General features: G+C 30.4%; 10 protein-coding genes across 10 annotated transcripts; 6 read left to right on the forward strand and 4 right to left on the reverse strand.

Annotated features, from left to right (window-relative positions):
• Positions 1-2,048: 2,048 nt before the first annotated feature.
• Positions 2,049-2,552, forward strand: OCT59_027642 (uncharacterized protein; the record flags this gene model as incomplete). The annotated part of the gene is made up of 1 exon (XM_066137131.1): positions 2,049-2,552. The coding sequence occupies one exon, from the start codon at positions 2,049-2,051 to the stop codon at positions 2,550-2,552; it is 504 nt and encodes a 167-aa protein (XP_065993549.1).
• A 1,955-nt stretch (positions 2,553-4,507) lies between these two features.
• On the reverse strand, positions 4,508-5,796 carry OCT59_027643 (uncharacterized protein; the record flags this gene model as incomplete). Its single annotated transcript, XM_066137133.1, has 5 exons — positions 4,508-4,783; positions 4,846-5,217; positions 5,285-5,458; positions 5,548-5,631; positions 5,794-5,796. The coding sequence occupies 5 exons, from the start codon at positions 5,794-5,796 to the stop codon at positions 4,508-4,510; spliced, it is 909 nt and encodes a 302-aa protein (XP_065993550.1).
• A 6,210-nt stretch (positions 5,797-12,006) lies between these two features.
• On the forward strand, positions 12,007-13,570 carry OCT59_027644 (uncharacterized protein; the record flags this gene model as incomplete). The annotated part of the gene is made up of 5 exons (XM_066137134.1): positions 12,007-12,170; positions 12,373-12,505; positions 12,587-12,703; positions 13,023-13,385; positions 13,460-13,570. 5 exons carry the CDS (start codon positions 12,007-12,009, stop codon positions 13,568-13,570), a joined length of 888 nt encoding a protein of 295 aa, XP_065993551.1.
• A 1,567-nt stretch (positions 13,571-15,137) lies between these two features.
• Positions 15,138-16,015, forward strand: OCT59_027645 (uncharacterized protein; the record flags this gene model as incomplete). The annotated part of the gene is made up of 3 exons (XM_066137135.1): positions 15,138-15,345; positions 15,413-15,696; positions 15,770-16,015. The coding sequence occupies 3 exons, from the start codon at positions 15,138-15,140 to the stop codon at positions 16,013-16,015; spliced, it is 738 nt and encodes a 245-aa protein (XP_065993552.1).
• A 6,296-nt stretch (positions 16,016-22,311) lies between these two features.
• OCT59_027646 (uncharacterized protein) lies at positions 22,312-22,737 on the reverse strand (the record flags this gene model as incomplete). Its single annotated transcript, XM_025310466.2, has 1 exon — positions 22,312-22,737. One exon carries the CDS (start codon positions 22,735-22,737, stop codon positions 22,312-22,314), a length of 426 nt encoding a protein of 141 aa, XP_025182291.2.
• A 6,243-nt stretch (positions 22,738-28,980) lies between these two features.
• Positions 28,981-30,807, forward strand: OCT59_027647 (uncharacterized protein; the record flags this gene model as incomplete). The annotated part of the gene is made up of 11 exons (XM_066137136.1): positions 28,981-29,020; positions 29,092-29,122; positions 29,201-29,239; positions 29,333-29,363; positions 29,454-29,486; positions 29,568-29,597; positions 29,673-29,703; positions 29,783-29,800; positions 29,976-30,006; positions 30,097-30,126; positions 30,771-30,807. The coding sequence occupies 11 exons, from the start codon at positions 28,981-28,983 to the stop codon at positions 30,805-30,807; spliced, it is 351 nt and encodes a 116-aa protein (XP_065993553.1).
• Positions 30,808-30,894: 87 nt separating this feature from the next.
• On the reverse strand, positions 30,895-33,221 carry OCT59_027648 (uncharacterized protein; the record flags this gene model as incomplete). Its single annotated transcript, XM_066137137.1, has 5 exons — positions 30,895-31,623; positions 31,704-31,775; positions 31,848-31,998; positions 32,068-32,380; positions 32,456-33,221. 5 exons carry the CDS (start codon positions 33,219-33,221, stop codon positions 30,895-30,897), a joined length of 2,031 nt encoding a protein of 676 aa, XP_065993554.1.
• Positions 33,222-41,031: 7,810 nt separating this feature from the next.
• Positions 41,032-41,715, reverse strand: OCT59_027649 (uncharacterized protein; the record flags this gene model as incomplete). Its single annotated transcript, XM_066137138.1, has 1 exon — positions 41,032-41,715. One exon carries the CDS (start codon positions 41,713-41,715, stop codon positions 41,032-41,034), a length of 684 nt encoding a protein of 227 aa, XP_065993555.1.
• A 7,008-nt stretch (positions 41,716-48,723) lies between these two features.
• Positions 48,724-49,489, forward strand: OCT59_027650 (uncharacterized protein). Its single transcript, XM_025319609.2, has one exon. It carries the CDS (start codon positions 49,084-49,086, stop codon positions 49,351-49,353), a length of 270 nt encoding a protein of 89 aa, XP_025173420.1. The 5' UTR covers positions 48,724-49,083; the 3' UTR covers positions 49,354-49,489.
• A 2,187-nt stretch (positions 49,490-51,676) lies between these two features.
• Positions 51,677-52,436, forward strand: OCT59_027651 (uncharacterized protein; the record flags this gene model as incomplete). The annotated part of the gene is made up of 3 exons (XM_025330568.2): positions 51,677-52,003; positions 52,078-52,142; positions 52,220-52,436. The coding sequence occupies 3 exons, from the start codon at positions 51,677-51,679 to the stop codon at positions 52,434-52,436; spliced, it is 609 nt and encodes a 202-aa protein (XP_025173419.1).
• Between the last annotated feature and the right edge of the window lie 536 nt (positions 52,437-52,972).

Consider the following 52,972-nt stretch of genomic DNA (forward strand, 5'->3'; position numbering starts at 1 on the left):
ATAGGGGTTCAGAGTTTAAAGGTGAGTGTGAAAAGCTGATGACTTCCCATGGTGTAAAGATTCAGAAGGCCAAGTCTAAGCGTAAGTAGTATGAAAACCCCAATTCTGGCTCACCTACTTATCTCATAATCTAAACCGTTTATTAATATTTTCACCTACTTATATACTACATATTTTATAACCTAAATCACCTTTTTTATATTTTTACCTACTTATATCCTACTTATTTCATAATCTAAATCATATGTGCCGATTTTTGGAATTAGTCTAAATTAAGATTTTTATAAAAATTTAATATTTTAGTAAGATTAACATTACACAAATCTAAATTAAATATGTGTTACATATTTACGTAACTCAGATTTAATAAAAAATAAAAAAATTTTTTTAATCAATATTCAAAAATAACGGTAATAACCACTTCTTTTTCCCCATCACTCCCATCACTTTTCCATCATTTTTCTATTCACTTTTATTAAATATGACAAAAAAGTTTATAAGCAAATATAGCAGTTATTTTTAAGTGGTAAGTAAAAGAAAAAACTTAATATTTTATATACATAGATAAGACATATTTTTTCATAATTTTTAGCTTTAATTTATTGTTTTTTCTTTGTAAAAAATACATGCAAATAAAAAATAATTATGATGTAAAATAGTTGTAAAATGAATAATAAGATATTCTTTTTTTTAAAATAACTAATTATATATTTGTTTTTTATCTTTTAAAATTATTTCATTAGATTTATTCTACTAAAATCCTTAAATGGCAAATAAAATCTTTTAAATAAAGTAAAAGAATTTGGGATTCTTTTATGAAAGCATTTTTTGGTAAGAAATAAAATTTTCAGATCGGACTTTATGCAGGTGACAAAATCGTGCATTATTATTCCTGGAGATATGCTAACGTCATCATTTTACATTCATTTGAAAGCTGAGAATTTGCTCTATCGTAAGAATCAAAGATCAGGAAAATTGGATCACTGGATGAGGCGTAATTAACGATCAAAGTCAAATCAAATTTAAAAATTAAAAATAAATATATTAGACGTAATTATTCACAATCCAGTGATTCAATTCATTCGATTTTAGGCTTATTAGATAGACCTCAATTTTCTCTTTCAAATGAATATAATTTCATTCGTGTAGCTTGCATCTACAGGTATTTAATAAATTTTTTTATATCAGATTTTATCAAATTTATAAAATTTTATATTAATAATATAATTGATGATTCCTAAACATCTACATATATTAAACGAATTATTTTAAATTTATTTTAAAGATAAAAGTTGGCATCACCTTAGGGAGCAAAGATCATTCAAATTGAATCACTATATGTGAAGTAATTAATGATCAAATTTAGATAAAATTCAATAATATACTGAACGTGATTACTGAACAACTAGTGATTCAATTCACTTGATTTTAGATTCATTAGATAGATCTCGATTTTCTCTTTCAAATGAATGTAAATTTATTTGTATAGCTTATTTCTACGAAGAATTATCAATGATTTTGTCATGAGAGTTATATTTGATCTTTTAAATTTTAATGATATCTTATATTAAAAAAAAATTAAAAATTATATAATTAATTAGTTTTTTTTGCATTATCTGGTATAAATTTATTATTCTTATATAAATGATAATTTATATTTGCTTTAATAAAATTATTTTTGTGTAAAAAAATTAGATTCCAAGGATCGGCCCATATGTCATTTATTAATATTTTCACCTACTTATATCCTACTTATTTCATAATCTAAATCATTTATTAATATTTTCACCTACTTACCCCAACCGAACAAGAAATAGGATTTCAAAGCCAACGGAGCTAAAAAAGGTAAAGAAATATTAACCCATCCAGGAAACCAGCCATGGAATCAATAGAGCGGAATAGCAAGGCAAGCAATTTCCCTTATACCGAGAAAAAATGTAATTGAATAAAAGGTAGGTACCAAGTAACTATACAGATAAATAGTACATAACATGGTATATACCGCAGAAAAGTTAGCAACAATCTTTGGCTGCACAGTCTCTGATCTTATGGCTATCAATAGGGAGATTCTAAAAAGCCACCAAACCCCGTACGCAGTATCAGTAATCCCCGAACTTGTGGGCCATATCCTGGAATACATTCCAAGTAGAAATTTCGGGACACATCTTCTAGAAGTCAGCCCAATCTGGAGAGCCGAAGCTGAACGAGTACTCTGGAAGCGGTGCATGCAAGCTGAGGAGGCATACGAACAGGTGGCAAATATATGTAAGAAAGCTGAAAGGGCTTTCTGGCGAGATTGTGCAGATGGTGGTATAAATTTTGATAAACTTGACGATGAATCAACTAAAATTAGTCAAGAAAAGTATACCAGATTCGAAGAAATGGTAGTCATAGAACAAGCTATTCTCCATTGTAGTTTTATATCGAAAGAAACTAATAAGGGAGAATACATCCGAATGATGTGCAATTTTGAGTTATTTAAGGATGGGGATACTCCTGATGAGGATGCGTTCGGTAACTCGGATGATGATGACTCAGATGACGAGGAATAGATTATATCCAGATAAATTTTAGAAGGTGATATTAACCCGCCTTCATCTTTTTTTTATCCTTCATCAGGAATTTAAACACGGCATAATGTTCCGTAAGTTTACAGATTTTTGTAAAATTACGTACATTTACGGCATAATGTTTCGTAGATTTACGGATTTCCGTAAATCTACGTAATTTTATGATCGAAATATTCTGAAATAATACGTGATCGTAAATGTTCCGAAGCATTACGGTCAAAATATTCCGTAATAATACGTGATCGTAAATGTTTCGAAACATTACGATCGAAATATTCCGTAATAATACGTGATCGTAAATGTTCCAAAGCATTACGATCGAAATATTCCGTAATAATATGATATCGCAATTGTTCCGAAGCATTACGATCGAAATATTCCGTAATAATACGTGATCAAAAATGTTCGAAGCATTACGATCGAAATATTCTGTAATAATACGTGATCGCAATTGTTCCGAAGCATTACGATCGAAATATTCCGTAATAATACGTGATCGAAAATGTTCCGAAGCATTACGATCGAAATATTCCGTAATAATATGATATCGCAATTGTTGAAGCATTACGATCGAAATATTCCGTAATAATACATGATCGTAAATGTTTCGAAACATTACGATCGAAATATTCCGTAATAATACGATATCGTAAATGTTTCGAAGCATTACGATCGAAATATTCCGTAATAATACGTGATCGTAAATGTTTTGAAACATTACGATCGAAATATTCCGTAATAATACGTGATCATAAATGTTTCAAAACATTACGGTCAAAATATTCCGTAGAATTACGATATCGTAAATGTTCCGAAGCATTACGATCGAAATATTCCGTAATAATATGTGATCGTAAATGTTTCGAAGCATTACGATCAAAATATTCCGTAATAATACGTGATCGTAAATGTTTCGAAACATTACGTCGAAATATTCCGTAATAATACGTGATCGTAAATGTTTCGAAACATTACGGTCAAAATATTCCATAGAATTACGATATCGTAAATGTTCCAAAGTATTACGATCGAAATATTCCGTAATAATACGTGATCGTAAATATTTCGAAACATTACGATCGAAATATTCCGTAATAATATGATATCGCAATTGTTCCGAAGCATTACGATCGAAATATTCTGTAATAATACGATATCGTAAATGTTCCGAAGCATTACGATCGAAATATTCTGTAGAATTATGATATCGCAATTGTTCCGAAGCATTACGATCGAAATATTCCGTAATAATACGTGATCGTAAATGTTTCAAGCATTACGGTCAAAATATTCCGTAATAATACGTGATCGTAAATATTAGCCCTGTTCATTTCTGGTCGGGTACATTTTTCGGTCGGATTTTGTTGTACAAAAATTATCCAATAAAATTTTTTTATTTTCAATCGCAAATTGAACTGCTTTAGATTGAAATTTAGTTCAAACTCCTTGTATTTCCTGTAACTGATTTTGTTAGGATTAAAAAGGAAATTATAACTTATGTCTTTTTCTTAAATATCACGTAAACAGAAATTATCTAATTTTGGTTGGTTGTTTTTGGTATTCAAAACGGGCTAAAAGTTCAGAAAATGGTTGCGTTGTACACCGAAAAATGCGATCGACCGGAAATGAACAGGGCTATTTTGAAGCGTTACGGTCAAAATATTCTGTAATAAATTCAATAACTTATATTACGCTACGTAACTTATCTCATCTGGTAATTCAAGTTTCTAAAATAATCATTCTTATTTATTACAATCGTAATATTTCACATTTACACAAAATAAAGTGGCCAACTACATAATGATCAAATATATTTTACCCGAACATGTATTTATTTATTGACTTGAAAATTATCTCCTTTATTAAAATAAATGGGATATTAAAATATATGGGGGGATATTAAAATATAAAAAATATATGCGTAGTCAATTATTATTTTATTTTTTATATTGTTTTTTTAATCGCCTCATTCTTTTTTTTGTCTCTTCATCCGTACTACTTATATAAATTCTTCCGCCTTCCTCCTCGTCTTCTTCTCTTATCTCGTTTTCTTCCTCTTCTTGTAATACTTCTTCTGCTTCGTCCTCTACTTCTTCTGCTTCATCAACTTCTGCTGCTTCATCAACTCCTTTGTTTGTCTCTTCAGCTTCTTGGGAAGCTTCTATTTCGTCATTATCGGAATATGAATAATTATCCTTACTTGTAATTTTTTTCTAAGAAGTAAAACAAAATTAGTTTTTAAATATTACTATTTATTCAAATTTCTAATGCTTACCAAATTCTTCGTTAAAACGGGTTTTATGACAGATTCTGTAACCTGAATATGTAAATTTTTCGGATTTAAAATAATTTCACAAATACTTATTGCATATGCAATTTGCATATTAGATAATTGATTTTTGCCTTTAAGTATTTGGAGGATTCTCGACATATATGTTTCTGGATCCGGATTCTTGATTTTTTTGAATAAATTACCGTAACAATTTTTCACGGCTGGGCTCCCTTTCCATTTTCTTATTTCGCTTTCCTTTAATGCCGTGTTTACGGCAGGGATTGTGGGAAGGTTAAATTCTTTAAAAACGACATACATTATGTCTTTCACTTTAGAAGCTAAAGAACCCCGGGCACTACGATGTTTAGCTAGAAGCTAAAGAAAAGATTTTAAATTTAAATTTTAATAAATTAATGTAAAATCGTAATTTCTCAAAACTTACGGGAGAAGCAATGTTTTTTTCATAAAATATAATCCATTTATCATATCTTTTAAACCGTTTAATAAAATCATCGTAGTTTTCATTCATATAATTATTAGTGAACTCTCGAAGTTCATCGGGGGTAGGATATATTGAAGCTTCAAGTAACTTTTTAGCAACTTCTTTGATTATTTTCTATAATCAAGAATATAATGATTTAATGAGGAATTACTACTAAATGTTCAACCATGATTTATGTAAATATTTGTATTTTTGGGTCTTACCTTTATATATTCTTTATCCCCTTGATTACTATCATTATTTTTATCGACCGATTCTTCTACTTTCGATACTCTGTTTTCTAAAGCCTTTTGGTTGGAAATAATTATATCCAGTTTGGATAAAATTTTTGTATTCTGGCGCAATATTTTCGTTAAAGCTTCTTTATAACAGTAGAATATAAATAATATAAATAATAATATATTAGTAATAATTATTTTTATTTTTCAAAAATATATAATTTAACCAACCATTAATTAATTCATCGGAAGATTCGTCGGTTTTTCTCCGTTTGTCTACATGCTCGACTGTTTCAGTGTTTTTTTTTTTTTTTATTATTATTTTTGTCCATGATTGAAAAAATGAAAAAAAAAGAGAAATTTAACAGATAGAAGAGAAGAAAGGAGTTTAACGGATGAATTGAGAGAGAAAAGAAAGGGGTTGGTTAATGGATAAAGGAGAGTTTGAAGGATGCCTGTGAAACAATAGCATGAGTTTTTTTTCTGTTAGTGGACTTGCATTGCGTTGCAAAATTTTTTTTTTTTTTTTTGAAAGGATTTGTTAAGGGGTGTGAAAAAGAAATAGAAAAGACATGAACTTGCATATATTTCTAAAAAAAAAAAAAATCTGGGAACATTTGCAAATCCAGTAGAAGAAAAAAGGTATAAAAAAAAAAAATCTGGGAACATTTGCAAATCCAGTAGAAGAAAAAAGGCATGAAATGAAAAATGAGCAAAACGCTCGAGAGACTAAATCTGCAGACAAAAAAGATGAGGACCAAGCCTAAACGGATAGATTGAAAGGGGTTGGTTAATGGATAAAGGAGAGTTTGAAGGATGCTTGTGAAACAATAGCATGAGTTTTTTTCTGTTAGTGGACTCGCATTGCGTTGCAAATTTTTTTTTTGAAAAGGATTTTGTTAAGGGGTGTGAAAAAGAAAATAGAAAAGACATGAACTTGCATATATTTCTAAAAAAAAAAAAAAAAAAAATCTGGGAACATTTGCAAATCCAGTAGAAGAAAAAAGGCATGAAATGAAAAATGAGCAAGACGCTCGAGAGACTAAATCTGCAGACAAAAAAGATGAGGACCAAGCCTACAGAAGATGAACAGAAACAATGCATATTTATATATTTTATTGTTTGTAAATCTTTCTATATACTGTTGTTTGTTAAAAAAAATTATTTGATCATTATGCGTAATGATCGACTACACAACAAGTTTAATTTCATGCAAAGCCTATATATTTCTAGATCGCAATAAATATAAGGTTTTCATTACATTTACAACAAAGTTAATAGATAAATGACAATCTTTCATGCAAAGCCCTACAATATTTCTAGATCCGAATAAACATTCAAATTTTATAAGGTTTTCGTTTACATTAAAGTTAATAGATAAATGACAATCTTTCATGCAAAGCCCTACAATATTTCTAGATCCGAAATATTTCGCAATAAATATTCAAATTTTATAAGGTTTTCGTTTACATTAAAGTTAATAGATAAATGACAATCTTTCATGCAAAGCCTACAATATTTCTAGATCCGAAATATTTCGCAATAAATATTCAAATTTTATAAGGTTTTTGTTTACATTTACAACAAAGTAATAGATAAATGATAATCTTTCATGCAAAGCCCTACTATATTTCTAGATCCGAAATATCTCGCAATAAATATTCAGATTTTATAAAATAATAAGCTGTGCATGATTATAACGAAATTTTTCTAAGCTTATTAATTGATAAATATATAGAAAAATGCTTGTGGTCTTTTGATGCACAACTATTGACCGAAAAAATGTATAACCAACCAGATCACAGTTACAATTGAGCACAATTTTTGATTGATCGGGTTGGTTATATATCCATAATAGCTTATGTTTATTATAAAATTAAAATCGATCAGGGGAAAACCAATTTTTGTAGATCTGATTAACCAGCTTATGTTTCCATTAACATGATCTGATCTATAGAGTTTCAAAAATAGGATTTTAGAGATTTTGGCTTATATTAGGCGAGGCTTATTTCAAATTTGAAATATAGCTTCGCCCGAAACTCACTTTATGATTATCGAAATACGCCACTTTTCGTAGAAAAATTTAAAAAGAAATAAACTTTTCACAATGATCTACACCTGAGCCGGATCATGTTGTGGCTAATTATTTTTCGGCTAACTACACCATTATGCAAACGTTTATAAATTGACATAAATGAGCAAATAATTTTTTAATTAATTTGTAAAGTTTAAATTCAAGTAAATAAAATACTCTTAAAAATGTTATATAAATGCCCTTTTTGTCCAAGGTACTTCAGCACAAGGTCTGCATACACTCAACATAAGAATTTTTGTACTCCGCCTAATAACGATAGTAGCGATAGTGAAGAATTAGAAGAATTTGAACATAAAACTAATAATTATGATATCGAGGTAAAGAAAATAGGAAATTATAAAATTTTTTGAATTTCTTTTTTAACATAATTAATTTTATAGATGGTCCGTGAAGATTCATGCGAAGATCTTTCTGATAATAAAAGTACAGACTCGGAAATAAATAATCAGAGTTTTCAAAGTATGATGTCAATTTCAGAGGTTGGTGAAATTGATCAAAATATAGAAGAAATAGACCACGATGAAAATGAAAATGTCTTTGAAAATATCTTGGAAGATTCTGATTCAGAATTGAATGAAGAAGAATCCAAACCAGAAATTAATGTTAATTACCCAAGTGAAGCATATGGTGATTTAATGGCATTAGTTACGAAACATAAACTTAACAATGCGACAGGAAATGCTATAATTAAATTCTTTAATAAACATGCAAATTTAGATAAATCACCTCTTCCAAGATCTATCGAACAAGGCCGCAAATATATGGATAATATGAAACTACCAAATTTAAATTATACTAAAACTAGTATAATGAATTATAATAATAATGAGTATTTTCTTTATCATCAGTCTTTAATAAACTGTATAAAAAATATTTTGTCAATTTCGGACATATCACAAAATTTTGCGTTAACTTTTGAGAAAGTTGAGGTAATTATTTTATACTTTTGTATGAAATATACAACTTAATATTATAGGATATTTACTAATCTTCATATAAACTTAAAGCATAACGGTGAAAGGGAGTTTAGCGAACAAAATACTGGGATATGGTGGGAAAATGCGGAAAAATCCCTGCCACCTGGTGCCAGGCTTTTATCTTTAATATTATATTCTGACGCTACAAATGTTGACACACTAGGAAAAAGTCAACTCCATTCCATTTACTTGTCTATTGGTAATATTAAAAATTGGAGGCGTAATAAGAAAGATGCAAAGCAATTATTAGCGTATCTGCCGATCTTAAAATCTAATAATATTACTGAAAGGAAGTCTGAAACATTTAAGATTGCTATTCGCGAATGCTTCCATAAATCTTTGGAATTGTTACTAGACCCTTTATTAAAATTAAATAAAAATGGCATTGATCTATTTTTAAATAACGAAATGATTTGGTTTTATCCTAGAGTTTCAGCTATAATATCTGACTGGCCAGAAGCTGCAACGTACTGTCTTACATACAAATCACCAATGTCGAAACATCCTTGTCATTTTTGTTTAGTCACAAGAGACAATCTTGCTGATCTTAATTTACAAATTGATGATATAACACCACGAACTCATGTTAATATGCAGCAGTATTTTAATCAAAACTCGGGAAATTCCGTTTGCATTGAAAATATATCTAATTTTTTTTGGAATCTGCCGTAAGTTTACATAATATTTGTTAGGCATCCAGCCATTTCGCCAAATCACGTAAGCATTACAAGCATTACACTAACATGAGTTTATTTTTATTAATTTATATTAAGTAATATAAATATCTATCAAGCCATAGTGCCTGATAGAATGCATCATCTCGATTTAGGCCTCTTTCATTATCAAATCGATTATACGAAAAAACTTTTAGGGGCGCAATGTGGCAAAACTTTAGTTGATGAAGTAGATCATCGATTAGCCACAATACCAAGATTTCCCGATTTGAAGATCTTTACAAATGGCATACAATCAATAGCCAGATTAACAGCTAATGAGTATCGCAATCTGATGAAAGTAATGGTTTTTGTAGTGGACAATTTGTTTGTAAATAATGAGGATGATGAAAATTTTGTAAAGAATGAAGATCTGGCAAAACTTTACGAAGCTTGGAATGAAATGTATGCAATTAGTCGATATGAAAATTTCAAAGAAAGTGATTTGGCCAAATTTAGGGTATGTACTACATAATTATTATAAAACAACGCTGTCCACTAATACTTAAAATTATAATTTCAGGAATCTATAAACAATTGGTCTCAAATGTTCATAAAAATTCTCCAATGTATGTCCCCTCGGAGTTAAAATTACCAAAACTGCATTCGTGGGCATATCATATAATTGATTCGATTCGATCATTTGGTGCAGTTAATGGATACACTACGGAGACTTACGAAAGCCTTCACAAAGAATACGTTAAGAATCCCTACCGATTAAGTAATAAAAAAAATATTGAAGTTCAAATAATGAAAATAGCAAGTATTATTTATATAAAATACACAATACTATGTTAAATTTCTAAAAAAAATTAATTTTTATAGATTCGGCGACAATCAATAACAAATATAACCCATCGATTACCAAATTCAGCTACTATCCCTCGTATATTTAAATTTACAGCAATACTTTTCGAATTTCTATTAAAAGATGCCCATGATTTTTTTGTAGAACAGGCTAATATAGACCACAAAATGAGATTTGGATTTGACAATTTTTTGGAATGTTTAAATCTGTATATGGATCACAAAAGTATTGCAAATGAAAGCCAAGTGACAATATACAGATCAGTTATAATAGAAAATGGTGCAATAATGCGTGCTACTAACAGTTATTATGGCAGACCTTGGTATAGTAATGTGTCTGTTCGTATGAATTCTGATGAATTATTTGATTACGCTTCTGATCAAGGCATTTGTTACGGGCAGGTAATTTTTTAATTGATTTGATACTACATATTTATATAATATTGCTAATTTAAAAATGATTTTTTAAATTAAGGTTTTATTAATAGCGAAAATAGAACTTAAGAATCAAAATATTCCATTAAATCTCGCATTAATTCAGTGGTATGACTTCAAATTTCAAAATCAACCACATCTTTATGGGTGTCCCTTACTAGAAATTACGGAAATCTATAACTTTATTGATATAGAAGCAATACAAGATATCGTACATATAGTACCCCGGTTTAATAAAACAAATGAATATTTTGTAAATAAATACATATTTTAATAAAGTTTATTATACTTAACGACAGCGATACTAATATCTTGTATAACGTTACTGATCTAAAATATGACTATTACTTTTCCTTTTTGATAAGGTAAGTTTTATGGATTTCCGTAAAGTTACGGTTGAATGCGTAAATTGTTCCATTTTTATTGGTTAGACTGTTCATGTCTGATCGGTTACACCAACTAATAAATTCGTGATCAAAAAATGCTGATCAAACAACCCTGACTAATATATAATGAGTTGGAATTTTATTTCACTCAGGAGTGGTATCATTAGATTTTTTATAATGTGTATGCATGCTTATGTTTTCGAAATTATATAAATTTTTTATCGTACAAAGAAAAACTTTAATGTTTATTGTTTCCATGTAAGATACGACTGACATAATTATTACTACTAAGTATGCGAAGGTTTCTGCAGTTTCTGCGAATTCTACTTTAATGACTTGTACGAAAAATTGCTTGGTTTAGTATAATGAGTAAGTATCGAAATCATGCGAATTTCTATCCATAATAATAAAACTCATGTTCACGTGTTTATGTTTTATTTCCATATATGATATAACAATGATATAATTATTAAATATTCAAAGGTTCAAGGTTCCTGCGGATTCTACTTTAATGACTTGTCGAAAAATTGCTTGGTTTAGTATAATGAGTAAGTATCGAAATCATGCGGTTCTATCCATAATAATAACAAGGAAAAAACTCATGTTCCATATAAAGTGATATAATTATCGAATATTCGAAGGTTTCTGCGGTTACTGCTTTAATGACTGGTACGCCTGGTTTTAGAATAATGAGTAAGTAATCGAAATTATCCTTATGTTCACGTGCGTGTTTTTATTTCCTCAACTGACATAATTATTACTAAGAAAGTTTCTGCGGTTCTACTTTAATGACTGGTACGAAAAAATTACCTGGTTTAGAATAATGAGTAAGTAATCGAAATTATGTGAATTTATCCTTATGTTCACGTGCATTTGGTTTTATTTCCTCAACTGACATAATTATTACTAAGAAAGTTTCTTTGCCTGGTTTAGAATAATGAGTAATTATGCCTATGTTCACGTGCATGTGTTTTTATTTCCTCGACTGACATAATTATTACTAAGAAAGTTTCTTTTCCTGGTTTAGAATAATGAGTAATTATGCGAATTTATCCTTATGTTCATGTGTATATGCTTTTATTTCCTCAACTGACATAATTATTACTAAGAGAGTTTCTGCGGTTCTGCTTAATGACTGGTACGAAAATTTGCATGATGTAATTATTGAATATTCGAAAGTTTCTGTTAATGACTGGTACGAAAAATTGCTTGATTTGGGTTTAAAGAGTTTTTTTTTTCATAAATAATGGTCAATTTTTTTCCTTCAGAAATATTTTTTTTTCTTAAATTGTAAGAAATCCCACTTTTTCAAAAGTATCATTATGGAATCAGGAAATAAATTGAGAGAGTCCTCTCGTAAGAAAATTGAGGAATTGCTAATCGAAGGGAATCATAAGCGCAGTGATAGAAGCCAAAGCTGAAGCAGAAACAACAGCAGTAAAACCAACATCAACACCAACGAAACCATTAATGACGAAGTTAGCGTTCTTCAAACTAAGAGATGGCTTCCTGCAAATTCAAAAATTGAAGGTATTCGCAAATATTTAAGAAATTAATAAAATTATCTTGTAATTAATATTTATTGTAATTATGGTAGATCGATTAACAAAGATTGAAAATAAAATCGATACTTTAAGTAAAGAAATACACAAGTTTAAATCCGAGTTAAAAACTTTACTTTCTGATAAAATAAATTTGTCATCAAGCGTTAAAGAATCATTCATAGCGGTAGGAATATCTTTGAAATATTTAGTTTTATTATTTATTTACATTCTAATTATTTTGAATTTCGACTAATTTTAGGATGTTGTGAAAAATGTTTCGAAATTATTAATATAAGTATCAATTTACCCAACAAAAGATGAATGTTATGGAGTGGTTGAAGGATATTTAATACTGAACCATGCGAGTTTTTTCTCTAATTTTACTGAAGACGATTGGATCGCGTATTATAACGAGAATATACATAAACAAGTAAGTCCTTATTCGATAACAAAATGTTTAATAAAATAAAATAAAATATTAAGTATTAACTTTCTTCGTAAAGTTAACAAAACAAGTACGGTCCATAAGAAGAACATTGTCCTCGAAATCAATGGAGGCTATTTTTTCTATATTCGGATCCCGTTTACCACCTATAAACACAAATGCCGAGCCGTCTGAAGTAGCAAAATGGAAGAGAAAATCCGAAGTTAAAGATTGTTTTGAAGGCCTGTTCAAAAAAATGAATCCCAAAGACAAAAATTCTTCGATTGTTTTAGCAAGCGTTATTGACAGAGTCCTCCAAGGTGGCAATTCTAATGCAGAACTTGCATATGTTCTTGCGACCTGCTCAACAATTTTGAACCCACATCATGACGAAATAATGTTGAAAAAGAATATCATGAAACAAAAAGTTAAAAAATTTTTAGTAAGTTTGTAATTTTGTAGTAGTATTTAATAAAATATCATTTCATGGCTAATCAATCATATTATTCTTTAAAGGAAAAAATCAATAATCAAACGGCCATAAAATATTCCGATTTTGAAGATAATAACTATGAGGAAGAAGAAGGTGGAAATGAAACTGAAGATGATGAAGAAGATGATGTATAATAAGGTGAATTTTATATGCATAAGATAATTATATATATGTTTATTTGTTTTAATAAATTTATTATTTTTTTTTATTGGTTTGGTAGGACTGGTGAATATATTAATAATATAACAAATATTACGAATTAGTAATTGATATGTACAATTTCAAAAAAAAAAATGCCCCCACTCTTCTAAATTTTATAAATTACATTTATTTGATAATCATTTAAAAGAGCATCTCCTTCAAAAAACAAATCAATAAATTTTACGTTTTTGCGATTAATTTGTATATAAAATTTTATTAATTTGAGTTTTCTCATTTGGCTGATAACTGTTAAACAAATAAAAGAATTTTTATACATGAAACACAAAAAATTATTTTGAATTTGATCGTAATTTTGTTAAAATTCATAGTTACAATTGATTCGTAAATTGTTCTATTTTTTATTGGTTAGACTGAAGTTCATTGTCTGATCGGTCACACCAACTAATATCAAAAATGCTGATCAAACAACCCTGACTAATATATAATGAGTTTGAATTTTATTTCACTCAGGAGTGGTATCATTAGATTTTTTATTCTGTGTATGCATGCTTATGTTCGAAATTATACAAATTTTTTATCGTGCAAAGAAAAACTTTAATGTTTATTTGTTTCCATGTAAGATACGACTGACATAATTATTACTACTAAGTATGCGAAGGTTTCTGCAGTTCCTGCGAATTCTACTTTAATGACTTGTACGAAAAATTGCTTGGTTTAGTATAATGAGTAAGTATCGAAATCATGCGAATTTCTATCCATAATAATAAAACTCATGTTCACGTGTTTATGTTTTATTTCCATATATGATATAACAATGATATAATTATTAAATATTCGAAGGTTCAAGGTTCCTGCGGATTCTACTTTAATGACTTGTACGAAAAATTGCTTGGTTTAGTATAATGAGTAAGTATCGAAATCATGCGGTTCTATCCATAATAATAACAAGGAAAAAACTCATGTTCACGCGTAATTATTTATTTTTATATAAAGTGATATAATTATTGAATATTCGAAGGTTTCTGCGGTTACTGCTTTAATGACTGGTACGCCTGGTTTAGAATAATGAGTAAGTAATCGGAATTATCCTTATGTTCACGTGCGTGTTTTTATTTCCTCAACTGACATAATTATTACTAAGAAAGTTTTTTTGCTTGGTTTAGAATAATGAGTAATTATGCGAATTGTACGAAAAAATTTCCTGGTTTAGAATAATGAGTAATTATGCGAATTGTACGAAAAAATTTCCTGGTTTAGAATAATGAGTAATTATGCGATTTATCCTTATGTTCACGCGCATTTGTTTTTATTTCCTCGACTGACATAATTATTACTAAGAAAGTTTCTGCGGTTCTGCTTAATGACTGGTACGAAAATTTGCATGATGTAATTATTGAGTATTCGAAAGTTTCTGTTAATGACTAGTACGAAAAATTGTTAAAGAGTTTTTTTTTTTCATAAATAATGGTCAATTTTTTTTCTTCAGAAATATTTTTTTTTCTTAAATTGTAAGAAATCCCATTTTTCAAAAGTATCATTATGGAATCAGGAAATAAATTGAGAGAATCCTCTCATAAGAAAATTGAGGAATTGCTAATCGAAGGGAATCACAAGCGCAGTGATAGAAGCCGAAGCCGAAGCAGAAACAACAACAGTAAAACCAACATCAACACCAGCAAAACCATCAATGATGAAGTTAACGTTCTTCAGACTAAGAGATGGCTTCCTGTAAATTCAAAAATTGAAGGTATTCGCAAATATTTAAGAAATTAATAAAATTATCTTGTAATTAATATTTATTGTAATTATGGTAGATCGATTAACAAAGATTGAAAATAAAATCGATACTTTAAGTAAAGAAATACACGAGTTTAAATCCGAATTAAAAAATTTACTTTCTGATAAAATAAATTTGTCATCAAGCGTTAAAGAATCATTCATAGTGGTAGGAATATCTTTGAAATATTTAATTTTATTATTTATTTACGTTCTAATTATTTTGATTGAAGGATATTTAGTACTGAACCATGCGAGTTTTTTCTCTAATTTTACTGAAGATGATTGGATCACGTATTACAACGAGAATATACATAAACAAGTAAGTCCTTATTCGATAACAAAATGTTTAATAAAATAAAATAAAATATTAAGTATTAACTTTCTTTGTAAAGTTAACAAAACAAGTACGGTCTGTAAGAGGAACATTGTCCTCGAAATCAAGGGAGGCTATTTTTTCTATATTCGGATCCTGTTTACCACCTATAAACACAAATGCCGGGCCGTCTGAAGTAGCAAAGTGGGAGAGAAAACCCGAAGTTAAAGATTGTTTTGAAGGCCTGTTCAAAAAAATGAATCCCAAGGACAAAAATTCTTCGATTGTTTTAGCAAGCGTTATTGACAGAGCCCTCCCAAAATGACCATTCTAATGCAGAACTTGCATATGTTCTTGCGACCTGCTCAACAATTTTAAACCCAAATCATGACGAAATAAGGTGTAAAAAGAATATCATGAAACAAAAAGTTAAAAAATTTTTAGTAAGTTTGTAATTTTGTAGTAGCATTTAATAAAATATCATTTCATGGCTAATCATATTATTCTTTAAAGAAAAAAATTAACAGTCAAACGGGCATAAGATATTCCGATTTTGAAGATAATAGCTATGAGGAAGAAGAAAGCGGAAATGAAACTGAAGATGAAGATGATGATGTATAATAAGGTGAATTTTATTGTATGCATAAGATATTTTTTTTTTATTGGTGTGGCAGGACTGGTGAATTTTATGTTTTTGCGATTAATTTGTATATAAAATTTATTAATTTGAGTTTTTCTCATTTGGCTGATAACTGTTAAACAAATAAAAGAATTTTTATCCATGAAACACAAAATTATTTTGAATTTGATCGCACAAAATTTATCAATTTTGTTAAAATTCATTTTTTTGTTCCTCTTTCGCAATATTTGGAAAGTTAAATTTATTTCTATCAAGTCTGATGCCGAGTGCCAACCATAAGAAATTATAAATTTGTGAAAAGTGTTACAAATTAACCTCTAGTTATTTGTTATATTATTTATATAGTATATATTATCAACACGTCATGCATATTTCTCTTAATTTTATATTTATCATGCAAGAATTTTTTTTTAATAGTCGAGGTCAGAATTCTTTAGGACTCTACCAAAATCATATAATTTGACTCACAGATTACGAATTAATTTTATAAATCTAGTAAATTTGATAAATTAACCTATTATGGCATATACATGGTTCATGCGATCATCTAAAAATAGCTAAACACGAATTAAATAAACAAACTTAATATTCTCTATACGCTCTATTTTGCAAGGACCGCTCATTGTACATTTGCGTAGCAGAAGACTAGCAGAAGTATCATGGAAAGTATTTATATATATTCATAGGCTTTATGAATATTTATAATATTAATAAATTATACATGAAAAAGCTTTGCAACAGCTGCTGGAAAAATGAACGCGTACTTTCAATATAGTAGAAGTATGGAAGTTATTTATATTTCATAATTTCATTAATATTCGTAGGTTTACGACTATTTCATAATATTAATAATTGTTCATGGAAAGTTTTGCGTACAATATAATGGTAAAGGTATGGAAAGTATTTATACTCCATAATTTAACTATTTTATACAATATTAATAATTATAACTGTTGGTCTAACTTTTGAACTTATAAAGTAAAAATAAAATTAACGCGTGCTCTCAATGTAGTAGTGTAGAAGGAATGGAAGGTATTTGTACTTTGTAATTTCGTTAATGTGTTTACGTCTTTTTTATAAAAAATATTAATAATCACGCATAATGAACTGTTGGTTTAACTTTTTGAACTTGTAGAAATAAAGTTAACGCGTGCTTTCAATGTAGTAGTGTAGAAGGAATGGAAGGTATTTGTACTTTATAATTTCGTTAATGTTCGTATATTTACGTCTTTTTTATAAAATATTAATAATCACATAAAATGACAACTGTTGGCCCAATTATTGAACTTGAATATTCGTTGATGCAGAAATGAATTTAACGCTCTCAACGTAGTAGTGTAGAAGGAATGGAAGGTATGTACTTCACGATTTCGTTAATGTTCGTATGTTTACGTCTTTTTTTATAAAAAATATTAATAATCACGCATATTGAAACTGTTGGTTTAACTTTTTGAACTTGTAGAAATAAAGTTAACGCGTGCTCTCAACGTAATAGTGTAGAAGAGATGGAAGGTATGATCACAACTGTTGGTCCAACTTTTTGAACTTGTAATTGTTTGTTTGACGTAGTAGTGTAGAAGGAATGGAAGGTATGTACTTCACGATTTCGTTAATGTTCGTATGTTTACGTCTTTTTTATAAAAAATATTAATAATCACGCATATTGAAACTGTTAGTTTAACTTTTTGAACTTATAGAAATAAAGTTAACGCGTGCTCTTAACGTAATAGTGTAGAAGGGATAGAAGGTATGTATTCCTTAATTTCGTTAATGTTCGTATGTTTACGACTTTTTAATAATAATCACAACTGTTTGGTCCAACTTTTTGAACTTGCAATGTTTGTTTGATGTAGAGATGAATTTAACGCTCTCAACGTAGTAGTGTAGAAGGAATGGAAGGTATGTACTTCACGATTTCGTTAATGTTCGTATGTTTACGTCTTTTTTATAAAAAATATTAATAATTACGCATATTGAAACTGTTGGTTTAACCTTTTGAACTTGTAGAAATAAAGTTAACGCGTGCTCCCAACGTAATAGTGTAGAAGGGATGGAAGGTATGTATTCCTTAATTTCGTTAATGTTCGTATGTTTACAACTTTTTAATAATAATCACAACTGTTTGGTCTAACTTTTTGAACTTGTAATGTTTGTTTGATGTAGAGATGAATTTAACGCATGTTCTCAACGTAATAGTGTAGAAGGAGTGGAAGGTATGTACCTCACAATTTCGTTAATGTTCGTAAGTTTACTTTTTTTTTTATAAAAAATATTAATAATCACGCATAATGATAACTGTTGGTCTAACTTTTGATCTTGTAATATTCGTTGATGCAGAAATGAATTTAACGCATGCTATCAACATAGCAGTGTAAAAGGACTGAAGGTATGTACTTCATAATTTCGTTAATGTTCGTACGACTTTATTACAATTATGTTTATAGGTTAAGTTTTAATAACAATTTGTCTTTACAACACATCCTTTTGATATTAACAAATAATGTTATCCAAATGACTTTTATTTTATAATATCAGATATAGCAAAATATTAATCACAGATGAAATAGAAGTGAAGTTGAAAAATAAAAAGTCAAAGAACGAAAGTCAAATAAATGAAGATGAGCGACAAATAAGATTAAAAAAAATTCTATTGACGAGATTGAACGCAATATTATGATAGTTTTAAATACAAATTATTTATTGTAGCTATATTTCGAATAAAAATACAAAAATTACATAAATTTATAAAATATTACGTGTAAGTTACAGTGAAAAATGTTATTTTGTAATTACATATATTAATCACTTGAATTTGTGAAAAAAGTTCGCGAAATAATAATATTTTGGAAAAGTTTCGAAATATTGTACCGTAAACCTACGAAATTCTGCGATGTAAAATTACGAAATGTTATACTTTCGGAAAAGTTTCGAAATATTATACCGTAAACCTACGAAATTCTGCGATGTAAAATTACGAAATATTATACCTTCAGAAAAGTTTCGAAATATTATACCGTAAACCTACGAAATCCTACGACGTAAAATTATGAAATATTACATTTTCGAAAAGTTTCGAAATATTGCACCCGTAAACCTACGAAAATCCTACGACGTAAAATTACGAAATATTACACTTTCGAAAAGTTTCGAAATATTGCACCCGTAAACCTACGAAAATCCCACGACGTAAAATTACGAAATATTACACTTTCGAAAAGTTTCGAAATATTGCACCGTAAATCTAAGAAATTCTACGATGTAAAATTTACATACATGGCAATATTACACTGTAATTCTACGAAATATTACGCGTAAACTTACGAAATATTGCGTTGAAATTACGAAATATTACTGTTGCGTAATTTTTCGAAGGTCATGTAAATTTACGGAGTATTTCGCAGGCGTAAATTTTCGTAATATTACGCCGTATTCAATTTGCAGATGTTATAGGGTAGGCGAACAATTAATTTTATTTTCAGAAAAAATGTAATTGAATAAAAGAGGGATCTAAAAAGTATACAAGATGTCAACACATCAAGCAAGAAGTGCCCAACACAGACAAGTCATCCGATCAGTTTTAGCTGAACTCAAGCAGGTACCTGTCAAATCCATCCTATATCCCCGCTCAAATGCAAAATTGCAGGAATATGAGGATGAGATCCGCCAAATCCGTGAAGCACAAGCGGCGGTAACCAATGAAGAGATAACCCGCATGATGCAAATTGACCCAGACCCACATTATGAGGTAGTCTTTGAACGTCGTGATCAGGTACGTATAGGAAAAGAGTTAACAGACTCAAACTTTACGGCTGATATTGCTATAGGAACACCTGGAGAGCATGACTATGCTTCATTTCTTACAGCACACAGTCAAACAATCCAGAATATTCTTCGGGATGAAAGAAATCGATTGGGATCAATAAAAGTAAGAATTGGAATATTTGCCACAATAAGACGTTTAGATTCTTACCTTGAGACATTATTTGGATATGGTAACTTTAGTGAAGATGATGGAGTAGAGTATATCTACAGATATAACATACCATTTAAAACTCGCAATATGCCAATCCTACCATCAACAGATATTAATGGTACATTTAACTTTGCATTAGCAAGAATCATGCAGAAAGTAGAAGACTATGTAAATTACGGATCAGGTTGGGAATTCTATCGTGTAGAAAAAATATTTATAGAAATCTCGCAATTCCAACCACCCACAGGAGCAGGACATATACCACTCCCAAAAGATCTTGCCACGAAAAAGGGAGTAGTAAATCCAGCTAATGATGATGACAAATGCTTCCAGTGGGCAATCCTAGCAGCATTACATCCAGTAGAAAAGAACGCAGAAAGAATTTCCAAGTATAAGGAGTATGTAAATGAGTTAAACTTTAAAGGTATCAAATTTCCAGTACAAGCTGATGAGGTAATTCTAAGAAGATTTGAGCGACAGAACCCAACTATTGCCCTCTGCATCTGTGAATGGCGTGACCACCGCCTATGCCCAATATATGTTACCGATAGGGATGATGCAGAGGGCCGTAAAATAATAGATTTAGTACTTATCAGTAACGGGGAAAAGCAGCACTATTGCTGGATTAAGAATATGAGCCGTTTAGTAAATAAACGTACAAAAGATGGACATGCAACATTTGTCTGCCGATGGTGTATCTCCCACTTCACACATCAACAAGAAATCCATGACAAACATGTAGCAATATGTCGAGGATTAAAGAAAACCCCACAAGCAGACCGAATGCCATCAGTAAAGAAAGGAAATGATATATATGAATTCAAGAACTGGAAACGCCGCATGCAAGTAGGACCCCGAATAATACTAATATAACTCACAAATGATCGGCATGCGTTTACTATTAACTTTACGCAACTTTTTTTTCATAGTAACGCTACGCAAACTTAAATCTTAGTTAAAAAATTGCTTAAAATACGCAAATTTAAAATGTGAGTTATAAGGACAATAAACCATTTAAATTTTATTATATTTAATTTATCACCAATTTAAATCATATTACATATAAATTTCAATGATATTTTTTCTACCCTTTAACTATTGCCTCCTTTATATCATCGCGATTAAAGTAATTATATATAATCTTTCCAAAGCCTTTCAAACTTAAAGAACTTTCGGTCACAATAACATCTATATTTGCTAAATGATATACTATATTATCAGGCTGATGGTGCGTAAAAATCTTTGATTTTTCATTAGTTAGACCGGAAAAAATGTTATAATGAATTGGTAAAAATACATGAAGTGTAATATACGATAAACTATCAAGATCCGTTACCTCTCCTACATGATAAGAATGATAATTATATACCTCATAATACATTGCTATGACGCGTGCAATACAAAGTATTAAACCGAAAATTGCAATAACAAATTGATTATTTGATAAGGGATTATCAGTATTAACATTGGCACAGTCAATATTCGGAACTGTGAAAATTAAATAAAGTTTAAATTAAAAAATATATATTTTAAAAAATAATATAGATTTTAAATTATTTATTATATAAAACTTACTTTCACAAATAACTGAATTAACGTTTCGTTTTTTCTTATTTTTATTTTTTGCCAAGTCTTCTCTATGTTGTTGAACAAGCTTTGTTGCCATGGTTTTTCTATTTATCATCCAACGTTTTTCACGCTGTGTAACAAATCGTGTTTCTGGATTTTCATTATTAATAAGATGTGCAACCATATGACTTGCTTTATTCGGATTTATTATTCCTGGATCGCTATTATTTGCAATTTGTTCACCACGATATTTACGTTCCAACTTTTTTGAAGAGTAAGCTTCATGTTTAACACGAATTTCTATCATTTCAACCAAATTTAATTGGCCATCTGTTAAAGTATACTGAATACTTAAATTAACATCATCTGAATAAATAGAATTTATAATTCCCTATTTAATAAATAAACAAATATAATTTATACACAAGTTTTTTGACAGTTACGTACCATTATTTACTGGAGTTAAATTAGAACGAGTATTTTGTACTATCACATCCACTTGTTTAGCAAGATCTCCCACATCTAATTTAACTATATCATCATCTGATAAAGAAAGAAACCCGGTCTGTTTTAAAGCTATCTCAATAGCTGTAGAAATATCATTTTCTTTTAAAAGTGGATCTTCATCTACCGGTAATTCATTAATAATTTCATTATCCATTGAAATATCATTATCAACCTGATTTTGAATTAAAATTATCGGTTCCACATAGGTTAAGTTTAAATTATTCTCTGATGGAACATCTATACCTAACGCCTCACATAATTCCATCGCAACACTAAAAGAATCTTTGAAATAGTCACGTATGGTAGAGTCCGTTGGCCAATCACGCAAAATATTGAGTTGTTCAATATTTAGATCCATATTATTATAATCGTAATGGTATCCTAAATATTATGAAAATTTTACATTAGTCATTGAATTTTAAGTAAAGGTAAAATTAAATTACACTATGTCTTGTAGATTTATTATACCTTCACGTACTGATTTTTCTTTTTCGTATATAAGATTATTATTTCTTAGTGCCTTAGAACATTGAGCAATTTTTGGAATCAGATGAATCAGTTCAGCGTAAGTAAAGTCTGAATTTATTTGACGAGCAATACCAAAAAAATGCTCAACAGCTTCAGATCCATGCATCCATGGAAGTAAAGGAACTGATGAATAATATTCACAGTGAGCTTTTATCAAAAGAATCATTGATTCTGCTAGTGATGTAAGAATAGAATAGCTTTGATCAGCTAAAAAATTCTTTTTTAAACTAATGAAATCAGGATAATTTTCTGATAAATTCAATATATGTTGGCACCAAAAACGAAGAAAAAAAAATGTCATAGCCATTTTAATACGTTCTAATGGACTGATTTGTCGATTAAGATAGCAATCAATTAATTCACCTTAATAATAATGAATTTTTAATTAGTATATATTTCTGACTAAAATAATAACAATAGAATAAAATTTACCGAAAATAAACAATAAAACAAAAAATCTACACATCTCCTCATCTTCGGGATTTTCCAAATGTTGCAAATACACATTTCTTAAATTTGAAGAGCAGAAAGCTCTATACGCAGCACCATCATCCTGACGATCAAGTTTCACAACATCTTGTTTGTACATTATGGAATCCGGACGTTGAGAAATATGTAAAAAATGGTCAAACCGTGCAGTTGATCTTCCAAGTGATAAAACTCTTGCACCAGACATAATTATATTTCGGCAAGTTTTTTTAGCATGTTTCGGATCCTGTACTCTTACAACAGGTCCGATTGATGGTAAAATTGGACAACTAAAAGTTACCTCAAACCTTGTATCAATCATTTGTAATCTTTCGTTTGTTGCCATACTTTGAATAATTGTTTGGGCTTGAAATTCAACTAGCGCACCATCAGACCCAATACTTAAAATGTGCAAATTTAATTGAGGTGCGATATTAATTAAAAGTTCCCGGTGAAAATCAGCAATTGTAGATGTTTTATCTGAACCATTATTTGGAATTAATGCAATTACCACCGGAGGAAATTTAGGCAGTGGAATCTAAATATTTAAATAAAATATATAATTAATAAATTAATAAATAATATAAATAATTAATGCTAATATATAATTTAACTCACTTGTAAAATATATGTTCGAACACTACTTGCGAATGCTTTTTCACTTTTGATTTTATTAATTACTTGAGGAATTTGATCATAATTAGTGATTTTTGTTTCATTATAATTTAATGTTGATCCAATAATGCAGCCGAATTGTGATGAATAATAAAGACCAGATTTTAATTTCGTATTATCAGTCATTGCAGTGATAGGACCATCGTAACGCAAAGTATCTATTAATCGTTTAAATCTTGCAACATTCTCATAACAAAGCTCTGGGTCAGTAAGACAATCAATTTCATTCTTTCTTAATCGTCTTATTAAAATAAAATTTATTATTAATATAAATTAAAGTATAAGCTTATTAATTAAATGTATAAAATACCTTATATTTTGAATACTTCTTCCTTCCAAATTTTGCCGAAAAAGATCCAAAGCTCGATTACTAAAACTAGCTAAAATTACAAGAAAATTAGTGAATTCCTCTGAATATTTAGAATTTTGTTTTCCCATGTCTTTTTCTTTTCGTAAATATGCTTGGACCATTATGTGACATAGTCCAGTAAATACAGGTTTATCGTTAAAAGCACCTTTCATTGCTTTATCAGCTAAAGTAAGCCATACAGTTGAATTAGTATGAGATAACTCGTCTCCTTTGATAATATTCCAAATCTGAAGTAAATCAACATTTTGTAAATATTTTTTCATAGGATCATTTTCAAACCAAAATAAAGGAGTATGTTTTATATTTTGAGATTTTGGTGTTGGTATAGCAATTCGATTTGCCAATAAAGTATTTGAACGCAATGATAAACATGCTGTACAACAGATTTTATTATGACAATTTTCATTAACATATCCGTTACATTCTTTAGCACGTACAGAATCACCTAAAATATGCAAGTTTTAATATAACAAAATAAATAAACTAGCAAATAATATAAAAATATAAAAATAATATAATTACTTTGACGGTCAATAAACCATTGACTTTCAGCATAAATTTGATGATTGAGAATTCTTTTTTCTTTTAAATTAAGTTTCTTTCTAGAAAATCCCTTTTTAAATCTATTCCTCCATATTTCTTTTGCAATTATTTCTACACGACGAGAACCACCAAAATTTGCAGGAGTACGATTAATATATTCTGAAATTTTAGCAGAACGAAGCCCACTACAAATTCTTCTTTTATTTGAAGTTAAATCAATGTTTTCATTAAAATCAAGATCAATAGAATTGTTATCTTCGTCATGCTCATCATCACGCTCGTCAACACCAATAATATCATCATCATCCATTGCGTCCTCAACTTCACTACTCCAATCTTCTCATTCTTCATCGGAATCATTAGAATTATCATATTTTTTATTAATATCAAAATAATTATATAATGTTTTTTGACCTTCAACTCGTGTACATCCTTTACTTCTAGCATGACGGTTAATATAATCTTCATCCCATTTTCTTGAAAGTTTAATCACTGCTCCACATATACAAATAACTTTTTTTGCACGTAATACTTTGGCAACATATGGATGCTTTTTTAAACGCTCTTTTGAATATTTCCAACCTGTCATAATTCAGTATTATAAAATATAAATTTTAGTATTTTAGATAAAAAAAAATGTGTATCAAAAATACAAGTGATGTAAGATGGAAACTTACGGGAATTAAAATTGAATTACTAAGTAATTGATATAAATTCTTTCTATATAATATGAAAATTTACCTTTATTGTAATAATACAAGTAATTCATTATCTTTTATAAGAACAACCCGCAATGTATTGACGTATTAAAAGCTAGGGGGTGGGAAACAACAATTATTACGATATAATTTTAACATAATTAGAATAAATACGATATAAATTTATTGAATTTAATTTAATACGTATTGTTTAACATAATTAAAATAACCCAGAAATAATTAAAAAAATTTTGGATAAATAATTTAAACAAACGGAATATAAAATATAAAATGTAAACATTTTTTACATAACGAGTTGACGATATTTATTTACAGTTAAAAAATGATCAACACTACGCATCTCTAAACTCTTAGTTCCTATTTTAGTTAATTCTACGCAAACATAATTTGTGAGTTATCTAAAATTAGGCTGATCTATGCAAATTCAATTTATTAGTTTAAAAAATAATTTCATATAAACTCTACGCAAACCCAAATGTGAGTTATATCAGTATTATTCGGGGTCCTGGCTGAAGCAATTCGCAATGAATTCAGAAACCCAATGGAAATGATGCCATTAACAACCCAAGAGTAAGTAAGTTATGATAATGCAATAAACTGCTGGATATGTCGCAACCCCTTAGATGGAAATAAAGTAAGAGACCACTGCCATATTACAGGAAGGTATCGAGGTGCAGCACATAGAGGATGTAATCTTGACTTATCCATAAAACCTCGTGAAATGCATATCCCAGTAATCTTTCACAATTTATCAGGATATGATGGACACATAATTATGCAAGGAATTGGTGCAATGGAATGTGAGGATGATATTGATCCTATCCCTTATAACATGGAAAAGTATATGGCATTCAAGTTAGGTTCCCTCCGATTTATAGACAGCCTACAATTCATGAAATCAAGTCTCGACAAATTAGCATCCAACCTAGGTGCAGAAAAATGTAGAGCACAAGAATGTAGTAATCCACAACACTTATGGCGAATTGATGCAGGTAGATGCTTTACACATCCCGAAAACTTTAAGATAACACGAAGTCAAATACCACCTGAATTACTCGAGATTTATCTTAAGAAAGGTGTCTACCCGTATGAATATATGGATGACTGGAAAAAGTTCGAGAAAACTAGTTTACCACCTAAAGGAGCATTCTATAGCAAACTTAATGAAACCCACATTAGTGATAAAGAATATGAATATGCACAGTATGTATGGGAAAAAGCAGGATGTAAAACAATGCAAGATTATCATGACATTTATCTCAAAACTGACGTCCTTCTACTAGCCGATATATTTCAGAATTTCCGAGAAATGGCTTTGAAAAAATATGGGTTAGATCCTCTCTGGTACTATTCAACACCAGGCTTCGCATGGGATGCACTATTCTTCATGACAGGGCAAAGATTGGATCTTATAACTGACCAGGATATGTATATGATGGTAGAACAAGGATTACGTGGTGGAATCTCTATGGTAAGTAAACGATATGCTCGTGCAAATAATCCAGGTATGGGAGAAGGTAAATGGACCGCAGATAAGCCCAAGTCATCTATTCTATACTTAGACGCAAATAACCTATATGGATGGGCCATGTTGCAATACTTACCTACAGGTAACTTCCACTGGATAAAGGAGGAAAACGAGTTATCTAACATTCAAAGGCAAATAGAAAGTAATGAAATACCAGATGATTCTTCTGAGGGATATATCCTTAAAGTCAAACTGGAGTACCCTCAAGCCCTCCATTCACAACACACAGATTACCCCCTTGCACCAGAACGAATGAAGGTTAAGAAGGAATGGCTTAGTAAAAAGCAGCAGGAAATAATAGCACGTTCAGGACAACGATATACACCCACAGATAAGCTCATCCCTAACCTATTTGATAAGGATGAATATGTAGTTCATTATAGAAATCTCCAGTATTATGTTAGCCAGGGCTTAGTAATCAAGAAGGTCTATGAAGCTATAAAATTCGAGCAGGCTCCATAGATGAAACCATATATAGAATTTAACACCGCCGAACGTGCTAAGGCTAAGAATGATTTTGAGAAGGACTTCTATAAACTCATGAATAATAGTGTATTTGGTAAAACTATGGAAAATCTCAGAAAACGTGTACGTGTCTCAGTAGTACAACCCCAAACCCATCCCAAGAAATATAAAAAGCTTACCTCAGATCCTGCATTCAAGGGTCGTAAAATATTCTCAGAAAATCTTGTTGCAATCCACTGACGAAAAGTGGAGGTAATGCTTAACCGTCCAACATATGTGGGTATGAGTGTGCTTGACCTCTCGAAGTTCTGTATGTATCAATTCTACTATGATACTCTTAAAGTACGATATGGTGAAAAAATCCAGTTATGTTATACAGACACAGACTCACTTCTTGTACAAATCCAAACTGAGGATATCAATGCAGACCTCATAGATATGGCAGACCAATTTGACTTCAGTGATTATCCTAAAGATCATCCCTGTACGAAAAGCATTAGGTGATAAGACTGACATAAATATGAAAATCCCAGGGAAATTTAAGGATGAATGTAATGGAGCAGTTATAGCAGAATTTATTGGCCTCCGTCCCAAAATGTACTCCATTCTCAAGGTAGGGGATGAGAGCTAATCCAAATCCAAAACATGGTATCCGTAAGGCTAAAGGTGTCCCCTCAAAGGTAGTTAAAAAAGAGTTCCACCATGAGCGGTATAATAAGGCACTCTTTGATCCTAAACATAATGATACAGTCACCTTTAGAGCAATCCGATCTGATAGACATGCCATAAATGTTATAGAAATGTCGAAGGTGGGATTATCCCCTATGGATGATAAAAAATGGATTGCACAAGATAATATCACAATGTATGCACATGGAGATTATAGGATACCACAACTTGAAAATTAATATAATATATGAGTAGGAGGCAGCATAGTATCAGATGGCACAACTAATAATTCTTCTCGAGTAAATATTTTTTTAGGTCCATCAGATAACCTATATATAACCAGCTGCCCATCAACAACTGTGGAAGATTCAATTGTATAAACTTTAGTAGACCATATTGGATCAGTTGCACGTCTCCTACCTTGGTAATCTGAGTTATCAAGTAAGTATCTCACAAGAGAACCAGCTGGTAAACGTATTTGGGGTGAGTGCTGGGAAAAGGGACCAAATCGACATTTTATACATTTTGAGATAAATGCGATTTTGTGATTTCTGACGTAAATTCCAAATATTCGGATCACAAGACAAAAACCAGTTTATTACAAGACGAAATCCAGTTTTTATATCTGATCATTTGATGAGTTATTTATTTATACACAGTTTTAGAATAAATACTGGTAACCGCATCTTTATTTTAAAATCTGAATAAAAAAAATATATTCTAATGCTTTCTTTTCTTTCTTTTTAGGTTCTTCGGCTTTCTTGGTTCTGCGGTCAAGGTATTTTCATTATTTTTCGTTTATTTGTTTCTTTGTTGCTCCATTTCGTTTCTAATGCTTTCTTTTTTTTCTTTTCAGGTTCTCCGGCTCTTTTCGGTTCTGTGGTCATTGGTCAAGGTATTTTCATTTTTTTTCGGTTGTTTTATTTCTTCGTTTCTCCCTTTCGTTTTAATTTTGTTTCTAATAATGCTTTCTTTTCTTTCTTTTTAGGTTCTTCGGCTCTCTCGGGTTTGCGATCAAAGTATTTTCTTTTTTTTATTTGTTTGTTTCTTTGTTGCTCTATTTGTTTACTTTTGTTCCTAAACTAATGCTTTCTTTTTTTTCGTTTTAGGGTTCTTCGGCTCTTTTCGGTTCTGCAGTTAAGGTATTTTCATTTTTTTTCATTCTTCATTTCTCTATTTCGTTTTAATTTTATTTCTAATGCTTTCTTTTTTTTTCTTTTAAGGTTCTTCGACTCTTTTTTGGTTCAGTCAAGGTATTTTCATTTTTTCGTTTGTTTCTCTATTTCATTTTAATTATGTCTCTAATGCTTTCTTTTCTTTCTTTTTAGGTTCTTCGGCTCTCTCAGTTCTGCGGTCAAGGTATTTTTATTATTTTTCATTTGTTTGTTTCTTCGTTGCTCCATTTTGTTTCTAATGCTTTCTTTTTTTTTCTTTTTAGGTTCTTCGGCTCTGATGGGTATTATCAAGTACACACGATGGTTGCAATGAGATATTAATCAAAAATCGATTATATGTTGTTTCCCTACTAATATAATCTCATTTCGACTTTCGGCCACAAAATTTATCGTATGTCTTTTTTTCATTTTGCTTCTTGCATTTTGTTTCCTACTAACTTTATTTCGTTTTTTTAGGTCCTTTGGCTCTTTCGGTTTTGCAATTAAGGTATGTCCAGCACTACATGGCCGTTTCTTCTTATTTTTTTATTTCATTCTTATATTTCGTTTCTTACATTTTGTATTTCGTTCTTTTTAGGTCTTTCGGTTCTTCTCTGCAACTACTAAGGTATGTTTTTTATTTTTTTTTGTTTTTGTTTATTTATTACATGTAATTTCCGTTCCCTACTAACTTTATTTCTTCTTTTATTTTATGGGTTTGGTTTTCACTTGGTCACCTGTTACTTTCGTATTTTTTTTGTTTCCACTTTGTTTTTTCCGTTCCTTTCTTTTTTTTCGTTCCCATTTCGTCTTTTTCCGTTCCCATTTCGTCTTTTTCATTCCTTTACACTACTCTTCGTTCCTTCCATTTTTATTCCATTCCCACTTCATCTTTTTCATTCCTTTACACTACCTTTCGTTATTTTCATTTTTTTTTTCCATTCCCACTTCATCTTTTTCATTTCTTTACACTACCCTTTGTTCCTTTCATTTTTTTATTCCCCTTTACTACATTTCGTCCCCCTTCATTCTTTTCATTTTTTTTTTCATTCCCACTTGTTCTTTTTCGTTCCTTTCGTTTCTTTCACTCCCCCTTTGCTCCATTTCGTTCCTCCTTCGCTCCCCCTTCGTTTCTTTCATTCCCTTTCACTCTCCCTATTTTTTTCATTCACCCTCATTCTTTTTTCCTTTTTCATTCACTTATTCTCTTTTATTTATCGTTGCGACTCATTTTTTTTATAATTCCTATCAAAAAATTTAAAAAATTTACAGGGGATTTATATGCAAATTACGAAGTGAGAAATATTGAATTTTATTTAATAAATTAATCATGAGTGAAATCACCCTTAGGTGATTTCACCCTGAATGCAAATTAGCAACAGTCTTAAATATCTATCTAATTTTCAGATTTGTCTTTACTAGGTTTTGGTATAAGTGGTTTTGAACAATATTGATCTTTTTTATCTGGATGAGTAACATGTTCACGGATTTGCTCATATAAGTACCATTGTCGTTCTGCAGATAATTTCTTTGGTAACAATATATTTGGAAAACTAATTAAAGGAGTTATATTTTTTTTAAGAATTGAAATTTCTATTTTTTCTCCATCAACTTTTGTTTGAACATTTACTATTCCATTTTTTTCATTTGAAATTTCAAAATGATGCTGCTGAAGGATTTGTGGTATTTTAGTAAATTCTTTATTTAAAAATTCAGTCCATTTATAAAAAAGAACTTTTTGATTTCCACCTAAACCATAAATTGTTTGTGCTGTATTAAATCCTCCAGTAGTAGAATTATGAACTACTTCTACCATATCAGAAAGATCTTGAACTTCTGAAACTCGCATTTTTAATTTAATTAATCCAAAAAATCCATCTGGAGAAAACTTTGTATGACCAGCTACCATAAAGCAGTATTTAATCCGATCATGTAAACCATTCATTACTCTCCATGTTAAATATTGAATCATGGCATTATTTTTGTTTTGACCTGAACAATTATCAGCATGAACGATTAGGTATTTTTCTCCAAGACCATGGGTTTTAAAATAATGATGGACCAAAGAAATTACAGCATCTGCACCTTTTCCCACATTTTCATTTTCTTGTATTAAATAATTTTTCTATAAAATATATTATTAATTTTATTATTAATTAATTTAATTTTATATATTTTTTTTTAGTTTATATAATTAAACTATACCTGTTGGGGAAAGGCTTCTTCACAAATTCCAAAAATAGAAACTTTCCATGGTGATTTAAAGTAAATTGATCCCTAAAAATATTAATAATATTAATATATAATAAAAATGCTAAGTTTTTAATTATTTAATATTTAAACTTTTACCTCTTGTTGTGAGGAGTAGGGAAGGTGAACACCTTCAGCAAAATCCCATGAAATATGATTTTCAAATTCTAAAGAATTTGAAACTCCAGGACGTATTATTAATTCTTTATCAATTTTTGTTAATTGATCTTTAGAATTTTTTATACAGTTTCTTAAATAAATATAAAATATAAATTAATATACAAAATTGTAAAGAATTTATTATTAATAAGTTACTAACCTATAATAATCTCTTTCTTGATTAGCCCATGTAATATGTTCATGCCATTCTTTTACTTTATCATCCTTTTCATCTTGATTCCAAAATTGTGTATTGAACCTCATATTTTTACAATGAAAACACAAATCACTTCTAGGAGATAAAAATTTAATTTCTGGAATATATTTTTTCCAAACTCTTAAAAAGGTCCAACAACTTATATAATGTTCAGAATCAATTTCTAAACTTGATTCATACAGTCGATATAATCCTATATAACTATCACTAACTGGAAGAAAAATTATAGCCATTGTATCATCACGAAAACTACGTCCTATAAAATTAAATAACTTATTAATATATTTATTAAGTAAAATAAGTTATTTGATTAAAAATCAATAAATTATACCTGGAGAAGGTAATCCATGAATATTGGCATAATTAATAATAAAAGTAAGTATATGTAAAATTGTTTCAAATGTTAAAGCATGACTACTTTTTCTTCTTTTATTTCCATGTAATATAGGTTTAAACCCATTTATTTGATAATGACTTCGAATCATCTTCCATTTTTTTATACTTAGTGAATAAATATGAAGAAAAGCTGTTTCACAAATTTCAATTTCATCAAAGATATATTTAATAGTTAAATATTTTTTTTCAGTTTTACTATGATGGGTTTGATCTGAACATTTCATAGCGTGGAGTAATCCTAATAAAAACATATTTAACTCAGATTTTGGAAGTGATTTTATTGTTTGAAAAGAAAGAAGAGCATTATCATGATTGATTTTGGTTGTATAACATTTTTTATTACAACAGTCAGAATGAAGAATAAGCTTAAATGCCTTTTCATCCTGTTCATTTAAAAGCTTTTCCATTTTACTTTGCTCTTTTTGTTCATCATCATCATCAACATCCATTATATCATATAATTTTTGAAATTTTTCTTTTTGAGCTGAAGTTAAAATTTCATTTCCTTCATCTTCTGATAATTCATCTACGGAATATGCATCACTTTCATCAGGAATTGGAGTGGATTCCGGTTTGTCATTAATTTCTAATTCACCATCATTTTGATATAATGCTTTAAGTTGTTCAAATTCTTTAGATAATGAATTTATTGAATGGGCTTCTATAATTGTAGGATAAAATATTTCGTGAGTGGACTCCATTAGTAAGAAGGATAAGAAGAATGAAAAAAAAAATTAATGCAAATTCTATTTATTTAAATAAAATACCTCCAAAAAAAAAGATTTATTGTATAAAAACATTAAATATACAGGATTGGTAACATAATACAACACTTAAATTGATGAGATGTCAACGCCATTAGCCATATATAGTCTTATGAAAATGATAAGATAACGATGATAACGATAGATAACGATATATAACAAATAAATTTCCCAAAATTTGCAACATAATACCAAAAAAAGATTTTAGACTAATACAGAAATTTCATTATTTTCGTTGAAAATTCACATTACAAATTTCCCGTAGTGCAAAATACCAAAAAAATTATCATTTTTGTTAAAATAATACACTACACTGATGATAATAAGGCTAATAATGATAATAAACCGAATTATGAATAATAATAACAAAAACCAATGTTGGCAAAATAAAACGAACTGTAAATGAAATGAAATGAAAAATAATTAGATATGAAGAACCTAAAATATAAAGCAAAGACAAAATAAATAAAATGGAACAAATAAACGAAAAAAAAATGAAAATACCTTGACTGCAGAATCAAAAGAGCCGAAGAACCTAAAAAGAAAGAAAAGAAAGCATTAGAAACAAAATTAAACCGAAATGGAGGAACGAAGAAACAAAAAAATGAAATAAATACTTTGACTGCAGAATCGAAAAGAGCCGAAGAACCTAAAAAGAAAAAAAAAGAAAGCATTAGTTTAGGAACAAAAGTAAACAAAATAGAGCAACGAAGAAACAAACAAATAAAAAAAAAGAAAATACTTTGATCGCAAACCCGAGAGAGCCGAAGAACCTAAAAAGAAAAGAAAGCATTAGAAACAAAATTAAAATGAAATGGAGAAACGAAGAAACAAACAAACGAAAAAAATGAAAATACCTTGACTGCAGAACCGAAAAGAGCCGAAGAACCTAAAAAGAAAAAAAAGAAAGCATTAGTTTAGGAACAAAGTAAAACAAAATAGAGCAACGAAGAAACAAACAAATGAAAAAAAAGAAAATACTTTGATCACAAATCCGAGAGAGCCGAAGAACCTAAAAAGAAAGAAAAGAAAGCATTATTAAAACGAAATGGAGCAACGAAGAAACAAACAAATGAAAAAAAAAGGAAAATACCTTGATCACAAACTCGAGAGAGCCGAAGAACCTAAAAAAAAAGAAAAAGAAAGCATTATTAAAACGAAATTGAACAACAAAGAAATAAACAAATGAAAAAAAAGGAAAATACCTTGATCGCAAATCCGGGAGAGCCGAAGAACCTAAAATAAAAGAAAAGAAGCATTAGAATAAATAAAACGAAATGGGAAACAAGCAAATGAATATACCTTGACCCGTTGACCGCTTAGTTTAGTTTCCAGTTGGTTTCAATTATCTACTAAGGAGCAATTATCGAAGGAGCATTTATAATTAAAAATCCCAATAAAGTAGTTATGGAAAAACTCTACTATTTGGGCTTGTCAGAGGTCTTTATTGGGAGGGAGTTTTAGTGATGTTTAAAATTATTTATAGGAATTAGTAAAAGACATCGGTGGCGTTAAGCGCACTGGGAGGGGAGCGAAACGGCATTGGCTTTATGCAGGCGCGTTTGTTAGTTTAGTTGGGCTACTTAGTCAAATAGTATCGTGCGATGTAGACATGAATACGTTAATATTTCATATAGCGTGCTCTTTATTTTTTTGCTGTGTTTATTGTTTTATCATGTATTTTAGATAGATACTTTATTTAACGTATATCGAGTCCGGTGCTTGACGTGTAAAGGTTGTATTGCGAGGCGCGAATTCCTTATTAATAAAAAAAAAAAATCGTACACTGAGTCAGTGCACAAAAACTTTTAATTGGTTGTAAAATTTGGTCCCTTTTCTCAGCACTCATAAATGTTGTAGTACTGTTTTGGAAGTGATCTGCAAAATTGATTGACATTTGCATCTCCTTATTTAAAAACAACTAAACCAGATATAGGGTAACAAAGTGTTATAAGGCCGTAGCGCAACATTTTATTATGCTAATGACCCTTCGATATTAAGTAAAAAATGTTTCTTAGATAAATCTTTATCCATTTGTAATAAAAAATAAATTTTCACTGAAATGTCAATTTGGTCCCTTTTCCCAGCACTCACCCCATTTCTTCTGCACCTACAGGTCTATCCTTCCGAATTTTTGAAGGTAGTGCATACACTTGATCTTTCTGGATTGCCTCAACTGGAGACATACCTAGCAGACGAGTATTAGAATTATTTAGCTCATTCACAATATCAGAAAGGTTCTTAACCCAAGCAGTATTCGCACCTTCTTGTAAGGAGTTCCTTTGCATCCTGTATTTTGAAAAGTCTCTCTGCTAAAGTTCGATTATACCGTTCAACAATAGCCTGACTCTTAGGAGTAGTACCCACCCGAATACGTACACCTTTTTCATCCATTAATCGGATAACTTCATCCTTAAATTCTGATCCCCCATCTACTTGTAAAACTCTTGGCCAAATAAGCGGGCAGTCTGCTTTACCATAAATCTTTTTAAATGCCTTAGCAACACGTGCAGAGCTGCGATCTTCTAGAGGTACTGAAGCTTTATATCGGCTAGCAACATCTACAATATTCAGACAGTATTTATACAGCTTTCTATCTACAATATCATAGGGCATATATAAGATATCTGCTTGATGATACATATTTGGTCGAGTAATCTTATTAAAAGAAACCTGTGGAATATACTTGGGTATAGGTGAGTGTATTTGCCATATAGCCTGTTTATACAACCACTCTGTAATATCAGATATGTTAAAATCATGGCTTTCAGCTTGCACTTTAGCCCAAAGTTTTTCAGGAGTACGATAATATCCACATAGATGGTAATAGATTTGTTGAAGAATATAATTTTGTTCGATTTGTTTATTAAATGTAGGGTCTATAAAAATCTGTAGAACTGGCAATGGAAGATACATCGTTAAAGACACAGATTACAAAGCTTGCACATACATTGCAATCACAAGAGCAATATATAAAATACCTGTATGGTGTAATCGAGGGTCATGAATCTGAGATAGAAGAACTTAGGCAAAAAAATGCTGAGTTGCGTGCAAAACTTAAGAAAGCATTAGAAACAGCATCACTAAAGGAGGAAGGGCTTCAAGCATTAGAACGTCAGCTGATTGAAGTTGATACTCTAAATATTCAACTCAAAGATCGAATAAAAGAACTTACTAATAGATAACGGAAAAACATGGCAGCAATTCCTCCTGACCTTATTACAGAAATCTTAAATAATCGGACAACTATAGCAAATAGTGTAGCTGGTATTCGTATTCACCTTGATCGTACAACTATAGCAGCACACCCTCATATAAATCATTTATTTAATACTGCAAATGATAGTCTTGATGCCATTATCCGATATGCTAACGAGTTGCGAAATATTATAGAAGATCAAGATAATATGGAGGATAGACTTGAAGGTTTGTTAGATGATGCACATAACCGTGAAGAATATCTTAGACAAGAACTTAATAATACACGTGCTACTATACTGAGAACAAGACGTACTTATGAGGATGCATATGCAAATGAAGTGCGTCATCGCCAACATTGGGAAGTCCTTGCACAAAATACTCAGATCCAATTGGCTAACATCCAGGCTCAATTTGCTAACAGTCAAATCCAACTAGCTAATGTCCAGAGAGAACGTGATGAGAGTAGAAGAAATGCTCATAGATTATTACAGCACTATAATACTGAAACAGAGCGAAGTAGAAGGCGGGCTAATGGTATCATTCAGCAAGCTCGAGCATGAAGAGGGCAATTTTTAAACTGTCGCAATCATGGTCAAAATTTGCAAAATCAGGTCAATAATTTGAATCAACAGATTCTAGCATTACAAAATAACCCTCCGATAATACAACAACTGATAATGGCAGGATATGCACCTAAAAAATTTAGAGGAGCATCTGGTGAAGATCCAGAACTTTGGCTTCAAGAATTCAGGCAATGGTGTGAGTCTGCTGAACTTGATCCTGCTGCTAATGCTAGAACTCGTGTTAGGATTCATGGGATCTTTGAGACTTTACTTGAAGATGATGCTAGAGATTGGTATGAAACACATATCAAAGGAAAAAATTGGGAATGTGTAAATCTTCTGGATAATACTGGTGTGGCCAATCTTGCTGCTTTTAATGCTTTGAATAATGGCGCTATACAGGCTGTAGCGGTGAATCAATTTCGTGGAGGGGCTGGTGTATTACATGGACAAGCAGCTGCAGTTAATACTATTACTGGTGCTAATTTTATACCTGATCATACTGTATGAGATGAAGATTGGTCAATAGTCGAGGGTCGTCCTACTGATATAGCTGTTAATAATCCTAATGCTAATAATGGAGGTACAATTGTGGTTCCTGGAATACGTATTGGACAATTAATATATCATTTTAAGCATTACTTTCCTACTATAACATCTGAAAAGTCTAAGCTTGCATTTAATGCTATTGTTCAGGGTAGTGATACTGTAAGCCGATTCTATTCTAAATTACGAAGAATGGTTAGACTTGCATATCCAACTCTTCCAGAGGTAAATCAGAATGAATTAGTACGGCAACAGTTCTTAAATGGTCTTTCCAGTGAAAATAAGTTGGATGCGCGACATATTGGTTTAGAAAATTCAGTTGCATCTATTCTGAATAAATTGGAAGAAGTTGAGAAATACAGGACAGATATGCCACCTACTCCTATAGTTACATATCAGGGTCCAACTTTAGCAGATATTGAGAATCTTATAAATTCTAAAATTCCTATGACTACGGCTAGATCATCTGCAGTACCAGTACCATCTTCTAGTCCATTTTCAAGTCCTCAAAATGATACATCATTTCAGAGATTACTTGCTTTAGCATATAAATTAGGTCTTCCAAGAGATATCGATATAAGTAAAGTAACCCTTAGTGATCTTGAAATATTTATTGATACAGAACTTAATAAAAATTTACCATCTGACCATATTTACCGTGGTAATCAGGTATTTGGTATAAGTTCAGGTACACGCAAACCAAAGAAATCAAAGAAATGCTCAAGTTGTGGAAAATCTGGTCATACTAAGAGTTCCTGTCCAAAATCTAAGAAGGGAAAGAGGAAAACAAATTATGCACATGACTCCTCTGATTCCTCTAACTCTTCTGATGCCTCTGACTCCTCTGATTCCTTTGATAGTGATTCAGACTCTGGACATGCCTGCTATGGATTAAAAAAAAAGCCTACAGAAAGGAAACGTGTAGATAAAAAGCCTACTGATAAGAAAAAATCACAACTTGAAAGGCAGCGTATTATCTTTGAGGTTTTTATACAACTCTTAAAGCTTCTGGTTCAATCCTTCGTTAATGCTGTACCAAAAGAGACTGTTATATCTGCTTACAATGCTCTGAATGCTGAATTCATTAATTATAAAGAACCAGTACTCAGTCAGCTTAAAGGAGAACCCTCGATAAAAACACGTGAAAAAGTTTGGGATAATGTTAAGGACCTTTTCACATCTATCCTTCATCCTATGATTTCGGTTGTAACTAATAGTATGGCTGCAAATTTAATCCGTAAAAATGATGATGTTATATGTAATAATGACTTATGGTCTTCTATAGCAGGTATTGGAATTGTTAATCGCAAGTCTGCTAGTGATGTAGTCACTATTAAGACCAAAGTAGTCGCACCTGAGAGTGAAAAATCTTTAGTTATTCCTACGACAATTTTCGATACTGGTTCTGATAGTTCTCCGATATCTAACAATATTGTAAAGCGCCTAAATCTTGACGTTGATAGAAGTAATGCTCCTGACCTTAGTGGTGTTGCAACAAAATCTGATACTATTGGGACAGTATATGGTCTTGGTATTCTTGTATATGATGGGGAGAACTCTAAAAAAATTGAAGATGACTTCATGGTTGTTAAGAGTGATAAGGACTTTTTATTGCTAGGTGTACCTTGGATTGATCGTGCTAATGTCATTCTAGATTTCCAAAATCGGCAACTGACCATTCCTCTATCATCACGTAAAAAAATTACCATTCCAATTTCTCTACATAAACGGAAAACTAACGTGACTTCCTTGCAGATGGATACTATCGACCTAAAAAAAATTCACTCTCTCGAGGAAGATTAACCTGTCATCTATGTGGAGCAAGTTTTGACTTTCCCTCTAAGTTAAAGCGTCATCTTGCTAGGAAAAATCCATGTGTTTCCCAAACTTCTGCGGCAATGATGGGCGGTGGCGGGCAGTGACAGGGCAGTGCCCAAATTTTTTGGCAGTGACGGGCAGTAACAGGGCAGTGCCCAAATTTTTTGGCAGTGATTAGCCTTTACAAATATTACATTTGCCATGTTACTCTGATTTCTAGGTCTTTACGGGTTTTTATGAGTTTTTCAATAGCATTTCTATTTTTAAAATATCGACTATATCTGATATTTAGCTTTTGAAGGTTTGGTAATATATGCAGGATTTCACTTAGCAAATCTCTAACGTCACCTTTTCCACCATAGTATTGATAATCTATTATGCTAAGTTCCTGGATATTGGGGCAAGCTTGTAGCATTTTTACAATACAGATAGGCCATAAAAATACTCCATCCATATTAAGCTTTCTGATATATTTTCCACATACTGTCCCTGGTTTTGTGAGATGTTTGTACATTTGGAACTCCTTAATATTATAGCGGTTATAAAGGTCTGTTTCACCCCATAGGAGAGAGTTTGCTACTACAGCCCATTTTCGACACACTAATGCATAATTGCAAAGATAATGCCAACGGGAGTAAGTACCTTCATATGAAGTTTTGAATATCTTTTCTAAAAGTTTGAAAGGTAAGCTATTGTTTGTCATGGTATCTCATATGAGATATTGATGAAGAAGTTTTATTTAATTAGATTTTTTCTTAGGATAAAATAATTTGAACATTTCTTTTCTATCAATAGAAAAAACCAGACATGCTTACTTTTAGTGAACTTACTCCATCTCTTACTGTTACTGAATTTAAGATCAATGTTGAAGGGCTTGATTACACCGTGCTTGGTCATAAACTTGAACCTACTAAGGATGTTATTGCCATTAATAGCAACTTTATTCATAAAGCTTTTGAGGGTTATGAACAGTACTTGTCTAAACCAAAAGGTGAGAGGCGATGCAGACGAAGTACACCTGACAATCCATTAAATAGACGGCGACGTACAGGGGATGGTAGCACTTTTAATGCATGCATTGAGTTTGTTATCATCTTAGCTGATACTGTACATACTATTCGTTATTTTCCTAAATCTGGTAGTATACAAGTTTTCGGGTCTTTTGATCCTGTTGCTATCTTCTTACGTTACCTTTCTGAATGTTCCCTACCTGAATTTTCTTCTGTAGAACTTGTGGGTGAAAATAAGGCTCTCCTGCGCAATTATAAATTTGTGATTAATATTGGAGGTGATAAGTTTATTAATCTTTCTACCTTAGCATATGCTTTAGAATCTATAGATGGTATTCGTGAGATTCTTCCCTTTCCGATAAAGTATATTAAGAATGATGCAGGTGATATTCATTCTAAAATTGCTATAATCTTTACTTCAAAGATTCGGGTACATATCTGGCCTAAATCTGGTAAGGTTAATATATTTGGCACTAAGACTGAATTGGATGCTGATATGGTTTATAAGTTCTTACAGAAGTTGTTTTCTAATCCATATGATTTTGAAGATTTTATTTGTGATGCACCTATTCCAGATTGCGAGAGGTAAAAAAATGGTTTCACTGAAAACTAGAAATCCTCTATTTGTAAAATCCAGCAATCGCATTCATGACTTCTTGTTGGCATAAGACATTCGTCACATAGAGTTATAGCCAACTCATTTTTTAGCCTATCCAGCTGACTCTCGGTGGTTGGTGCAAGATTTTGGTAGTATTCATTGAATTCATTCTGCTCTTCTTCATTTATGTCTTCATCTATATCTTCATCTGTGTCTTCATCCATATCTTCATCTCCTTTTATATGATAGATGCTGAATTCATTTCTATATTCATCATTAGGATTTGTGAATATTCTTTGTATATTGTAATCTATAATGTTGAATGTTGTAGGTTTCTTTTTTGATAATATTTCTACTAAGTCTAATAATGCATATGCTAATTCTTTATCCTCTGAGAAGTTCTTAATGATATCTGAAAATCTTTTATATATTGCCATCTCATCTGGTAGAATAGAATATCTTATTCGTGATAAAAGTGATGGATGTATCCATATATCATCACCTTCTAACATCTCATCAAATATTTCTACTAGCTCTTCTAATCCAGATACTAACATACTTTCTTTGCTAAATTTGGAATCTAAAGCTTTTAAATATGCTATATCTAAATACCACATTATTTCCTTTACCCATTCTTTTATGTTGAGTTCAAACTGGCCTAGTATACGTCTTAGTAATGGTCTGTATTGTGACATCTTGTAAGTCTTTTATATGTGAATCTTTTATTCAATTACATTTTTTCTCGGTATAAGGGTAATTGCTTGCCTTGCTATTCCGCTTTATTGACTCCATGGCTGGTTTCCTGGATGGGTTAATATTTCCTTACCTTTTTTGGCTCCGTTGGCTTTGAAATCCTATTTCTTGTTCGGTTGAGGGTAAGTAGGTGAAAATATTAATAAATGATTTAGATTATGAAATAAGTAGGATATAAGTAAATGAAAATATTAATAAATGATTTAGATTATGAAATAAGTAGGATATAAGTAGGTAAAAATATAAAAAAGGTGATTTAGGTTATAAAATATGTAGTATATAAGTAGGTGAAAATATTAATAAACGGTTTAGATTATGAGATAAGTAGGTGAGCCAGAATTGGGGTTTTCATACTACTAAGCGTACTGTTGGCATTGTGGAGCGATATAACCGTACCTTAGTTGAGAAACTATTTCCCTCTCAAGATGCATCTGACTTACTAACTTTAGGTAAAACAAGATCTCGAGTCTGGGTAAAAAACTTACCTATTGCTGTAGAAAGTATAAATAACTCAGTGACCCAACAACTTGGTATATCTCCTGCTATAGCTATAAAAAAATCACGAGTGTCTTCCAGATCTTCTTATCCTCGTGATGGACCTGTTGGGTATGAAGAAGAGAAACTACCACCTGATATAAGTGTAAGGTACTTACTTGAACCAAATGATCTGGAAGGTGGAAGACGTCGAGCAGGAGATATGAATTGGTCACCTAAGATTTATCATATCCATATGTCTTTAACACAGAAAAATCAACCAGTTTTGTACTGGCTTATTGATGATGATGGTAAAGAATCAGAGAGATCCTTTGTGAGGGGAAGAACTTTTGGTTATACCAGATGATACAGAACTTCCACCACAATGGGTACTTATGAATTAAGATAGTCTTCTACCTCATCATCTGCTTGGGAGTCTGTAAGGAAGTAGTCTTTTGCCAATTCGTAGTATAACCTGTATAGCTTATTAATAGCAGACAAAAGTTTTCTTTTTGGTTCTCTGCTATACCAGGTCTTATAATTTTCCAAGATTTGCTAATACTTTGTCTCATTAGGTAGAATAGATTGTGCTGTTTCAAGAACAAAATTTTCTGGTTCTTCTGCTTGACGCAATTTGATTATCCTTTGTTTGTAACATAACATGAATTTACCATCCTTTGGTTTCTTGTAAAGGATGCCTGCTTTAATTACAGCAATTAAAGCTGATTCAATTTCACGGTATGTTGGCTTAGCTGGTATAGCTTGGGTAGACATCATTTTTATATCATGTAAACTTTTTTTTAATTTAACTTATTTATACTTAATAAAAATGATTGGAGAATATACTTGTGAATATTTACATAATACACGAAGCCTTGTGGTCGTCCTTGTGTGAGGCCAGAAGGTTGTCGCATTCATTGGAAGACAAAATCACGCTTTCCTTGTACTGTATGTGGTAAACCTACAGGTTCATCTAGTGGTCGATGTCAATCTCATATTGGAAGTTATTATCAAAATCGGTATGAAAATAGGCTTCGTCAAAGAATCAGAGCAATTTATGATTAGGGTTAAATTTTGGTTAGACTTCATTGTCCCAGAATTTTTCGTATAGGAGGAAAAGCTTTAAAACATATCTAGTTACCTTCCTGCTATACATTTTTTGGTTAGACCTCGGTCGGATTTTTGGTTAGACCTTTGGTTAGACCTGTTATTCCAGATTTTTTTCGTATTGCAGAAAAAGCTTTACAATATATCTAATTACCTTCCTGCTATACATTTTTTGTTTAAACCTGGGTTGGATTTTTGGTTAGACTTCGCTGTCCCAGATTTTTTCGTATAGGAGGAAAAGCTTTAAAACATATCTAGTTGCCTTCCTGCTATACATTTTTGGTTAGACCTGGGTTAGATTTTTGGTTAGACTTCGCTGTCCCAGATTTTTTCGTATAGCAGGAAAAGCTTTACAATATGTCTAGTTGCCTTCCTGTTAAAAATTTTTGGTTAGAGCATGAATGGCTTAAATCATTGAATGAATCCATTTTAGAGTATCATAAAAATAGTATGCCACAATGGATTGCTGAATCGTGCCATCGGTATTACAGACACTTTGCTTCATACCTTTGGCACTTATAAAGGCAATCTGATATAGCATAAAATTAAGATACCCTGGAATGGATCCATGCGTGGTAATAATGCCTAGAAATAAATGATGTTAATCTTATCTACAACGCTTGGGGATTCTTTTTAGCTATCAAGTAATAACATATCAGGAATCGGAGGTTAGGTGGTCTGGGGATAGAAAAACAGGTATAGTGTTATCATATCAGAAAACAAGGCTAGGTGGTCTGGGAGTACACTAAATTATGGTTAGACCTATGTGATAGCCGCTGTCCCAGAACCCCCAAGATTGCCCTACTCTACTCATATAAAAAGTCTTTACGTACAGCTCATAGTAAAAAAAATTTTTGCCACCTGATCTTTATATATATATTTCTAGGTATTAGCAATGCCCTATTTATTTTATATATAAATTAATTTACTATGTAATAATTATATAAAATAATAAAAAATAAATTAATTAATTAAAAATTATTTCAATAAAATATTAAATGCTAAAAAAAATTGAATTACTGTATCACAATAAAAAATTCGATTTTTTAATTCAATTTTTGATTAATCAATTTAGATTCGATTTTTGATTAATTTGATTTTACTAGAATCGATTCCATTCTCTAGATAGAAGACTACTAAAATATCACTATTATTAAATAGTTTCCACTTTTTTATATTATTAGCTATACCTCTAACTTATCTCTTCATGAATAGATCCACTTTCTTTATATTAGAATTATTTAATTCTACTTCTTTATATTCTGAATAGATTACTTAGTATTATATCAATCCATTACCTTTATATCTTTCATAAAGTTTTTTCCTTTGTATACAAACTGTTTTATATAACTAATACCTCTATATATACTTTAAATAAATCTCTTTCTGCTTGCCATATGTATTTTCATTAAATATAACTTTTACTAATGGAACCTTAGATGGAAATTAAATAATCTATTTCTTATATTTTTAATAAACTTTTCTATTATTTGATAGTATAATAGTACATAATTGTGAACATAAGTTATATGGTAATCTAAAACTAAAATATCATGAATCATATCTAACTGAGAATTTAATATAAATTGTTATTTTGTTATTTCTGAATGATATTGAAATAAGGATGATACCGATCTTAGAAGATTGCGGTTATACCAGTCCTACATTCCAAAAAATGGACTGGTTTATCTTGCGTAGGACTGTGATCTTTCAGTTTTGGGCTAATTCTTGCCAGATACAGAATAAACAGTTATTAGTTAATTATGAAAAAAAACATAAATTGTAAATAAACAATTAAATAAATTAAACATTTACTTTTGTTGTTATATCAAACTCTTGAAGGACTTCTAAAAATCTTTGTAATAAATTAACTCCAGTATGGGATCCTGATAAAATACAAAAATCCAATGTAGTATATTTTAATTTCTATTTGTTATTTATCCAGTGAACACTTATCCCAAGAAATGGAATTTAGTTCTTGCTAGTCCAAACGTCTACTGTAAAAGATAAGTGACTGGGTGCTTCCTATTATTCAGTTTTGATTTGGATTGATTTAATACCTATATAATATAAAATCATTATATATAAACATTAGTTATTAACCTGCAGTTGTTGTCTAAATACATTTTTTGCAGTTTTAAAGCTTTCATCTAAATCTCGTCGTACAGTATCAGCAGAGAAAATGTGCATGCCTAGTTGAATAAATGTCATCATGTCTTGAAATTCCCTATTTTCAGTCACATTAAATGGTTGATTATTATTAACTACCCAATGAATCAATCTTTTTCTATATTCTTTTTGGCTAAGTTAAAAAAAAATGATATAATTATATTGATATATTAATAATAAGAATCTTTAATATGGTATTAAATAAATATTAAACTTACATTTTCTTTTTGATTAGAAATTATAAACTTATCTATTTCACCGATTTTTTCTTCTTGTTTTTGAGTTTCAGCAACAATTTTTGGATGGTGATTATTCATATGACGCCATAATGTAGAAGTTGATTTGTCTGAAAAACTCTTACTAGGACAATAGGTGCAATAATATCTTGAAGACTTATAAGTAAAAAATTGATAAACAAGGGATTTTTTGCTGCTTGAAGAAGAATTAGTATCCTCTTCAAGTTCAACAATAGGAGTGGGAACGGGAATAGATGAAGAAGAGTTAGTCATTATTCAGATATATAAATCTTTTTATCTTCAGAGAAAGCCGTCAAAAAAGAACAAAGAACAAAATGTAAAAGAATGACTTAAGTTGGATTATTTGGCATGAATGATAACTGAAATTATCAACTCGAATTTTTTTTTTCATACAGATGATAACTACTTTTAAATAATTAAGACTTGATAAATTAATAAAATTGGTTTAGCTAAAATTGGTTTAGCTACCAAAATTAGTTTAGTACAATTACTTTTCACACCGATCAGTTGATAATCTATTTACAAAAAGTTAAATATTAAAAAAGCCATTTTTATAAAATCTTTAGTCAAGCAAAATAAAAGAATTTTTTTTTCTTTGGTTAATTTCGACCTCTAAAATAGTTGAAATAATCAAAATTAATTTCAACTTTAGGTCACAGACAGTCAAAATTAATATTACAGTCTAACCTTGATATACCGATATTCGATATACCAATATACTATTAAAAACTTGATATACTGATAAAATTTTATTTTCCCACTATATATGAGAACATATAAATATCGGTATAACTTTGATATAACAATATTTTCTAAAAATTTCATATATGTCCCGACATATCATTATATAAAGGTTTGACTGTACATGTGACTTATCAATTCAATTTACCGATCGATAATCAATTTTTATTAAAAAAAATGGGTTATAAAAACCGTTATTCATTTTATTTAAAAAACTTTTTTTTTTGTCCAAACAGTCTTATTATACCATTGAATTTTTTATTTTATTTTTTTTTTAGGTACAGCTTTTGGACTTGAAATTCGTAAAATGGTAAGTTATAGAGAAAAGTGTTGTATTAATAATTCTTTTAATATAAGAACATTAACTTCTTTTCTTTTCTTTTTTGTAGGAACGAATCTTTCAGCACATGGCTTTTTGAGGTAATGTGAGGAAAGGGTGGAGTTTTCAATACAAGAACTACAAGAACATTAACTAGCGTTCTTTTCTTTTCTTTTTTTGTAAGAACGGACTGGCTTCTAATGTTTGAAGGTAATCAAAATAATTTTTTTTTTATAATTATTTAACGAAACGTTACTAACATTTTGATTCTTTTTTTTTTTAGATTTGGAAAGTCCAGATTTGGAATGTGTGCAAGTATATGTTGACGGGAATTGGAGAGTAATTTTTTTAATATATAAAAGAAACGTACTAACGTTTCTACTATTTTCTTTAGGTTGCCAGACTCATTAGACGAACTTGGAGATAACTAGGTTTTGGTTGCTTGTTGGACATTCTGAAGCAGTAATTATGTATGAAAGGTAGGAAGGGTAAAATTTAATGATAAAGTAAAATAGTAGACTTGATAATTGCTCATAATAGAAGTCTGAATAACGGAAAGGGTTAGACAGAAATGAAATTAATTAACAAATAAATGAAGTTAAAAAAAATGTGTGCCGCGTATGTACTGGTAATTATAATTTATTAATTAAATTAGATTTTAAATTAAATTAAATCAATAAATAAATAAAAATTGAATAAATAAATAAATAAAAAATAAATAAAAATATTCTACATGATTATATTAATTATAAATACAATTATACAAATTATACGATAGTAAAACAAAATAGTAGTTCGAGCCAAATTATTCCGAGCCAAAATTTATTAAAGTTCAGTTCAGCTCATTTGTTTCAAGTTAAGAATTATTATAGCTTGGCTTATATCAAGCTGAGCCATAGGAAATTTGTGGCTCAGCTCGGCTTGGCTCAGTACATTTTTTCAAGCCAAGCTCAAGCCAGACCTTAACTTGGCTCAAACCTTAGAACCCCATACGCAAAGCTTTAGATAGTACAAATAGTGTAACTATAAATATTAGTCAATCTAATCAAATTTATTATATGATAGAAGTGAATAATTTATATAATTATATAAAATTTATTAGTAGGTTAAATCACTTAGGTTAAATCACCCCAGGTTAAAATTAATTTTATACATTTAAATAATACATTTATTAAACTTTATTATATTTTCAGTATATAATTTTTCTTACTGGAATACAGTTAAAGCTCGTTATAGTGAACTTTCTGTTTCACTATGTAATTTTTTTCCTTTTATTCACTAAAATGAGATTTATTAAGATATCAAAAGAAATTAATTATAAAGAAAAAAATCAATAGGTCACTATAATGCAATTTTACTTAATGTTCACTATAATGAGATTTACTATAATGAGCTTTAACTGTAGTAATCTTTAGCTATATATAAAAATATCTTGTTTATCCAAAATTTCATAATTAGTTAATTTATAAAGAAATGTTAAACAATAATCTGAGACAATGCTAAAATAATATGAAATTGGTTTTAAAAAAAAAGTATTGAATAATATTTCGTGATCTTTAGATAATTTTGGCCAAATTTGTAATTCTAGCCGAAATTAATATCACGTGATACCGGGAAAAATAGTTTAGCCGGCTAAGCATAGTAGCACGAAAATTTAATGTTACACAAATTTGTAATTCTGGCCGGCGTTATGAATTCTGGCCAGAATTATTGCCGATCAGTTGTAAATCCAATCCGGATAAAATCCGGATTTTTTTGTGTAATCCGGATGACGGTTTTCATCCGGGTCGAAGCTTTAAAGGGTTCATTTGGTGATGTACGAAAACAGAACCTTCTTTTAGTGTCATTTATATTTCTAACAATCAATATTCATTTGTCTGTTTACTATGGTTTTGCTTTAAAAGGGTTATCATTTGGTGATGTACGAAAAAAATCCCTTCTTTTGTATCATTTATATTTCTAAAAATAAATATTCATTTGTCTCTTTGCAAGTTTACTATGGTTTTGCTTTAAAAGGGTTATCATTTGGTTATGTACGAAAAAATCCTTTCTTTTGGTGTCATTATAATTCTAAAAATCAATATTTAAATGATTCGAATCCACCTTTCCTTTATTTCACTTTTCAACCTAACTAACAATCAATTAGTTTGCCTTTTCACTTATTTTACATGTAGGGTTTTTTGCAGTCTGTATAGTTTTCGTCTATTCGTATGTTGTTAATCTTTTACTCCCTTTAGATTACGATGGGTCTTAACATTCTTAAGTTCTTCTCGGTTCTCTCAATTTTTCTCTTCGTTGCTTCAGCATATCATCTGGCTGAACGTGCTGTTGTTACTTGTGATCACTGTGCACCAGTAAGTGGCATTGGTGATTGTAGTTCAAATTCTTTCACAAGTATCAGTCAATGGGATTGCAGCGGATCTACTAATGCGATTTGCACTAGTTTATGTACTGGTTGTACTCTAACGTGCACGTCTGCTACTTCAATTGCCTGGACTTGTAACTGCACATAATTTTTCAATTATATCATATTCTGTATTCCTCTTATTTTTTCAATTACTTTTTTCAATTACTTTGAAATGTAACATATAATCAAAGAAATATTTCAATGTTTATGAAACAACAATAAAAAACACATAGTAAATCTATAATATCATAGTCGAGATACTTGAAATTTTTGCAGTGACCAATTTTTCAGTATTGCTTTTCTCGTGGTCAATTCAGAAACTAACAAATATGAAGAAATCACTACGGAAATTTCAAAGCCCGTTATATAAACATTGCATTATATCGATAATCCATGTAAGATGTGCCCTATATGTCCATCAGCCGGCGAGGAATTCGAAAGCGAAACTCTAAGGAATCCGAAAATAAGAAGGCAATCCTCCATATTGAAAAAGGAGTAGTTTCGAATCAATTCCATAAATTATAATGAGATTGATAATGCGGAAAAAAATGGGATCAAGTCCTTCACTGTATCAAGTTTTTCGGATCTAACGAGAAGTAAGGTCGCGTACATCATAAAAAATTTCGAGGATTAGTGGCCGATTTTCCCAGCGTAACCTGAAAAAAATGTCACGAAAAATCACGTGAGATTTTCATCACCGGCGGCACGCCCTTCCTTGTTTCCATTTTTCATAAGTATCTGGTAACAAAATCCTACTCGTCACGCACTATCCGTTACATGTGCGCCACACTTAATTTCAGTCAAGTTGCGTAATGCCGGCCATTTCGTTTATGCTTGGGGTAGCCTTAGCCTTACCGCGCCACATTCACGTGATACGGTTTCGGCGCCGGAACACCCTCAACACTTGTTTTTTTGACTTTTATTAGCTTTCGAATGTAGTTTCGCATATGTGGCATTGTAAAGCATGATGCAGTTGTAACAATTAAATGAATAAAGCTTTCCCATATCGGGCTTTTCTCCTTTTTTAATCTCGGAATGATCGGAATGATGTATGATTTGCGTGATAGTCTAAATTTTTTACAGGTTCGATCATCTCATGATTTGAGTTGCGGGAAGGTTGCGGGGAACTGACTGGGAGGCGTGAGTGAGAGCTAGGGTGATACCCGTGATATGATACACGTTATGCTACAAACTGCATGTAAATAAATTAGCTTAGCCGAGAGATGACCCCGATATGCTTGTAATCGAATAAAAATGAATATGATATTTTATTATAATATACTTGTTATAAACTGTTATAAATCGCTAAAATTCACTAAAAACGCTATAAATCAGTATATATCACTATAAATTTACTAATAAGTATTCCCGGAGAAGCTATTAGTATTATTATAGATGAAGTTTATAATAAAACTGTACCCAAACCTATCAATCTCCATCCTGGATATGATATTATGATATGAGGCATATTAGCGTATATATGAGAAATTATAGTTATGGTACTGATCTTCTCTATTCAGGTATGGTCGCATAAATGTATCAATCTTCTGAGGAGGATCAGATGATGTGATCTTGTAAAATATTATTAGATCCCCAAAGTAGATGACATCAATTGTCCCAGACAATTTTCCATTGTAATAAACTCACACAAAAGACGCTCTTCGCTTTTTATCTGTATATCGGTAAAGGTTTCAATGGAGACAAAAGCAGTTTGATGTATTCTATATACGCCAAATCACAAGAAATTTCATATTTACTAGCAAATTCGGAAGGGGTCAGAACCTTGGGATCTCTCAGAATGGTCATATGCTGATTATGATGATTGCACATATTGCCAAGATTTTCATGAGTACTCGAATTATTAGGTATTTTTACTGACATACCGCATCTAGATCAGATTAATGCGAGAGAAACACTGTATTATTAGTTATTGTATAAGAGTATATAATCGTCCCAAAATTTGACATTTGAAGACGAAGCTTTGCGCATTTTTTTTACCTGAATATCAGCAACCCTTTTTATGTAGAAAATTTGCTTATCCACACTAAATCAATTTGTGCATGAAACTTGAAAATGGGACTTGGAATCAAAAGGTATGCACCGTGTTTTTTGAAGTCACACAGATTGTCAGAAGATCATTTTGCATTTAAATAATCATATTTTTTCTGGATAATTTTCTTTATAAAATTCGCACAAAGGCTTTTCACATGTAGTTTGATTTACGCCAAGTCTATTTCCCAAAAGAGCGCTTAATGGTTATGCAGTGTCATACAGATAATCACAATAGACACAATAGACACAATAGACAAGCCATTCAGAATTCTTACTTTATATAAATTTACGCCATTAGAATTTTTTTTTTGTCATTAACAGAATATAAATTATTGTTTAAATATTTTTATTATTAGTATCTTGCCTTGAATACGAAAATGTCAGGTATTATTAGGCTTTCCTGTCTTGTTTTTGGTGACCCCATTGAAAATGCCTTTACAGTCAAGGTTGATAAGGATGAGACCATTAGCGAACTTAAAGAAATTATCAAAACGAAGAAGCAAAACACATTCAATGATGTTGATGCAAATGAGCTTAGCCTCTGGAAAATTAATGCGTCTCTTGACGAGCTGAACCAATTCATTTGCAAAAATGACACCGACATCAAAACAATTGGAGAAAAGTTGTTCCCATTGAACAAGGTTGGCAAGGAATTCCCCGAACCTGCTGGTGAACGCGTTCATGTAATTGTTCAGCATAATAAGGTAAATGTTAAACCACAATGCGGAATCTATTTTTCACGTCTATTAAGATAACTGAGATATCAATTATTTAATAGGCATCAATCTCAATTGCCGAGAAGATTAAAGAACTCGAAACAAAATTGAATTCAATAAATACCAGGTTAGATGAATTTAGAGAATATTCCGTTGTGATTAATTAAAATTTGCTATTCCTTATTCTATAAATTACAATTTTAGTTGTTCAAATTGTTCTTGTTCAAATAGTTCATCCACCTTGGTTGTTAATAATCTTCGAGCTGATACGATCAGTTGCAAATATATCAGGTTTTTTGATGATTATTGTGAACGCTGGCAAATAGCATACGAGAGTAGGACTGCATTGGTCTTTCGTGATCATTGTGGCGAGGGTGATAAAAGATACGCTATGCCGAACAATATATTCAAAGATCTCTAATGAAAAAAAAAATCATTTTATTATATATAATAAAGTTGACATCAATTTTTTACTATTATGGAACAGTGTATAAATTATTAGTATAGCATTGGTCTTAAAAAACACTGATAAAGTGATGGTAGAACATCATCATTAATGTGGTGCATATTGGTATACTCCTCATAAGTACCATTATAACCCGTAAAACCACCGATTGACATAATAAATACAGTTAGTTATATTGTGCTTCGATTTAATGATTTATAGATTTATAGCAATTTATAGAAATTTATAGAAATTTTAGTGATTTATGGCGAGAAAATATCATGATCTAAATTTATACGGAATCAAGTAAATATAAAACTTTAATTACACTTATGTGATTCGTTTTTATTTAGGGGAATGAAGTGATATAGGGAATACTGTATTGCAGATAAGAGAATTTATATGTAGTTATATGCTCACATGCATTGTATGCTAGTTTCTCCACTGCTTTGGAGTTCTGAATCACATATCTCATTAAGGAGGAACTGTATGAAAAAATTTTCCAACCCTGC

Source organism: Rhizophagus irregularis, chromosome 7 (genome assembly GCF_026210795.1).
Source record: "Rhizophagus irregularis chromosome 7, complete sequence".
NCBI lineage: Eukaryota > Fungi > Glomeromycota > Glomeromycetes > Glomerales > Glomeraceae > Rhizophagus > Rhizophagus irregularis.

Coding starts and splice junctions, on each gene's coding strand:
- OCT59_027650 (XM_025319609.2), top strand. CDS start 49,084: ATGGGTCTTAACATTCTTAAGTTCTTCTCGGTTCTCTCAATTTTTCTC.